The sequence below is a fragment of the Cryptomeria japonica genome, chromosome 8 (genome assembly GCF_030272615.1).
Source record: "Cryptomeria japonica chromosome 8, Sugi_1.0, whole genome shotgun sequence".
Taxonomy (NCBI): domain Eukaryota; kingdom Viridiplantae; phylum Streptophyta; class Pinopsida; order Cupressales; family Cupressaceae; genus Cryptomeria; species Cryptomeria japonica.
In genome coordinates this window covers 150,266,149-150,338,237 of record NC_081412.1, presented here as the reverse complement: position 1 = coordinate 150,338,237, position 72,089 = coordinate 150,266,149, and the positions used below count along the sequence as shown (strand labels likewise).

Below are 72,089 nucleotides of genomic sequence, written 5' to 3'. Positions count from 1 at the left end.
TTACACTACGGCCGCCCTTGTCTCGCTCCCCAAGACATTTGATCATTGCGAGCCACCTCGTAGCGACGCTTTCCCTTGAGCGCTCAAAGTGGGAAAAATGGTCAAAATTTGACGTCGCGTAACTCGGAGACCATGGCACTTATGGATGAGTCATTTGAACCTACAAGGTTGTGTTGTTGCTGCCTAAAAAAGCCTCTCTCAGTTTTAGACAACTCGATTTCATTTTCTTGTGGTGAGATTTTTTATTGCATAAAAAATCGCCAGTGAGAAGGTGGCAAAATAGTGCATCTTTCATTTTGCTCGTCATGGGAACGAACCGTCAGTGCGAGCGCGTCTGGTTGGCTGGGTTTATGCTAGGTGTGCCCTTGTCTTGCTCTCCAAGACGTCTGGTCATTTTGAGCCACCTCATAGCGACGCTTTCCCTTGAGCGCTCAAAGTGGAAAAAAGGGTCAAACTTTGACGTCGCGTAACTCAGAGACCGTGGCACTTATAGACAATTCATTCAAACCTACGGGGTCATGTTGTCACTACCTAAAAAATCCTCTCTCGGTTTCAGACAACTCGATTCCGTTTTCTTGTGGTGAGATTTTTTCCGTCGCATCAAAAATCGTAAAAAACCGTTAGTGAAAGGTGGCAAAATAGTGCATCTTTTGTTCTGCTCGTCGTGGGAACAAACCGTCAATGCGAGCACATTCGGGTGGTTGGGTTTATGCTAGGTGTGCCCTTGTCTCACTCCCCAAGACATTCTATCATTCTGAGCCACCTCGTAGCGACGCTTTCCCTTGAGCGCTCAAAGTGGAAAAAATGGTCAAACTTTGACGTCACGTAACTCAGAGACTGTGGCACTTAAGGATGAGTCGTTCAAACCTACGGGGTCATGTTGTCGCTGCCTAAAAAATCCTCTCTAGGTTTTGGACAACTCAATTCCGTTTTCTTGTGGTGTTTTTTTTCTGTCGCATAAAAAATCGTCAATGAAAGGTGGCAGAATAGTGCATCTTTCGTTCAACTCATCGTGGGAATGAACTGTTAGTGCAAGCACGTCTGGGTGGCTGGGTTTACATTAGGTGTGCCCTTGTCTCACTCTCTAAGACATCTGATCATTTCGAGCCACCTCGTAGCGATGCTATTCCTTGAGCGCTTAAGTCGAAAAAAGGTCAAACTTTGATGTCGCGTAACTCAGAGATCGTGACACTTATGGACGTGTTGTTCGAACCTACATGGTCATGTTGTCCCCATTGGTGGGCATATTAGACCATAAATATAAAAGTTATTACATTTTCTTATTCACTGTTTACCCTAGGACATGGTTATAATAGTTTTGAACAAAATTATTAGAACTTCCTCAATATACAACCAAATCAAGTGAAACAAATTGCAAATGGAAGATAACTCATCGGTGAATCATTCCCAATCAGTTTGCTAGCTAAATGAAAGAGAAATCAACAAGATTTAAGCCTGTGATCAAGCTGTTACACGTGAGAATCACAAGAAAATTGCAGCAAATGATAAGTTTCTTATTGAATATCCTTCAATACATCAAAAATCCTTTAAATGCATTTATAATCAAATGGTACAAAATTATTACAAATGTATTTATAATCAAATAGTACAAATTTGGGCTCTCAAAATTTGCAAATCAGCCCCATGGGCACTTTTATATATAAAAATTGGCATCTAATATAAATGATCAAGCTCATTACTATTTATATATACAAAATTTTGCATCTAAATATGCAAATTACAACTCATTGTTGTTTTTTTATACAAAATTTAGCATCTAGATATGCACGTTGCAACTCATTGTTGTTTTTTTATACAAAATTTAGTATCTAAATATGTACATTACAACTCATTAATGCTTTTATATACAAAATTTGGCATCTACGTATGCACATTACAACTCATATGCATATAGAGCACATCAAAAAAAGAAAAGTTACAACGATTTGCAAAAGATATATACAAAATTGTCAAAATTATTCTACCATATTGTAGAATTATTCTTCTAGATGGTCCAAAATCAATCAAGTGAACCTTCTAGATCAACTCTAACCCTTAGTGTCTCAAGTATTGCCTCATGGTCAGATTCACGAACTTTCCGCAAATCCTTGTTAAGAGGTCTACCACGATATTTAATCAAATGAATATTTGTTGCAACAAGAAGGTTTGAGTAATGAAGAATATGTCTGTGTCTCAAAGTCCTCAAACAACTAGGCATTGGAAGTTTTGATAGGGTACCTCCATTTTATAGAAGGATAAGTTAATGCCAGAATCAATACAACGACGGATAAATAAATGAGTTTAAGAGGTCTCAATACAACTTGACACAACAACGATACCTTCTAAGCCATGTCCCTGTCACAACAACGGATCCTATTGGGTACTCAATACCCTCTCCATCAACCACTGTAGAAGTCAATTTCTTTTTGGCCTGTATACAACGACACAAAAAGTAATATGTTCCTTCTTCGTTGTTCTCATCCACAATAACTGCATATATATGACCTGCATTTAATAGAAGGAGATAAGTTAATACCAAAATCAACATAAGTTAATACTAATAAATTGAGCTTAAAATTGATTTTACCTAAGTAACAAATTGCAACCCTTTACCTGGTTCAACTATGTCTGATACATGGTCAAAATTCATTGATGCTTCAATCTGGTTCATTTGTAGTGCTCTAGGAAGTTGATATGTATCCAGAGTTTGCAAAGGTCTACAAGACCATTGGTCAACCCATTCTTTTGATACACATTCATCCCACACAAAATGCATACACGAAGAGCAAAAACATGCAATCTGTCTAGTATAAATAACTAGTGATGCTGCATTTGAACTTCTAAATGAATGCATGTCACTTGATCATGTAAGTGTACCACAATCTAGATATTTTTCAATGTTAGATTCATGTATTAACCAAAAAGATCTAGAAACCATAGACTTACCTGCATTACCTAGTCCCATCATAGAGTTACACCATTGCACAATTATTTCTGCATCTACTAACATTACACCACCTTCGTACTTCAATTCCTCTCTGGTAGGAACTCTTTTCACACATGCTCCTGCACCATCATGCTCTCCCTTTCCATGCCCCACCTCAGTGAAATTCCAAAAATGTTGCACACCACTTGTGACATGCATCCTAGTCAACCAGTAGAACATCCTTGCATTCTTGAATCATGCGGTGCAATTGTCCGACCATATTAAGTGTTGGTTGTATCTTATATCTATTTCCCTTAAACTATCATAAAAGTTTGTAAAGCATCCTTGCACAAAGTCTGAGGAATGGGTACGATCATCGCTGATATAGAAGTGATATTCTCTTATAACCTTTATGTCCTCCTCGGTGCTATCCTGTGCATGCATGAATGTTATGTGTGCAAAAATTTTAACTTGTGTAGAGTGGTAATACATATATTGTACTTCATTTTGCGGCTTTCATGTATAATTCTCAACAAAATCAACGATAGAGACAATAGTGCTGAGGGAGAAAGTGTCCTTACACAACTTGAATTGCTCATCTAACCACCTAGTTCTATGTGTGTGACCTATGTACTCATACACTAGTTTCTCTTGAAACATCTTCATAAAATCTGCTATGCATATATCCCTTTTCACTAACTCACACCTATTTAATTCTTTTCCATCTTTAACACCATATGTGACTGACTTGTATTTTCCAATAGAAACTAGTTCCTTACCAATTTCATGTGTGTTATCCAAATGTAGGCAACTATGCAATTGTTGCAAACCATCACATGTAGGACAAAAACCTCTCAAACAAATCATCTTATAGTAAATCCACCCGTCATCTCGTCTACATAGTACACTTGAAATAAATTCTCTTGGTGACTTAGGAGGTGCTTGTAGACCACATTCCTGCAAAACATCGTTAGTGTGCAAAGTACAACATATATAGCAATAAATATCACAATGCATGGAAAATTCAACATGGACCCTACAACAACATGTAGTACATGCATGATTAATCTTAACATAAAATGGTTTTGTCATCTCAAAAAATCTTTGACTAAATTTAATCTGAGGAAAGCTTTGAAGAAATCTTTCATAAAATTATGTTTGAGTCGTATCTAAATAGTGTTTTGGATGTGGCTCATAATTACAATTCGCCTTCTAACAACATCCCTTTGGTTGGGTGAAACCCTTGTGTTGTCATGCCAATATTTCTCAATTAACGTTCTTAGTGCATCAACAACAAATTTGTCCTTGCATGGGAGTCTACCCGAGAATGCCCAAAGAGAATTATTATTAGGATCCTCGTTTTTTTCTCGCCTCTCTAAGGCATAGTGTAATGTGGTTCTACTTATCCTTAATGACTTGCTTGTTTTGCTTATTAAATGAGATTTTTTTATTTCCTTTCCCATTATGGTTGATGTGAGGATATGATGAGTAACATTAGCATCTTTAGTGTGTGATTCGAACCAATGGCTTGGTATGCATCAAAAAAATTTCTCACAATGGTTCTTTCACTATTATTTTTGGATGTTCTTAACCCCAAAATTTTCATTGTCTCTCTAAATTTCAGATTTTTAATCATTTCAATAACTAATTGGCATCTTCCACTTTGATTTAAGTTTTCAAAATAGTTATTCGAAATTCTTCTAACCATTCCTTTACAAGTTCTTTCGAAAATTTTATCATGCATTGGCTTCACAATATTTTCATCAATGTATATTAGGAACTTTGGTTTTCTACGAATTATTCTAAGAGGTGTTAAGATTGGTGCATGCTCTTCATTTTCATTAGGTGCATTATGTGCATTGATCACATCGAATTCAAATGGTATATCTTCTTCAATTTCATTAACATGCGCATTCACCGAATCATTTTCAAATGGTGTATGTTCATTGCATTCATCATATGCATTTGAATTGGTGTATGCTGATCAATTTGATTTGGTGCATTCATCATATCAATTTCAATTGTTGAATATTCATCACTTTTATTAGGTGCATTAGATGACATACCTTCACATAATCTCCTCATACGCTCCCTTTGTCTTTCCTTTGTTGCCTCTCTGGTTGTTTCCCATTGTCCTACACATAACATCATGATGACAATCCACAATCAAATAGCCAAAAAAAAACAAATGATCATCATTTTGTTATAATCTAAAGTAACAATGATAAAATAACTTCAAAAAAACCAAAATACAACACAAATCAATCATGATCAAAGCAAAAAACAACAAATGATCATCATTTTGTTATAATCTAAAGTAACAATGATAAAATAACTTAAAAAATAATCCAATATACGAGACAAATCAATCATTTCAAAGCAAAATTGACAAAAAAAATTTGAAAACCTGATCGTTACTGTCCTAAAAAATCATGCGCAACAACAATGGGGCCTTCAAACAACTTGCAATGCTAGTTTTTAGGTCATTGGGACTAAAATATATTAAGATTTTCCCATAACCCGTACGGGTTATGGAAACCTAATGTGAACGTTCATAATTTCTCATAACTTGTATGGTTATGCAAAACTAGAAGTTTTGGCCTCAGTTTTGCATAACCTGTACATGTTATGTAGAGAGAGAGAGAGAGAGAGAGAGAGAGAGAGAGAGAGAGAGAGAGAGAGAGAGAGAGAGAGAGAGAGAGAGAGAGAGAGAGTATGATAAGGAGAGGGGGATGGAGAGAGGAATAAAATATGATAAGGAGAGGGGGATGGAGAGAGAGTTAGAGATAGAGAGAGAAGGGGATAAGGAGAGGGGGAGGGATGGAGATTGGGAAAAGGGGAGAGAGAGAGAGAGAGAGAGAGAGAGAGAGAGAGAGAGAGAGGTTAGGAAAAGGGGAGGAGGAGAGGGAGAGGGAGAGAGAGGGACATTGGAGGGAGAGAGAGAGAGAGGGGGGAGAGAGAATATGATAAGATAACGAGAGGGGGAGAGGGAGAGTGAGGGGGAGAGAAAGAGAGAGAAGGGGGAGAGGGTGAGAATAGGATATGATAATGTGTGTGTGTGTGTGTGTGTGTGTGTGTGTGTGAGAGAGAGAGAGAGAGAGAGAGAGAGAGAGAGAGAGAGAGAGAGAGAGAGAGAGAGAGAGAGAGATGAGGTAGAGAGAGAACGAGAAGGAGAAAAGGGCGAGAGACTTGATAGGGAGAGAAGTGTGAGGGGGAGAGAGATGAGATAGAACTCAAGGAGGATAATTAGGGCTCAAAATAGACAGAGATGGTGATGGGGGATGGAAGACGAGAGAGAGAGGAAAAGAAGAGAGACGTGCATGTATACAAACATATATACATATATCTATATGAATATATGTATATATAACTATAGATATGCATATATACATAGATAAACACATATTCTATATGTATGTCTATACATATGTGTAGTAAATGCTAAGTTTACAAGCATACAGTATTATGTCTTCAAAACCTATACAGGTTTTGTGAAACACAAAATAATGGTTTTAGTTCTACATAACCCGTACGGGTTTTGTGAAACACAAAATAATGGTTTTAGTTCTACATAACCTATATGGGTTATGTAGAACTATGAATAGTACTTTTTGTTTTTCAAAACCTGTGCGGGTTTTGGCTTGGTAAGAGGGTTGGAAAACGACCCTAAAGATTGCAAGCCCATTTTCCCCCCATTTTTGTCCCTTTACACATTTTTTCATCTTCCAACATGATTTCTCGACTTCGTCGTTGATTAAGTGGGTATCTCTAAAATTACCACCATAATATCACACGTCTTCTCAGTTTTCTGACCATATAAATTTTTCTATTTTTGGACAACATTAGCATTGTAAAATTTAATTTTCTTTACCAGTTCCTTGACAATCCTCACAGACATGTGTCTACCATTTTTTTAATAACTTTTGATATACTTGACCAAATTCAAAATAAATTACATATTATTGTTCTAAACTATATTTCTATACACTTTTAAAAAAAGAAGTTTGCATTTTTTATTATTTTGATGCAAGTTATGCCCAACCATGAACAGGTACCAAATTTTCAGGATGCGGTCACTTCACAAAATCATAAAAAAAAAAAACTCAATGGAAAATTACAAAAAAATACACAACTTCTATATCTCACTCTTACTTATCATCCTACCAAAGGGTTTTGCAAAATACTAAATCTAATTATATATTGTGTGCAACGCACGTAAACAACTATGTTATGTTTTTATGAAAAAATCAGGAACAATTTTTTGTGCGTGAGAGGTTTGACCCTCTTAATATTATCCAATTTTAAAAAACTTTAGTAGTTTAGAAACTAGATTCAAAGTACTACAATTCTTATTCTTTTCTCAACTCCATTTTTGAGTGCATGACCTTCAAATATTTCTTTGAAGTTCAGGTTTACCTGTTAAAAAAAAGAAAAAGTGGCCACTTATACCCCCTTTTTGTTCACCATCTTGGTGCACTTACCCGGCTACTCGATTCATCTGTCGGTGCAATGTCCTCTTCTGTAATTAAATTTACACGTGATTTAAGTGCAAATACGATCATTGACAAATTATTCTAGCTCTGTGATTCAGGATCTTCATTCTTACTTGTTATTGGCAAGGCCACTGAAGCTGGTAGATTTTGGATAATTAGAGTATCGGGTCTAACTATTGTTCTTCTTCTTGTCAGGCCATTATATCCCAAACCTTGATTTCTAAAGTTTTATGATGGTAGTATAAACTTTATAATGCCTTGAACTTGGGCCCCCAATCCTGTGGTACCATCATAGCCATGTCTTTGTAACATTTTGAAGCCATTGCCATATTGATCTAAAGGGAGTCTGATATTTGAGTTGTCATCTTCTTCTTTATACAACCATTTGTTCACATCTTCTTCCAAGGATTCTTCATTTAGCTCCCTCCATCTTATGAAGGAACGAGAATTTGAGTATTGGACTTCTTCTTTTCCTTTATCTTTCTTTGTTGGATTTGGCAGGGCTCTCCCAAATGATCTAGGAGACAATTGACCTATTGATAATGTTCTGGAGCAGGAATATTCACCACATCCTTTATCCTTGATCTGGAGTGGTGGTGTTGTAGGTGTGTGAGATGATAATGCTTGTGTGTCTGAAATTTTCAAGGATTCTAACTTCTTGGTGAATAGAGCCCCTTAATTGATACGAAATTGGTTGTGACATCATGTTCTGTAAATGCCACATAGGAAGCAGCTAGATTTCCAAGCATCAATTGGAAGGTATTCTCATCTATGTCGCAGGCGACAATAGATTCCTAAAGATATTTATCTAAGATTGCTTTGTGACTTGGGGAGATGTGAAGCAACTTGAACAATGAAATTTGTGCAGGGGCCTTCCTTAATTGATCCACTATGTTATAGCTAGTTGTTGACAAAGGTGGATTGAATGACACTCCTTGCAATGCGACCCTCGACCGACGAGTAACAACTGCAAAATCTTGGTTTCTTGGATTGACCATGATTGTGGCAACTATTTCATCTCCTGCACTGATTGTGTTGATTGTATAATCATATGCTACCTTGGTATAATTTTCAATGTTGTCTTGTGTCCCTAAACTGGAAGTCTCTCCTTTGTCATGTTTAATAAAAGGATCCTTGAAGATTGTATTATCCATGTTCACAGATGCTTTATTAGCATCCACATTAATGTCACCTTGATCTATGAGATCTTGTATCATGTTTTTGAGCTTATAACAACTTGACATTTTATGGCCTTTCATGTGATGGTACTCACAAAAGATTATCATTCCACCAGATGGATTTGAAAGGACCTGATTCATATGGTTTGATTTTTGGTAGGGTGATCATATTGGTTTGTAGTAGCTTCTTGAGATCTGACTCAATTGGTTCTCCAAGTGGCATGTAGTTTCTTCTATGTGTATTAACCCTTGGAGGTCTGGGATTACCAGACTTAACTACATTCACATTCATTGATGTCACACTATTATCTTAGGACCGATTCCTGTTTGGCACAAAGGACTCAACCGATCCTTGTAATGATACCACTGGCTGAACTCTATTAACCACACGGACATCTACAACCTCATCATTTGCCACATTCTTATTTTTTGACCAGAATTTTGATTTTTCATTATTTGTGTTGTTGGTCGATCCACTTTCCTTGTGAACTTTTAGGACCCCCTTCTCTACAAGACCCTTCTCACACTTTCAACCTTTTTCTGTGATCTCCTTGAAGGTGCTGAGACATTGCATCTAGAGTGGATACTTGATTTGGGGAATGATATTCTCAACAAAGATATCAACTTGTTCAACTTCCAGTATATGACTTAGGCATTTGCGGTACATGGATCTCCATCTTTGTAAAAATGCAGCAAATGTCTTGCCTTCCCCTTGTTTGGTTGCACATAAATCCATTAAAGTAATTGGATTATCTATATCGTGTGAGAAATTTGTTATAAACAGCTCAACTAGCTCTCCCCATGAAGCAATCTTCAGTGGAAGGTGCAAGAACCATTCTAGTGTTGTTCCTCCCAAAATTTTAGGAAATAAGCACATCAAGTCTGTGTCTTCATGAGCCACCTCAATACATACAGTGAAGAATTCCTTGATGTGACATTGGGGATCACCTTTTCCTCTGTATTTTTCAAACTTGGGAGTTTCAAAATTTGATGGAAAAGGTGGCATGTTAAATTCCTATCAAAAGGATAAGGACGAAGATCCTCCGTGTTGTAGCTCTTCTTTTCATTCCTTGTTTGCATAGTTGTCATCTGCCTTTGGAGATTCTGGACTTGTTGAGCTAAAGTCTTTGTTTGAGTCAACAATGCATTGACCATATATGTATTTCCCATAAAAGGATTGGTGTTTGAGTGTACTAGAGACTGTTGGAACATTGATTGATTGTGCAACTGTGTGCCCCGATTCCCACTAGGTGTTGTGAAGTAAGTAAACTGGGTATTGACGTTGGGTTGGCCTGATTCGTACATTTCGGTGGAGCCTTGATTCAAACTTTGACCACTGTAAGTAGATTCGATGGAGACTGATACAGTTGGTTGAGAGGTACTGATATTCTGAGCCATTGTTGCTTGAGTTTGTGTCGAGGTATTTGAGACGCCTGTTGTTGTTTACGAAGTAACGTTGGAGGTTATTTGAGATGTGACATTTGTATTTGAGGACATGGCTCTAAATTGGAAGCTCTAGATTGAAGCCATTGTGGCTTGGGTTGTTGCCGCTTATGTGTTTTGAAGTGTACCAGGTGTTGAACTTGAAGATGCAGCTTGTGTAAAGTTTGATGTCTGATTCAAAGTTACTCCTGACGACGCTATCATCGAAATGTCAACATTTGGGGGCAATTTGGCCCCATTTTGAATCAAAAGAGAGAGGTATATGCTTTCGTTGTGATTAATAAGTGTGTTTAGGATCATGAGGACGCGTGGATCTTGTTGAGTTGCCTCGAGTTCTTCTAGTGTCAAGTTTCGTTGGGTTTCTTCTATTAAAGGCATCTTGTTTGTATTCATTATCAATGTTGTAGCTCTTTGGGGCAGTGTGTGTTGATAGTTAGATAAGTCTAAGTTCCACATGGGATTAACAAAAGGGTCACTATTTGAATCCATCTTATGCTTAGCCCTTTGCGATCTGGTTAATGGCATGAATGACTCCTATGACCACTTGGGAATGCAAGACCTTTGACAAGTTATGATGCACCTAAGATGGCAATGTTAGACTTTTGAAAGACTATGTATGCTAATTACCCTGATACTCTACTAAGGATTGGGATGAGGAGGTTGTTGTTGTTGCAGTCTAAGTCTTTGAAGCCTTTGTTGAACGATTTCTCTTTCAACTACACTTTGGATTTAGACTGCTTTTCTTATTTCCTCGTCTATGACAAACTCAACTCCTCTATACTGGGGGACACTTGTTCTCAACTTCCATGCAAGGTTATCAAGACCGTCAATGATTTCTCCTTGATTGTCGTTTGGACCAAGATTGGGTTGCTCAAACGGGAAGAAATCATCACCACGCAAGACCATTGCAACACAAGCTATGGGGACTCTCTAAAGAACATGCAATGCAACTAAAGGGAACTTAATCTATTGATCAAGTAAAAGACACTACTCAAAGGATGTCAAGAGTTTGTTGATGACCTAGATTGAAATTTTGGAAAAATGATTCCTTGTGCTAGACTAATGAGCAAGGGAACCAAGATTGGTATGATGATTGACTTAAAGTAGAGGTCTTTTGGACTCAATAATATTTTGGGAGAATGTTTGGACTTGATATAGATTAAGACTATGCAAGAGCTAAGTGAAAATGATAGACTCAAATTTGCCACCAAATGCAAAAATGGGACCAGGGAAAGACTATTTATACACTATGAAAACTTAAGCATAACCTAGAGACCATATGAAGACTGATGCAAATGTAATGCAAACTATTCGAGGGCAATATGAGGACTAAGGAAGGACTATGCAAAATGAAAGCTAAACTTAGGTTAAGAAGTAACAAATGCATTATGCAAGGATAATATGAGAACTAAGACTGGACTATGCAAGATGAATATTAAAGACTTGGAATTAACCTATGATCGCAAGGGGTGCAAATAAGCAAATTTGTTTTGAGAATTTTAGAATCTTGTTTGGCCACTTGGTGTTGATTGAGGTGTTTGTTTGAGTGACCTTGTTTGGGCAAAAATTTATGTTTTGAAGAACTTTTGCAAAAACAACATAAAGATATGAAAAACGGTATGGCCAACTGAATTTGTTTCTAACAACTCTGAAAATCAAAGTTACGTGAGCAAAAGGGCCTAAATGGGCCCAAGAAGGACCGACTCTTACTGGTTTAACACATCGAACAGATTAAATACATGAGGAAAACATTTACAACCTAGGCTAGAATGAGGAAACAATTTGATGGGGCCCCCGCAACAAAATACCTCATATGAGACAGACAACTAGAGGTTTTGGTAGAACTGGATCCCCCACCACGACACTCACTTCTTGGGCATACTAGATTGTTGAAATGTGGTGACTGATCAGCAAAGTACTGTACACTCAGCACGTATCCTCGCCAGGGTCCGGGGGCGGCAGCCCCCGAGAAATTTTCTTTTGCCATTTTTCATTGATGAAAACCGACATTGTAATAAAACCCTAAAAAGACCGACTTTGTTTGTTGCCCTAAAAATGCATGTTATAAGCGATTGGGATGCTTAAGGCATTGTAAGGTTTATGTACTATTTTTGCTGGATAATAAGAAAGATTGGACGGCTGTGTATGGTGGACGTAACCCATTCTGGGTGAACCACGTTAAATCTTTGTGTTATCTGTGTCCTGTTTTATCTCTTTATCTTGTGTATTTAAATCTGCATATAATTGTTAGTTCATATTTGCTTCGGATCTGCTTGAAACCCTAACAATTGGTATCAGAGCGAGGTTTTCTGTAAATTGGCAGGACTTTCAGATTTGAGTGGGAGCAATGGAGGATTCCAAATTCAAGGTCGAAAAGTTTAACGGCCAGAATTATCAGTTATGGAAAATGCAGATGGAGGATTACCTGTATCAAAAGGATTTGTGGCGGCCATTGGAAGGAAAGGCAAAGAAACCGACCACAATATCAGATGAAGAGTGGGACATTTTAGATAGAAAGGCACTGGGATCCATTCGATTGTGCCTTGCGTCGTCTATAGCATTCAATATAACAGAAGCAAAAATGACTGTAGATTTGATGGCAACATTGGCTAAGTTGTATGAGAAACCCTCAGCTTCGAATAAGGTATTTCTTATGAAGCGTTTGTTTAATTTGAAAATGAGTGAGGGAAGATCTGTAGCGGAGCACTTAAATGAATTTAATACAATTACCAGTCAATTGTCTTCGGTAAAAATTACCTTTGCAGAAGAGGTTAGGGCTCTCTTGATTTTATGTTCTTTGCCAGAAAGCTGGAATAGCTTGGTTATGGCTGTAAGTAACTCTGTCTCTGGTAAAAATACTTTGGTATTTGATGATATTGTTGGTGTTATCCTAAGCGAGGAAATGCGAAGGAAAAGTACAGGTGAGACTCCAACATCATCGGGTAGTGTTTTGAATGTGGAGAACAGAGGAAGATCAAATGAAAGAGGAAAAGGCCCTGGGAATGAGAAGTCACGAGGGAAGTCAAAGAAAGGATGCTCTCAATCTAGAGGAAAGAAAGATTGCTGGTACTGCGGAAAGCCTGGTCATCTAAAGAAAGACTGTTGGTCTCGGAAAAACAAAGAAGGAGACAAAAATGAAAATGACAGTAAGGAAGCTAATATTGCAAGTAATACTTTACAAGATGCTTTAATCTTATGTTTGAATAATGTTAATGATTCCTGGGTAATAGATTCTAGGGCTTCATTTCATGCTACACCCCATAGAAAATATTTTCTAGATTATGTTCAAGGTGATTTTGGACAGGTATATTTGGGTGATGATGAGCCCTGTCAAATTGTTGGAAAATGAAAGATAAAGATCAAGTTGCAGAATGGTAATGACTGGTTTCTGCAGGAGGTAAGACATGTTCCTAATTTAAGAAGAAATTTAATTTCTGCAGGGCAACTAGGTAGTGAAGGTTGCATAGTTACCTTCTCAGACAATATGTGGAAGGTCACTAAAGGATCATTAGTAGTAGCTAAAGGTGCGAAGGTAGGCACATTATATCTGTGTACTGGTAACACTTACTCTACCTTAGCTGCTACAGATAAAGTTACTGCAGGAACAACAACAATAAATGTTGCAAGAACAGATTCAATAATGTGGCACCATAGGCTTGGGCACATGAGTGAGAAAGGGATGAAAATCCTTCACTCCAAAAATCTATTACCAGGACTAAAGAAGATTGATTTAAAGTTCTGTGAAAACTGTGTTTATGGTAAATAGAAAAGAGTCAGATTTCTCAAGGTTGGGAAAGAGAAGAAGAGTGAGAAGTTAGAGCTTGTACATTTAGATGTATGGGGACCGGCTCAGGTATCATCTCTTGGTGGCTCTTGTTATTATGTTATTTTTATTGATGACTCAACTAGAAAAACATGAGTATATTTCCTAAAACAAAAATCAGATGTTTTTGAAACTTTTAAGAAATGGAAAGCTTTGGTTGAGAATGAGACAGGAAAAAAGTTGAAGTGTCTCAGATCAGATAATGGAGGTGAGTATTGCAGCAAAACATTTGAAGATTACTATTCCTTAAATGGGATTCGAAAGCAAAAGACAGTTCCAGGAACTCCATAGGAAAATGGTGTGTCAGAGAGAATGAATAGGACTATCATGGAACGTGCGAGGAGCATGAGATTGCATGTTGGATTGCCCTTACATTTTTGGGTAGATGTTGTACATACTGTTGTCTATTTGATAAATAGAGGACCTTCAACCCCTTTGGATGGTGGTATTGCAGAGGAGGCATGGACTGGTAAAAAGGTAAATTATTCTTTTCTAAAAACTTTTGGTTGCGAAGCTTTTGTCCATGTTGATAAAGAAAACAAAACCAAGCTTGATGCTAAATCTCAAAAATGTACCTTCATTGGATATGGGATAGATGAATATGGCTATCGGTTATGGGATTTTGAAAATAAGAAAATAATTAGAAGTAGAGATGTTATATTTAATGAGAAGGTTATGTATAAAGAACAGATGCAGGAAAAGAAGCATGAACAGGACAAACAAGAATATGTGGTGTTGGATGAGATTCCTGAAAATAAAATGCCACAGGTACCTGATGCTCAGCAACAATAGATTGTCCCACAAACTCCTGCAAGTGTTAGAGGTTCTACGAGGACAAGTAGACCCCCTGAAATATTTTCTCCTTCTTTGTATTCTATTTTATTAACGGATTCTGGTGAACCAGAAGAATATGAAGAAGCAATGCAGGTAGAGGCCAAACAACAGTGGGAGCTAGGCATGAAAGAGGAGATGGACTCCTTGATGAAAAACAAGACTTGGGACTTAGTCCCTTTACCTGCAGAAAAATGAGCCTTGCCTAACAAATGGGTTTATCGGCTGAAGGAGGAGGAAGGAGGTCAGAAAAGATATAAGGCCAGACTTGTGGTAAAAGGTTTTGCACAGAAAAAGGGTATAGATTATGATGAAATATTTTCTTCAGTTGTAAAAATGACTTCAATTAGAACTGTACTTAGTCTTGTGGCTGCAGATGATTTATATCTTGAACAATTAGATGTCAAAACAGCTTTTCTCCATGGAGATTTGGAGGAGGAAATTTACATGTTGCAACCACAAGGATATGAGGTCAAAGGTAAGGAGAACTTGGTGTGCAGGTTGAAGAAAAGTCTGTATGGCCTAAAGCAAGCACCTTGACAATGGTATTTAAAATTTGATAGTTTCATGGCTGAACACGATTATCATAGATGTCATTCTGATCATTGTGTATATTTTAAGAGATTTGATAATGACAGTTATATTATCCTGTTGCTTTATGTTGATGACATGCTTGTTGCTGGGTCTAACATGCAACATATAAATGATCTTAAACAAAAATTAGCCAGGTCATTTGCTATGAAGGATTTGGGTGCAGCTAAGCAAATTCTCGATATGAGGATTACATGGGATAGGAAAAATAGAACCTTGAATTTGTCCCAAAGTGAGTATATAAAGAAGGTGTTGAAAAGATTTAACATGCATGATGCAAAAGCAGTTAGTACACCTTTGGCTAGTCATTTCAAATTGACTAAGGAGATGTGCCCAAAGGCACAGGAAGAGGTTAATAAAATGTCTAACATCCCGTATTCATCAGCTGTTGGCAGTTTGATGTATGCAATGGTATGCACAAGGCCAGATATTGCACATGCAGTGGGAGTTGTGAGCAGGTTTATGAGTAATTCAGGTATGGAACATTGGAATGTTGTGAAATGGATTCTTCGGTATTTGAAAGGAACTACTACGAAGGCATTATGTTTCAAAGGATCTAATGCTGCTTTGAGTGGATTTGTTGACTCTGATCTGGCGGGTGATATTGATTCACGGAGGAGTACTACAGGGTATGTTTTTACTATAGGGGGAACTGCAGTCAGTTGGATTTCTAGGCTGCAAAAGGTTGTTGCACTTTCAACCACTGAAGCTGAGTATGTTGCTGCTACAGAAGCCAGCAAGGAGATGATTTGGTTGCAATGTTTTCTGAAGGAATTGGGTCAGACACAAGAGGATAGCCCATTGTATACTGATAGCCAAAGTGCCATTCATCTTGCAAAGAACTCTGCTTTTCATTCAAGGACAAAGCACATTTAGCTCAGGTACCACTTCATCCGGACTGTTTTGGAGGAGGGTCAGTTACGGCTTGAGAAGATTCACACAAGTGAGAATCCTGCCGATATGTTCACAAAGGCAGTTCCACAGGAAAAGCTAATTTCTTCATCAGTTTCTGTTGGTCTTCTTGATTGATAATTGTGGAATTTATACCAGTCAAGTCCTAGTGTTTTATCCTGCGGATGTTGCATGTACAGTGGTGTCGTGTAGTATCAGTCTCCAAGTGGGAGATTGTTCGGTGTGGAGCCTGATCAGTCTCCAAGTGGGAGATTGTTGAAATGTGGCGACTGATCAACAAAGTACTGTACACTCAGCACGTATCCTCGCCGGGGTCCGGGGCTGGGCTAGGCCACGGTGCCGCCCCCGAGAAATTTTTTTTGCGGTTTTTCGTTGATGAAAACCGACATTGTAATAAAACCCTAAAAAGACCGACTTTGTTTGTTGCCCTGAAAATGCATGTTATAAGCGGCTGGGATGCTTAAGGCATTGTAAGGTTGATGTACTATTTTTGCTGGATAATAAGAAAGATTGGACGACTGTGTATGGTGGACGTAACCCATTCTGGGTGAACCATGTTAAATCTTTGTGTTATCTATGTCCTGTTTTATCTCTTTATCTTTTGTATTTAAATCTGCATATAATTGTTAGTTCGTATTTGCTTCGGATCTGCTTGAAACCCTAACACAAATTCTGTTACCCCGAAGATCCGGATATCTTATAGCCGGGGATTTCCTATCTCATCAAGATGGGTACATGAAGGGTATCTACGGGGTACGATCCGCACTCCCTGAACCATCGAATGTGGGATTTTGGGCAACTAAAACATTTAGTTTGTAGTACAGTTTCGAGGGATCACCAATCCAATGATAAATTCTTGAAGCAAGCCACTTAAGGCTTTAACTGAGCTTGTCGGTGCAGAAGGGGCCTCCACATGTTGAATTCAATCAACGCTCCAGCCGCCTGACCAACATATTTATATAGTGGCTCAGAAAACCCGCTCGATATTGCGTTGGGAGAGTCGATATCCCCAACGTGTCCCAATATGAGATACCTCTTTGGGGTGATGAAATCCTCAGTCAAAGAATATCCCTCACTACAAAATAAAAGTGGGTGTCATTGTCACGTTTCCCTATCTCCCAAGACCCTATAGGCGAGTGAAAAAGGTACTTCATGCAACTGTGGGTCCACCCTACGGAATGAGCAAGTGCTCCAAGCATGATAAATAGAAGTTCATTGCAATGTGTGACCTATACTAAGCATAAAACAAGTCCATGTCCATTTAAAAAACCCAAATCAAAACATGAATTGCATACACACGGATTTATTTTAGAGCACCAAAACCAAATGTGAGTAGAAATGGACACCCTACAAATCACACTTTAGTAGTTTCAAATGGGAGTCTTGGATCGATCATTTCTTCTTTGTACTTTCCACCACACATTGCAGACAGATTGTCAATAAAACCACAAAACCCAAACATAAAATAACAGACAGAAATAGAAAGAAACCTATACTATCAAATGAATGTGACACCACACTCCCACCAATGAAAACACACATATAAAAAAAATCAGCCACCACAATATAATATATGGCACTTAAAATAATTATTCGACAAAAACTAATGTTGACTTGTGAAATGAGAAATTAATTTTTGTTTGCCTAAAAAAAACACCAATTTGACAGATGTTGACAATATGAAGAGTACAAGCCAGAATTAAACTCGATTACATCCAAAAATGTGCCAAAATAGCTCAAAGTAATACCAATTTTTTGCCAGATTAGCTCGGATAGGGCAAAAAACTTTGTGAATATGCTGAAAGAGGTAGTTTTTCTTTTCTTTTTTTTGATGCACTTGTGTGGATCATATGATATGACCAAGTATGGATCCCTATGGTTGTACGAAATTGTTAAAGTGCCCTAAAACCTTTGTGACCTCTGGGTGAAAAGTGCCCAAATTTGACAATTTGGCAAGTGTTTTTCGGGTTATTGAGCCTTCTAGATGTAATAGCAAGGTTGGATTTGGCCCAAATTGTATTAGGTAATCATCTACCTACTAGAGTTGATAACTAGCTCTTTTCAAACCCTTGATCAACTTGGAATAAAATCTCTATTCAAAAATCTGAATTCTTCGATATGGGAAGGAGTTTACTTTGATACCATGTTGAAATGATAATGAACCCATCAGGATGCTCTACACTTCAAGGATCACCCAGGAAAGATGCATTCCACTAGTGAATGCCTAAACAAAAGATTGTATGAACATGAGAAATAATATTTAATCAAATGAAAATGAAATTGTGATATGATATAATGTGCAAGCACCTTGTATATGTAGGCAAGGTGTGATGTTGTAGGGACAACTACCCTTGATACAAACATTAAATGCCCAATGCATAATGATAAATGCCTAAAGAAAAATATTAAATGACCTATGATCTAAAATTAAATAACGAGACATGGCCCATTATAAGATAACTTTTAGAATACCACCTAGGATAACTAACATGATCCTATGAACATTATTAAATGACAAGTTACATAAAGTAACTTTATGACAACTAACTTAAATGCAAGCTAGGTCCTAAGTAAACTTAACATGTGAATAGGTTCCAACTAAGAACTAGTTAGGATATAAGGGTAAGTGCACAAAGTTGTGTCCACTTGGTGTGAAAGTTTTACACTTAGAAAAAAATGGCAAATCTCACGGAGCGCATGAGAAACGAAACGGGATCCTGAGCCAAAATTTTAAACGGGATCTCATTTAGCTTTGGGATCCTAAGCCTAGATCTAAGAAATGGGATCCCGTTTCAAAAACAAAACGGGATCCCATTTCAAAATGGGATCCCCTTAAAAAAAAAATTATTTTTTTATTTTTTAAATAAAAAATACAAGGTATATATACATGAATTGTAAAATTTATATATAAGTCACATTTCTCTTTGTGTTTTTTTTCCTTTCTATCTCACTTTGTCCCCTCTCTCCCAAAATCTAAAACTATGTCTCTACCTCTCTCTCACGTCCTTAACTCTTAACTCTTTATCTTCGCTATCTCTATACACCTCCCCTTACCCCCTACCTACCTATATTTCTCTATATATACATCTCTACCTCTCTCTCTCCCAACCAACTTATCTTTCTCTGCATATGTCATAATAGGTCCTACTAAGGGGTCTTATGTCATAATAGGTCCTAGTAAGAGGTATAATGTCTTAATAGATCCTCTTAAGGGGTCGTATGACATAATATGACCTATTATGTCATAATAGGCCGTATTATGTCATAATAGGACCTATTATGACATACTAGATCGCATTATGACATTATAGGTCCTATTATGACATAATACCCCTTAACAAGTCCTAGTAAGGAGTATAAAGTCATAATAAGTCTTCTCAAGGGGTTTTATGACATAATATGACCTATGATGACATAATATGACCTATTACATCATTATAGATCTTATTGTGTCATTATTAGTCCTATTATGACATAATACCCTTTAACAAGTCCTACTAAGGGGTATAATGTCATAATAGGTCCTCTTAAGGGGTCTTATGACATTATAGGGTCCTATTATGTGATAATCGATCTTATTATGTCATAATAGATCCTACTAAGGGGTCTTATGTCATAATAGGTCCTCTTAAGGGGTCTTATGAGATAATAGGACACTATTATGACATAATAGGTCGTATTATGTCACAATAGGTCTTATTATGTCACAATGTGACCTATTATGACATGATAGGTCGTATTATGACATTATAGGTCTTATTATGTCACAATGTGACCTATTATGACATAATAGGTCGTATTATGACATTATAGGTCCTATTATGTCACAATAGGTCCTGTTATGACATAATACCCCTTAACTCTCTTTAAAATTACCATCTCTCTCTCTCAACCAACTTATCTTTCTCTACATATGTCATAATAGGTCCTACTAAGCGGTCTTATGTCATAATAGGTCTTAGTAAGAGGTATAATGTCGTAAGAGGTATAATAGGTCATGTTAAGGGGTATTATGACATAATAGGTCGTATTATGACATAATAGGTCGTATTATGACATAATAGGTCATATTATGTCATAATAGGACCTATTATGTCACAATGGGACCTATTATGACATAATAGGTCATATTATGACATTATAGGTCATATTATGTCACAATAGGTCCTATTATGACACAATAGGTCTTATTATGACATTATAGGTCCTATTATGTCACAATAGGTCCTATTATGACATAATACCCCTTAACAAGTCCTAGTAAGGGGTATAAAGTCATAATAGGTACTCTTAAGGGGTTTTATGAGATAATATGACCTATGATGTCATAATAGGACTTATGATGACATAATAGGACCTATTACATCATCATAGATCCTATTATGTCATTATTAGTCCCATTATGACATAACACCCTTTAACAAGTCCCAATAAGGGGTATAATGTCATAATAGGTCCTCTTAAGGGGTCTTATGACATAATAGGACCAATTATGACATGATAGGTCCTCTTATAGGGTCTTATGACATTATAAGACCTATATGTCATAATAGGTCCTACTAAGGTCCGTCTTGTGTCATAATAGGTCCTAGTAAGAGATATAATGTCATAATAGGTCCTCTTAAGGGGTCTTCTGACATAATAAGACCTATTATGACATAATAGGTCCTATTATGTGATAATCGATCATATTATGTCACAATAGATCCTACTAAGGGGTCTTATGTCATAATAGGTCATAGTAAGAGGCATAATGCCATAATAGGTCCTCTTAAGGGGTCTTATGATATAATAGGACCTATTATGACATAATAGGTCCTATTATGTCACAATAGGACCTATTGTGACATAACATGACTTATTATGTCACAGTAGGACCTATTATGATATAATAGGTCATATTATGACATTATAGGTCCTTTTATGTCACAATAAGTCATGTAATGACTTAATACCCCTCAACTCTCTTTAAACATACCATCTATCTCTTCCAACTAACTTATTTTTCTCTACATATGTCATAATAGGTCCTACTAAGGGGTCTCATGTCATAATAGGTCCTCTTAAGGGGTCTTATGACATAATAGGTCGTATTATGACATAATAGGTCGTATTGTGACATAATAAGTCGTATTATGTCATAATAGGACCTATTATGTCACAATGGGACCTATTATGTCACAATGGGACCTATTATGACATTATAGGTCCTATTATGACATAATACCCCTTAACATGTCTTAGTAAGGGGTATAAAGTCATAATAGGTCCTCTTAAGGGGTTTTATAACATAATATAACCTATGATGTCATAATAGGACCTACGATGCCATAATAGGACCTATTACATCATCATAGATCCTATAATGTCATAATTGGTCCTTTTATGACACAACACCCTTTAACAGGTCCTACTAAGGGACATAATGTTATAATAGGTCCTCTTAAGGGGTCTTATAACATAATAGGACCAATTATGACATGACAGGTTCTCTTAAGGGGTCTTATGACATTATAGAACCTATATGATAATCGATTCTATTATGTCATAATAGGTCCTACTAAGGGGTCTTATGTCATAATAGGTTCTAGTAAGAGGTATAATGTCATAATAGGTCCTCTTAAGGGGTATTATGACACAAAAGGACCTATTATGACACAAAATGACCTATTATGTCACAATGAAACCTATTATGACATAATAGGTCGTATTATGACATTATAGGTCCTATTATGTCACAATAGGTCGTATTATGACAATATAGGTCCTATTATGTCACAATAGGTCTTGTTATGACATAATACCCCTTAACAAGTCCTACTAAGGGGTACAAAGTCATAATAGGTCCTCTTAAGGGATTTTATGACATAATATGACCCATGATGTCATAATAGGACCTATGATGACATAATATGACCTATGATGACATAATATGACCTATTATGTCATCATAGGTCCTATTATGTCATAATTAGTCCTATTATGACACAATACCCTTCAATAGGTCCTACTAAGGGGTATAATGTCACAATACATCCTCTTAAAGGGTCTTGTGACATAATAGGACCTATTATGACATGACATGTCCTCTTAAGGGGTCTTATGACATCATAGGACCTATTATGACATAATAGGTCTTACTAAAGGGTCTTAAGTCATAATAGTTTATATTAAGAGGTATAATATCATAATAGGTCATTTTGAGGGGTCTTATGACATAATATGACCTATTATGACTTAATAGGTCGTATTATGTCATAATAGGACCTATTATGACACAATAGGACCTATTATGACACAATAGGACCTATTATGTCACAATGGGACTTATTATGACATAATAGGTTGTATTATGGCATTATAGGTCCTATTACGTCACAATTTATAAGATCTTCTAAAATCTAGAATTTGTATTATAACTCCTAGAGATCTGAAACCACTCTCAAACATCCTGCTAATATATACATGAAATATAACTTAAAGTATAAGAAAGGAAAAAGACAAAGGGAAATGTGACTTAAACTTAAATGTTATATTTCATGTATATATAGTTTGTTTGTTTTTTGTTTTTTTTTAATTTTTAAAAAATGTATATATAGTTTATTTAAAAAAAAAAATTAAAAATTAAAAAAAGGGAAACGAGATCCCGTTTGCTAAATGTTTTTTTAATTATTTTAAAAAATGAAACGGGATCTCGTTTTTAAAAATTTCAAACTGTGGTTCGATTGTAGCTTCAGTTTTGGCTTGGGAATTGACTTGGAGAGCCGACCCTTTGGCTTGGACATGGTTTGACCTGCAACTTGAAGGCCAAATCAATCTTCATATAAAATAATGACTTCAAAAATATATCTGAACACCAAATTTTCAAAAAAAAATTAAACAATGAAAACCCATTATAGTAGAGACTGTCTAGATTCGAAATATGTTATTTTAAAAAAAATTTGATGAATATTTTTATTTTTAAAATAATTACTAATCAAAGAGGTCTATAAACTCGAAATAACATGGTTTTTTAGTTTTTTAATAACTTTTTTGTCTTTAAGTTTTTTGAAAAAAAAATTATATGGCATCAAACTAGAGACAATTCTATACAGTTTTTTTAAAAAAAAGAAACCAAAAAATGTTAAGTTTAGGTCAAATTATGCTTGCCGTACACAAGAATTTTTCAAAACAATGATTATGCCCAATAAAAAATTAACAAAAAAAATATATGCAGAAAAAAATTACAAAAAAATATTCTCATCAAAGGTGAGTGAGTTATAGATATTTTCCCAAAAGGATTTATAAAAATAATTTCATTTAGGTCAAATTATGCTTGCCGTACAGGGGCATGGTATGGTCCTGAAAAGTGACTTTTAAACTATAGGTTTTAGTAATGCCTATTCAAACTTCATTTTTAAGATCTGGGTATTAAAATAAATTACATATTTGGAAAGTAGACTTCGAGCACTACATTTTCTATTACTGAATTTTTCAAGATTCATTCTTTAAGTGCCTCAAATATTTAGGTCAAATAGGATGAAATTGAAAAAAATGGGAAAAAATTCCACTTTTTGGCCAAAAAGTGGACACAACTTCTTGTAGGTACCCATAACCACATTCACACTAACATTTTCTAACTTCTTAGACCCCACTACTATCTCCTTTATCATTATCTTATCATATAGGGTATTTCAGCTTTGTCATTTGTTTGTTGACATTGCTCACACTTTGAAACCATTACTTTGTGATTATTTTCTTGTAGGAATCCATGCATCATTGCCATCAAATATTTCTCTTCTTTGTGTCCTCTTAACCTTCTAAGCCTCTTATCCACTTATCCCAAAAAATGACTTTTATAGCTTCCTTGATTGCTACTATGAATCATATCTTATTGACTATCAACACAGTTTATTTTCACATTTCAAGACAAACATGCCATTGCCAAAGTGTCATCATGCTTGTCTAGATCACCTTGCCTATGCATTTGTATCCATGTTTTTAACATTATTAAGCTTCTTTAAAACTGAGATATTTACAACTCCTTTAATCTAAGTTTTTGGACTATTGTTTATTTTTTGTAACCTTATCATAGTTAGTAGATCACTGTCCGTAAGGTCTATCTTCTTTCTTGTTATAATGCCATTTTCATCTTCCCTCTTTCTCTTGTCATTGTGTTTTATTCTCCATTTGTTACAAGAGAATGTTCAAAATTGATTCTTCAAGTCACATTTTAGTCTTTCTAGCAAGCCACAAGGAATGTCTCAAGATTTTCCTAGTTCATGATAGTCATATAACATTGTCATTACAATTTTTTTGGCAGTGTATGGACTCTCCTTTGGAGGCACATGACTGCACACTTTGCACCACTTTTGAAAAATGCCCCTTTCAATCATCATCCTTCGTTAAATATTATCTTTGAGCTATACCCTAGTTGTCCTTGTGCATCATTCAATTCACAGGCATGCACCACTTTGTGGCCTATCCTTTTATTTGATCTCTTCTTTCTATGCCACTGTTCTTCCTAGGATTCCATGAAATAGGATCTATGTGATTTGTATAAGTATGGTCGCTCTACCAAGATGTATTTTCATCTCTAACATTGACATTTAAAAGAAAAATATCACCCTAATGCCTAATTAACTAACAAGAATTTCATTCAAGTTCTTATTGCTATATCTTCTCCAAGTTACCATGAGGAGATCTCTATATTGTACCCATCACCTTTGGACTTTACTTCTTGATTATCATCCTCCCTTGGAATAGTAGATTGTCCTCTAGAACTTTCATGCCTTGAGGATTGTCTTTTGGCTTAAGCTTTTAAAAGTTATAATAGAATTTAGGCTTTCATAATGATAAGATACCTTTGACAAGGGTCTTGGACTTTAGGACAAGCTTAGACAATACTTCACATTCTTCTATGCTCTTCCTCTTCTCAGACATTAGAATGATTTGACCTCCTTTGATAATGCTTCCTATGGTTTAGTCTTCTTTTTCATGACTCTTTTAACTTGGTTCACTACCCTTTTGAAGATCACTAGGTTGTAGATTTCTAGATGGTGACAAGTTTGTTTGTTTAGGGTTCTGAGTGTTTAAAACCTGAACAAAGATTGTTAATTTGCACTATATCACTTGACAAACTAAATTCTACCTTTAGGTTCCCAAGATAGTAGTATAAACCCTACACTATATGCAATCTTTGTTTCACTATCATCACATATGCAAACCTTCTTCACTTTTCTTAATGATTGTTCCCTACTGTAGGCCTGTCCATTATTTAAAACTTCTAATTGTTTCTCTATAGATGAAGGTTTACTAGTTATTTTTGCACACATCATTCTTGAATCTTGAAGCACACCATTACACTTTGACAAGAGCTTTCAATATTGACAATCAAAAGATAGGACCTTGACAATAATAAGGATCGAGGACTATTTAAAAATAATAATTGAAAGCTCCATCCATGATGTTCAACTGAATGAGGGTTCTCATGGTTTACACCCTTATGGTAATATTTTCTCATACTCAAACTTGTATATGGACCATAAATGACCTTTCTATTAATATAATTGTTCATTGTGTTGACTTTAAGAGACACACACCAAGCACATGGATCTCTCCAAACAAAGAGACTCCAAATGACAAGCATAGCAACATAACGACTTCAAAAGAAGAACTTGGTTTTGCCCAAGAATTAAGTTCAACATATATCTCGTGCATGCCATCAAATAAGCTTGACACCTGTGAGACCTCTTCAACGTCTTCCACATTTTTTGAGGCTTCCATACTACTCCATTGAATGCCTTGGTCACCATAGACAACTGTAACACGTGAAAAAGGTTTAGAAACAATAGGAAACCCTAATGTGTTGACTCAGTCAAAGAAAATATTAGGTCCTTTTCATTAAAACAATTGTTTCCCTCCTAAATGGTCAACGTGGCAAACCATGCTTTTGACTCAAGACTACCACAAAGTGAGCATGTAACATTTGTGACAACTAATGAAGGCTACATGAACAATAAAAAATAACACATGACCTCGTATAACCCAAGAGAAACACTTAAAATACACAAAGCATTTATAAATGACCTAAAACTTAAGAAACATGAAACATGAAACAACTTCATAAAACTATACAATAGGCCAATATGTGACCTAATATATTGCTAAATGTAGACAAATAGGATAGAATGTTAACACATAAGAAATATAAACATATAAAACATTTAATTAATAAGAAACATTGACATACAACATAGAAATTTAGATATATCATCCTTACCAATTATATTCAACAAATTTAACTACAAAATTATTTACATAAATACATATGCTACCACACAATTAAAAAATATCCACTTTTCTAAAATATCTCTAGGTAGTGGCGGACTGGCGGTGATGTGTCCTACAAAATATCTCCCATCCAAAAGTCCCTTCAGGAAGGCTCCACTGCCCAGTTTTGAAGATATTTTCGGGACAGCCGCCACCGTGGAAAGTAGTAGTACCGAAACCTGCACTACAAAACAGCATCCAAGCAGGTTCTTGATCATATCGGTCCTGGTTTTTCCTTACCATTTGAGCTGAACAGTTTTACATTTGCAAGCCATTCAACATCACTATTAACAAAGAGATGGATTCCAAACGTGATAATAATGTGAGCAATCCATTTGATGATGAAAATGCAATCCAGGCATGCTGTGCTGATTCAGATGATGGAAATAATTCAGCTATATCAGGCCATGAAGTTATAGAGGAAGAAGAGGATGGGGAGGAGACGGAGGAGGAGGAAGACGGGGAGTGCGTAGCGGGGAAGGAAGGGGAGGGGGAGTCTTCTGTGGGATCGATGTGGAGGACTAATTCACCCACTGGAAAGGATTCCCCTGCCCACGACTCTACTAGTGACTCGGTATACGTTTTTACCCACCCAACTCTGTTTGTTTTACTGGTTATTTATATTTTAGAATTCAATGAAACTGTATCATATTGAGCTTGAGGGGATTTTTTGGGCACAAATCATTTTTCTGGAAATTTTACCGCAATCTAGTAGATTGATTTAAATAAATTACAGGACTACAAAAAATGCATTTATGTTATCCTGTACCCATATTTACAGAGATTTACACGTGGGTTTTAAATGCAACTTGAGCCTTCTCCTTTATTGTCTGAGCAAACAATTTGGAAAAAGCTATCAGGTAGAGGTGTTTTTGAAACATCTCTTTTAAAAACCCACACTTTTCTTCCATTTACCTCGCCATTGTTCAAATTGTAGGCTACCGAGCTTTGATCTCATGACCAAGCTCCGTTGTAAGCTTGAAATTGCCAATCCATTTACACTGAGTACGGTATGTTTATTAGACAATAGGAACAATTTTACCGCTTGCATATAATTGGGGTGAATTGTTATCCAGCTAGGGCCATGTAATTTATTATGTCTGTGGGTTATAGAATATCTAACTTATGGCACACACAACTGTAACGAATGTTTAGGTAGGATGGGCCAATTGGTGATTTTCACAGAGATGTAACGACTGTTGTACTTATATCTTTTCTGATTCCATGGTGATTACTCTTTGAAGCCAAGATCCAAATCGTTTGCTTTTTCATTCCATGTATGCCTATAGATATTGCCTTTTGATGCCCATCACATTCATAGCTCGAGGCTTTTGTGCTATTCTCGCTGTAGGAATTATTTGAAGTCCGATTTCCTTCCTACCAAGCATTTTGGGTCACATATTTTATCATTGATGACTGAATATTGCTTCATCGACCAATCATTGATTTCTGTTCTGTTTAACTGCAAACTTTGGATAAATTTTGCGGCCTCCCAATTTTCAACAATGAGTGCCTTTGACATTAGGTTTTCACGATCATCCAGACATGATTTGGCGTACTGCTATAGCTGTTCATTGTTGGGAATCATGATCTATTATGATGATTTAAGAAAAGTATTCTAAATACTTTTAATCCCTTATTTTGTATCAAAATTATAGAACCAAATTTACATTACAAAGTGAAACATTTTTTGCGTTGTTTTCTAAAGTCAAATTTAAGTTATGATTTTATATCAGGATAGGAAAGGTTCAAGTCTCCCCCGGAAGATATGAAACCTATTAGATACTTCTGCAACAATTGTACCCCACTTGCAAAGTGAAACTCCTACAGACTGCCTGTATATTTGGTAGATACTACAGATATGTTGGTGAAGAAAATTAACCTCGAGTCATGTTATGGTTCAGTCGCATTGCTTCCGTGACATTTGTCAAACAATCGATGGAGGAAGGAAGGGGGATAGCATGCAACTTGCAAGTGAACTACCAGCACTACAGGGGCAATGATGTATAATCATACTGGTCGACCATAGAGCGAGGTCAGGAGTACGGCCATCATCAAGTAACTATGAAATCGTAGGGAGCTTTTTTAAAATTTATTCCTCGTTTGGACTTTAGTTCACCAATTTATCGCTCCAGTTAACTTTGCAATATTCTTCCTACCCAATAACAATTCAAAGGTTAAGCGTTTCAACTGTTTTTAAGGAATTGTCGCTGGATCACAATGCCAGTGTCCAAAAGACATCAAACGGGGAACTTAAACTTGATGCAAAATAAATTTAGATAATTAATTCCTAAAAGTTCTCTGTTATTCAACTCAATTTTTTTCAGAAAGATGGAGGAAACTTTCTGATAATTAGGGGGGAAATGGAAGCATTAATCTACGGCTTGAAGATATTTGAATTTGTTGGAAAAAATCCACTTTTGAAACCAAAGAGAGCTAGTAACTCAGTGGTAGAGCAATTTAATAGTATATGGGAGATCCCAGGTTCAAGTCCTAGCTAGTCCATAGAACGAACAGACTTTAATGAGTTTGATGGATCATACTGTTCTCATGCTTTCTTTCCCTGATGATGATGGATTATAGTGTTTGATCCAAAACGTTGGGCATAAAAAATCTACACAGTTTAATCCAGACGAATAAGCTTGAACACTTTATTAGAGCTATAAGCTTATGAGATCCAAGCATAGAAATGTGACTTGAGGAGGGGTAATAATCCACATTTTGAATAAAGAGGGTTAGAAGTTCAATGGTAGGGCAACCCAACAGCCCATGGCAGGTACCAGGTTCAAGTCCTAATTGGTACATGGAAAAAGATAACAAATTCTTCCAATTGTATAGACTTGGATGCCAAAGGGAACTCAAAGATGATATGAAATCATATAATCAGAAAAGGGTATCCAAATTGGAAGCTTTCTTACATCATTAAAATACTATTTTCATTTCCAAGCTGTTTATAGACATTTCCTTCAAGCATATCTCTCGGGAACTTATTCCAACCCTCAAACCTCTCTAGTCCCATTGTGGCAATGCAAAGTTAGATTGATGTGTATGGCTGGAATTGACTTGCTGGTGAAGGCATTATACTCCTGACGCAGACGAGCCTGGACAAGCAGCTAACTCAATACAACTTATATTAAATCCTCAAACAACTGAAATCTAATTTCGGAATAACAACAAATTACACAAATACTTGCAGTGTTTCTTCATGGCCTCTCAACTCATACTTATTTTTTTTTATTACTGAAAACATACTATTCCAATTTACAATGAATTCAAATCTACATCATAGTAATGAGAATTTTCTTGCTTTGTTATCTTCAGAGATCATACTCTGCTCCAGTATCTTTCATCTATCTGTTACACTATACAATCTAAATTACAATCTTTTTCTCCTAGATCTGCAAGCAATGCTCTTTTTGTGTCTCTTCCTATTCAGCTCTGCTCATGTTTTCATTGTCTGTCAACTTTACTCTCTTCCCTCCAGTGCTAAGCTCCTTAATAAGCAATTCTTCATATTTCAAAATCAGCAATTCTGCAATTTTCTGTGCATTCTGTTGCCCATACATCCTCTCCTCTCTTCCACGCACTCCCTATCTTCTCTCTGTCTCTCCATTCACAAACTTCTTCACTCTTACACCCCCCTCATTTCTGCAAATTTCTGTTTGTTTTTAGTCTCTGATTTGAAATCTGGCTTAATCAAAAAGGCTTGTTGAAGCCAGACCTGCACAGAGCAGAAACAGATGCGTAGCTGGATGACAAAGGGATATTTGTATTTCCTTGGGATCTTAGAAATCACAGTTAGCAGACAAATTCCTGAGCAAGAGGAAGAAGGTAGTAGGGGAAAATTGACAAGTGAAGAGATAACGAGAAAAGCTTTTAAAGATATTTTAATTCAATTTTCAAGGAATCAAAAGTTTAAAAGTCATGGAAACTATTAAAAATTATCTGCAATAGAATGGGATGGTATTACTTATAAATTTTATGCTTTCTCATCAGATTCAGGATCTGCTAGGTCTTGTTTCAATATCCAAACTGTTGATACATTTTGGCTACTGATTTTTTAGCTGCTTGTTTTAGTGCTACTACTTACATGATCAACTGGAGTATTGGTGAAGTAAATTTTAAGCTGGTCTCTCGTATTTGAGCTCAAGACACCATCCTCGGCGACATGTAGAGCAATCAGAAGTATACTGGAATTATAAGAAAATTAAAAATAAGTAATTTGTAAATCTGATGATTAGTAGCTTATTGCCATCCATAATTCATTTTGTTGTGTCAGATTTCATGGTCATAAATATCAATCCTCGACATGAGAGATTGAATACAATAGCTGTTGCCGATTGAGCAATATCTCATTTTGGCCAACTTTTTTCTACATCAAAATAGATTTTGTAGTAATTTTGAGCATTACTACATGCATTTTGACATCAGCAATATCTTGTTTTATCAGCATTATGACATCATTATAAAACATGCATGGCACCATCGTTATTTTTTGAACAAATAGAGACACTTTTTCTTTTTGGAATTTTAGTATTTTCAGTGCTAGTTAGGTCAACCTGTTGGCATCAGTTGACCTGTGAACATTAATAAATAATGGAAGCATATATTTGTATTTATGTGGAAGTCAATTTAGATCATTTCCTTTGACAAGAAATTTGTCTCTCTTACTCAGAGAATGGACAATATAGAATAAGAGCTGCAACGTGGGACTAGAGTTGTTAATGCCAACTAGTCGAAAGCATGACATGGTTATAATTTCAGTGACCCGTTGACTGTATTTTGTGCACAAGAACTATTAAAGTTGATGTTTTCAGTTGCAACATTGACAAGGCATGTTTTTGAATGAATTTTGACTTCTTTCGTTGCTGTCTGATTATTATAAATGTTATTTATCTGCGGTTAAGGTTATAAGAAGTTATTGTACTATCATTGGCGTTTGTGCTGAATTTTGACCAACAAAAGCTGTTGGGCATAATCAAAAGCCTTTAGGCACCGATATTATCCTTTGAGCAGAATATCAAGCCTTCAAGCAAAGAAACGCATCTAACAGTCTTTGTGGCATCAATATATTTTTATTGATTAAGGCTCTCTAGTTAGTTATCAGCATCTTTTATATTACCACTATATGCATTTATCAGGAAGGGGACTGGCACTTAAGTAGCGAGGCCCTTAATTCATAAGATCTCGGCTCACAATGCTTTTTGTGGTGTAATTTTGATTAAACTAGTGCTCATTGAATGTTTCTTCTTCATCCATTTAAATTTTCTTGCATTTTTCTAGTTTTCAAAAAGATAATATTGGTTTTACCTTGAAGTTTTGAAGATTGATGCTTGTTGAAATTGTTGGTGTTGGAAATAAGCCACACCCGGACTGACGATGGACTGGTCCAAAAGGGGCCAGTAGCTCAGTGGTAGAGCACTCCAGCAGCGTATGGAAGGTCCTAGGTTTGAGTCCTGGCTGGTCCATGTCTCAACATGGTATAGAGCTATAGTTAAATCGAACCTGAGGCTGTTGAATTTTACGTAAAATTCAAATCAAGTATATATTCAACATCACAATCCTATCAATGGCCAGCACTATCAGATTTGAAGACAGACTTGCAGGAGGAGACGACTTCTCCGAATGGAAATTCAGAATTCAAATGATTCTAAAAGATAACAAAGTTGAATCATTTGTAAAGAATGAAACTAAAGAACTTGAGACTGAACCTGATCAAGCAATTTGGAGAGAAGGAAATGATAAAGCTATCAAAATAATAGTTGATGGGGTAAGGAACAATATTATGCCCATTATAAAGAAACACGAAACAGCTTTCAACATGTTCAAATCACTTGAAGACGCTTTTGAGATATCCAATGCCAGTAGAACCTTGGCTCTAAAAAGAGAGATAAATCATATAACCATGATAAAAGGAGAATTAGTCAATGCCTACTTCATGCGGATATCTACCTTAAGAGATGAACTAGCAACTCTTGGATATGAAAACCAAAGCAAAGAATTAACCCTCATTGCTTTAGATGGGTTGCCTAGTATCGGGGAAACGTTCGTCCAAGACATTAGTGCAAGGGATAACTTTCCAAAATTCAATAGGCTAAAGGCTGACTGTCTCCAAGAGGAATCAAGGCAAAATAAGAAAAGAATCAAACAAAAGAATATAGATGAAGACCTTCAAGTTCTAACTACAAACTCAGATAGAAAGGGCAAGAAGAAGCAATTCAGGAAGAGAAAAGGTCATCACAGCAAGAACTCTTTCAAGAAGGACCCCTCTCAAATTCAGTGTTACAGATCTGACATAACTCTGACGTAATTTGGAATTCATACATAACTCTAAAAGGAATCACACTAATAGATGAAGAATGCTAATGACGTATGAGGGTTTAGCAGATGATAATTTCTTGTTATAGAGTGATTGGCAACATTTGTTCTTAGCATTTCTTCCATAATTCAATCTAATCTTTCCACATTGCTACCGGTTTCTGGAATATCTTTACAATTGAAATTTACTTGAGTTCTATGGTTTGTGAAGACAATTTTTCATGAGTGCTTGTCAAGCTAGTGATCACCAATATTGAATTATTGTCTATAGTTATTTTTTGATGCATAATCATATTATCATCGATTTATTGAATATCCGTCATGTATTATATACTGAATGATGCATCTAAATAGTCTATAAGTTTTTTTTTGTATTTGTCTTTTCTATTGTTACTTTTTTTCTAATACCTAAAATTTATATCCTATTTCATAGGCATATACAGAATCCTTCTCTGTTTTCGATTTTTTTGGGGAGTTTTGGGGAGTATCCTAAACCAGTAACATTTCTGAAAGTTTTCTTCTTCTTCCCTTGAAGGTAATCTAGGAATTAATTGATTATTATGTAATCAATGCTCATGCATAAGCTAATAAAAATATAACTGAAGTACCTAAAACAAGAGAACTTTGGAGTTTTGAACATCCTTTAGCAGAAACAAGTGCCAACTGAAATTCAGAAGTGTTTGCAAGGCTAGCTTTTGCCTGATTAAGATTTGATTTTGCCTTGCTCTTGAAAGACATCACTAATCTAAAATTGGCTTAAAAACTCCCTGATATGAATTCAGCGTCAGCTGTCAAAACATAAATAAATAAGCATGAGGCAACAAATCCAACATGTGTTAAGTACGTATTCAGCCTATGATGAAAATGTGTCAAAGGATGTAGGTCATAAATAAAAGGCTAGTTTGAGTTGGAGAGGTTTATGGAGCTGTTACAAGAATTGGTTTTGTGGAGTAGGAGGTCCTATGAGGAGGAAAAAATAATGCTCCAGGATAATTTAGAATCCTGTGCAAGAAAATAGGAGCTCCTACTGTTTAACCTTAGATTAAATTTAAGGGAGGTCTTTGGGTGGGGCTAAAAGTTTCCCTTATCTGCTTAAATTTTTAGTGTCACATGTCATTCACCAAGATTTTCACCAAGATTTTAGATTTAGCTATATCATTGTAGATTTAGCATTCCTTGTTGCTAAAAAATAATCACGAGACCACCATGTTCCTCAAATTTTGAAGATTAAAATTTTATGTATGTCAATTGTTATAGAATCTGTAAGACTTCCTACTTAAAAAAGCTTCTAAAATTCTCATCAGCAACACCCACTAAAATATTTTAAACAGAGCCTTAGTGGTTCTAAAACATCAAGACTAAAGGTCAGTAAAGCATGGTTTGGTTATCAGCCAAGCCCATTCCTATCTTGTTGATGATTACGCGGAAATTCAATGCATTGTAGACACAAAAAAAACATTAGGGATCCATTTTTGAGGTACATAGTACATGCTTTTAATTGAGAACATTTTAGTTTATTGTGTTTTTTAATAAAGGTTTGTTCATGTGTTTCTAATTTTCAGTAAGTACGTAAGTCACAAAAACATGGAACAAAATTCTCTTAGAAAGAAGATAAAGGAAGCAAACTGAGTTATTTATTTATTTTGAAGCTATCGAAATATCTGTATGCACTGAACTTTTTGTAGTGCAGGTTACAGAGATGGACGATTCTTTAGACTCAGCATGGACAGATGACAAGCATAGCTCATATCTAAGTTCAATAGAGGCATCATTTGTTGAGCAGATGTATGAAAAAAAATACCGTTTCTTGGATACTCATGGGCAGACTCCTAAGCAGAATGAATCGTCTGATCCAAATTGTGCTGAATCAACGCCCAATTATCTGAAACCTATCAATAAGGTCTTCTCATTTTTTCTATCTAATCGTCTGATCCAAATTATTTGTTGTTATGTAGGGTCAATGAGAAGATTTTTTTAATCTGGCCAACCATGAGAGCCCTGCTCATTGGCATTTCGTGCAATTTGTTTGTTTTTATATTATATAATATTCTCAAGTGATATCATTCATTACAGTTTAAAGTATTGCGAAAAGGATGCTGGCTAAAGCTAAATTACAGTAGAGCATGTCATCTAGGCGTTTCAACTCCTCAGACAGTTGCGGCAAGCCCATGGATACAACACTACATGACAGCACCCTGTTCCAAAGGACATGAGGTGCCATCGCGAACTGTTAACTTATCCTGTGATGAACACAAAATAGCTGCAGTAGCTGTTCCCCAGATAAATGCACTTGAATCAAAGCATCCTTTTCATATAAAGACAGCTCACAGGGAATTCCCTGATGCAAATGAACAACTCAATGTCCAGCATCACAGTATAGGATACAAGTCTGCTGATTCCTACAGTATTTGTGGTAGAACAGAGACAAGACATATTTGCACCCAAGAATTGGTTGTACATCCTCCTCCAGTTTCTGGTAGGACTTGTTTCATTTTTTAGTTTCTTTCTTTAATTTTGAAGACGGAAATAACGTAGCATGAAACATTATTTGACATTATTTAGTCAGCACGGATTTTAACCATGCAATTAGTCGATCATTACTTATGCCATTCAATAACGGCTCGCTGACAATCCCTATTATGAGTACTACCCAGAAGAGCTGCTAGAGCACACATGGCCACAGTTAACTTATGCCATTCAATAACAGCTCGCTGACAATCCCTATTATGAGTACTACCCAGAAGAGCTGCTAGAGCACACATGGCCACAGTTAACCATGATATATTTGAAGTATTTTTTTCAGCACTAGAGATGGAAATCTGTCATTTGGCTCCGTTCAATGTCACGAGAGAATCAGTCACTGATGGTGCGATGTATACTAATTTGTTATAAAATGCTATTAGATTGAAAAATGAAAATTTTAATCATCTTCATGAAAGCATCTCGGGAAACTTCAAAAGTTGAGTTTCTATTATTGACATAGCACTTGGCAAAATTAAAGTTACTACCTCGAGATTGAAGCGGAATGCAATGTCAGCTGATAAAAATGTCAGCAATACAATAGTACGAAAGCTTCAGATTGTTATCCTTTATATACACTGTCAGCAATCAAGTAACCCGAACATTTACATCATCAAAATTCTTGGCGACCTTGCATAAAATGACAACATTAATGCCACTGGCATTTGATCAATATTTTCTGTCCAGTTTCTATTATGTCATACAAAGTTGTAGCCGACTACAAGCTTGTTACACAAGGAAATTTAAGCCTATAGTCACAAGGTATGGCGATTATACTTGAACATAAATAAAATGGTATAAATTGCCCACGTGCAAAAATATAAGTGTCATGAAATCGGGAGTTTAAAAACAACACCCAGAGTTCATAGACAGTAATATGAATACAAACATAAAATAATTCAGAGTTGTTTTTTTGCATAATAACATGAATGATATGAATTTATTTTTCTGTAATCTTCCTGTGATTCTTCATTGAGCTGAGATGTCCAAAGTAACTTATACCTGCAATTGGCATTCACGGGTTGAGCTACTGTTTTTCTTTCTAACAAGATCTTGGAATATATACATTAGCAAGTATTTAAAACAATTTGTTGTTTTTTGAATTCTAATAAAGAGTTTGGGATCGATTTTGGGATTAGAGTGATTTTATTCTTGAGGGCTTGTGAAGAGTATGTCAGTTTCAACAAGAGCTCAAAAGGCAGCCATGAAGGAGTTGAATGCAAAGAGTGACTGCATTTAAGGCCATATGGAAAATCAATAATGTTTTAAGCAGCAACAAGAGAATTTGACTAATTAAAATGGTAAAAGGAAATAACTATATGTGATTTAGTTAAAGCACTTGCCAAAAAAAATTGTAATTGAAGATGAAGATTTATTGAAAGAACCAAATGAGGACAACGGAAATACAAGTGTCTTTTTAAAGGAGAAAAAAGAGAGGAAATGAAATCATTTGATGGACAAATAAAAGTGGAATCATTGGATATATGGATTAAACAACTTGAGGGACTCATTGGATATATGGATTAAACAACTTGAGGGACAACCAGCAGGACTCAAACCTGCGACCATTGTATCTTTATCGAAGTATATTTTAGTGTTTATAAACTATAAAGTAAGCGGGGTGCAAAGAGTTTACTTTGCTTGCCTTGAAATGGAGGTTTATGCTCTTGTATGGTGGGAAAACTATGTTGCTAATTGTGAAAAGAGGAATAAGCCTATCTTAACAAATAAGAAGAATTTAAGGTTATTCAAAGAAATAAATTTCTACTCTATAGGACATAAGATGGATCAAAAGATTAAATGGGTATACCATGAACAACAAAGTGGTCAAACTTTGTAGGATTACACTAAGAAATTCCATTGGCAAGCTATGAAAAATGGGATGGATTAGAGGATGAGGACATAACGACAAAGTATGTCGATGGGCTCCATTTGAAGAGCAATTATCACTACCAATCTAAAGGACTTGGAGGAGGCATGTGCTCAAGTTTATTGCATAAAAGAGGAGGAGAAGAGGATTATAGAACACAAACGTAAAAATAATGGTAATCAAAAAGAAAATTAATAGTTTTGTGCAAAAAGAGGATCAAAACACAATAATTATAGCCATTTTAAGATAGATGGACCTATAAATTCCAAATGTTAGAAGCTTCATCTTGAACTACATTCTTGAAATAAGGGAAAAGAGAAGTATGAAATTAAGATATCTATATTAAGCATCCAAGATGATGGCATTGAAATAGAGAATAATTTGGATAGAGGAGACAAACTTGAATGGCATAGCCACTAAGGAAAGAGATTAACTTGAGAATATGAACACACTTTTGCTTTGAAGTTACAAAGTAAGAAGACTAGAGTAAATGTATTGATACTAGTTCACAATGGAATCTTATTTTAGAAAGTTTGTTTAAATGGTTTGTTCTATAGAGATACAAGTAACAAATTGGTTCAAGGTTAATAAATATAGGCCAAGTACACAATACATAGACAAGATTGGAACAAATGTAGTTCCTCTTGACATTTTTGATATTGTTCTTTGTAGTCCTTATCTTTATTTTAGATGTTTTATCTCTATGGCAAGGGCAAGTAAGTATAAATGAATCAAGCTTTGAATTAAGTACATAATCAAAGGGCACCAAAGCACAACTAAAGTAGCTATAGTAAGTTTTAATTGCACCATTAAGTTAATTCAAGAAATCATGAAGTCTAAATTGAAAGGCTTAGATGAAGCACTTCCATTTTCACAAAGGCCAAATGTATTATCACCAAGAAGGGAGGTGGAGCATTATATTCAATTGCCACAAGAATCCCCTTTTCTTAATATCAAGTTGTACCAACAATCACTACTAGAGAGCAATAAGAACAAGAGGCTACCTCAAGAGCTATTGGAGCAAGGGTTTAGTTGCCCTAGCACTTCACCTAGTGGGTCAACTATAGGTGATAGTAAGATGGTTCTTGAAGAATGTGTATTGATTATAGAGTTCTCTGCAAAATCACCTTAGTAGAAGCATCTTATTCCAAGGATTGTTGATCGGTTAGACCAACCATGACATGCTAATTATTTTGCCAAGTTGGATCTCAAGTCCAGCTATCATCATGTGCGAATAAAGAAGAAGACACAAGGAAGATTGCTTTCAAAACAAAGCAAGGTTTTTATGAATAGTTAGTACTACTTTTTGGTTTATGAGATGGGTGAATGATGTATTAAGCTATTACATAAATAGTTTGTTATAGTCTATCTAGATGACATCCTACTTTTTTGTGCAATTTGGGAAACAATTTGTCCATATTAATTAAGTTATGCTAAGGTTAAAGAGAAACAATTACTATGCTATCTAAAGAAATGTGGAAACATTGGTTTATTTAGGGCATGTGGAAGGAGAATTAGACCCAACTAAAATAGAAGCAATTGTAATTTGACGTACACCAAAGAGTGCTATGGGAATTATGGGTTTAATAGGAGCCCCACAATTTATGAGAAAGTTTATTCTTCTTTTTCCCCATAGTTGCACTAGATTGCATCAAATTAGATTTGAGGGAAGAGAATTTCATTGGGGAAATGAACATGATAATGCATTTAAAATACTAAAGTATAAGATAAGTCATGCTCTTCTTGATAAACAAAAGTCATTTGAGCTAGAAGTCTTGTTTGAAGGCATTGAGCCTATTTGTTACCATCCAAAGATTCTTACTGCAACAGTTAGAGGACATTCAATATATTATAATGAATTATCTGCGCTATAGTGGCAACAATTAAAAGTGAAAATATTATTTGTTTGGCAAAGAAACTATTGTGCACATGGATCACCAACCTTTCTAGTATTTATAGGGGGACAACAAATTACAACAAGGCATGCATTATAAATAAATGGAATTTCTACAATAGTTACATATGGTGATTAAATATAAAAAGGGAACTAACAATGTAGTGTCAGGTATGTTGTTTAGGCTGCCCATTTCAGCTATGGCTATGGTAACTCACTTGGATCCTTTCACAAAAGAGGCTTATATTGAAGAATATGCACATTGAGGACTTTGGGAAGAAATATGAAGAACTTCTATCATAGATAATTGTAAAAAGTGAAGAAGACTCTTTCTCAAAGATTTTTTACTTTACAAGGTAAGAAATTGTGTGCGCAAAGAGCACAAAGGCTACTATTAATGAGGGTGGCACATATCTCCAAAGTGGTAGGTCGCTTTGGTGTATGTAAAACAATGGCTTATTTGTAGAGGTATGCATTTTGGCATTAAATGTAGCAAGAAGTAAGATTTGTTAGAAGTTGCAACATTTTTTGTTCTAGCAAATCTAAGACAAGAAAAAAGGGAATGTATTTGCCTTCCCAATCCCCACAAGGCCATTCTAACTTGTGTATATGAACTTTATAAGAGGCTTGCCTAAGAGCAAACATGGACACTACCACTTGTTTGTGGTAGTTGACAACTTGTCCAATACATGTTTATACTAATTGATTGTAAAAAGACTATTTTAGGAAAAGATGTAACTAAAAAGTTCTTTTCTAATGTATGGATGCACTTTGGACTTTCTAATTCCATGATTTCAATTTGGGATGCAAGGTTTGTTAGTAAGTTTGGTCTATGTAATGGCGTAAATTGCACCTCGTGCAATTCCACGTCACATGGTGCCTTTGCTTTAAGCTAAAACAAAGATGACATCGAAGCTTCCACCTCATCTATCCGTGTATCCCGCCTTGTCATCCTTTTTGCCAGATTTCTTGATCATTTGGACTACTTTATTCAAGGACACGTGCGTGTAGCAGAGATGTTTGCGCGTTGCATGTTCATCCTATGAATATTCAGACTGAATGTGGCCATTGAGACATTACACTTGCTAATTTTGGCAGTTTAACTCCTTCTGCATCCATCGATGTTAGGACATCTCCCAGTCCCCTTTATCTTGCCTTTTTGTTTCATTTTTGGGTCTTCTTGTCTCTATTCTTGCTTTAGGATCTCTAAAAGCTCTTGAACATTCATGTGACTGGTTTTTCCTACATCTTGTCCACCATTGTTGCATTCCCTCATTGCATACTCACCATCGTTGTAGCTTCACATATTCGAGGGACTTGTGCTCATCTTCATCCCAGCAAGCTTTCGCTTTCTTTATGTTTAAGGGGAGTTTCTTCTCTCTTACTTGTCATATCTCTTATTTGTTTATCTTAGTTTAGCATATCATTTTGTAGCATTTGTTATTATCATTTATCAATCTATCAACCTTGGTTGTCTGTGGAGGTGGAAACATCGAAATGGGGGTCTGACTGTGGCAAACCTCTAAATCATAGCCCCAACAATTTCGTCTCCGTTCTTCTGTATGCAGGTTTGTCGAAGGGAAGTGTTACATAGGCTAGAGGCTTCATTTGATGGACCTTTGGGAGCCTTCTTTTTCTCTTACCTTTTTGTTTGTGTATTTAATTTTGTTCATCATCTCTTTCCGTGTTTTCCTAGCATCCAGTGTATAATCCTTGGGTATCTAGTCACCTTGTATTTTTTGTATGGGTTTCTATAGTTCGACCGTATGGGATGTTTATGCGATGTGCTATTGTCCTCGACCTGCATGTACATCTTGGATAGAGAGTGTATGGAGCTCATCATATAGTCTCTGTGATTGATACTTTGGGTTCTACAGTTAAAATACATTGATGTGTCGGTATTAAATAATTTTGAGTGTTCTTTTCATCGTAGTGAATAGACTTAGAGGTCAGAGAACTTCAGAGGTATACTCTGAGTGGAGAGGGGGTTAGTGAGTCCTTGAGGGGTTTGACCACCTTTCAAAGCAGTTCACTTTTCCTATTCTACATTTTGGTGAATCTAACGTGAACTCACCTCCTGTGTGTTTTTCATCTTCAAAATCTTGTAAAACTTTTTCAAAACTTAAACAATCAATGCTTGTGTTGGGTTTCTCTGCTGTGCACTCTTGAGGTTGTCAGAGTGTTATGGAGCTTGTCTATGAGCTTTACAACTCAAATTGTTTCTAGGGTTGTAGTGAGAAGGACTTCTAGACCTAGCATCGCTATGGATTGCTAGTCCTACAAGGCCTAATCTGATGTTCTCTGGGACTGTAGATTCTGATGATCCTTTCACTTCCCAGACTCTTCCTTCAAGTATTATTCTGAGAAGCTCTACTACATTTGGCTCAAATCCAAACTCTTGAAACAATACCTCAATGGATACTCCTCCAAGGTCTCCTCTTGTTATGGACCATGATTTTGCTTTGGTGATTCTGATTGATTAGATTCAATCCCTCGAGGAGAACCTGAGGGATTTTGCAGGATTTTTGAATCGGATTGTCCTTCCTCAAGCTCCCTTTATTGTTAGCAATTTGAGGGAAATGCTTATTTTAGATTGCAAGGGCCTGGATGTGCTAAGGGCATTATCTATGATTGTGAGATCTCATGTTCCTCTTGTTGATGCTAACCCCTAGGACAATAAGTTTGATGCCACTGATTGGTATCACTATTCCTAGAGTGTCAGTTCACATGGTTGATACGGGACCTTCTGTTGACCCTTTGATTGGTGGTACTATTCCGTGTATCAATGTTTCTTAGCCTCCCTTGGGGTACACTAGCATAGTTGCTAGCTCTTATGTTGTCACTTCCATTGCTCATGTTGCTTCTGCTAGTGTTGGTGTGGATGTTGGTACTAGCCTTGATGCTGGCACCGGTGTTGGTGTTGGTGTTGGTGGTGGTTCTGGTCATCTCTATTGCTATACATTATCCGTCTCTACCTCCTCTACCAAATAATCTTGTCCTAAATATAATTTTGTAGAACATGGGACAATTGCAACAACTCACCAACCTTGCGATTGCCACTAATCAATATTCACTCCCACCATACTATCATTGTAGTCTGCTTGCATTGCACATCTTAAACACCAACCTTCCCTAGGCGACTGATACATTGAAGTTTGATTGGTATAATGGAGATGGAGATTCACACTTGCATATCGATTCTTTTCTTACCTTGTGACTATCATAATTTGGACTATGTTTTAGTGAAACTATTCTCCTAGTCTCTTAAGGGGACCATGTTAGAATGGTACAGTTCTTGACCAGATTATTCTATTCAGACATTTGATCAATTAATGAATGCATTTCTCAAATGGTTCAAAGGATTATTCTATTCAGACATTTGATCAATTAACGAATGCACTTCTCAAATGGTTCGAAGCAAACATTGCTAGCAAGGTCACTATTGTTGACCTTGTTCATTGTAAACAAAGGCCAAATGATAAAATCACTAACTTCATCTCGTAGTATCAATCTATATCGAGAAAAGTACCCTTTGCCTTGCCAGATGGTGATCTCCAAAGAATGTTTATTAGAAATTTGCCGCCGACATTGAGGGGTCTAAATAGATATTTGAACTTTACTAATCTCTATTCTACACTAATTGATTATCAACATACGTTGACTCAGTTCGAAGATTATATTCCATACTCTTGTGCTGATGCCTTCGAAGGTGCGTCTTCCTTGGGTGGGTCTAGAAAGAATAAAGCTATGGCAAATGTAATCATTGTTCCTCATGCAATTGAGAAAAATACACAAGAGCCTCAATGGAATCAGGTATTCACCAAGTTATCTGATTCCCATTTGAGCATATTGCAGAAAATATTGAAAGATAATCTAGTGACTCTCCCTATGATCAAAACACTTCTTGACAATAGAACATACCCTCATTGGTATGATGGTTCAAAATTCTGCCAGTTTCACCGTGTGCTTGGCCATGACATTGACTGTTGTATGCATATATGATATATCGCCAAGGACCATATAGGCAGTGGTGCCATCTGGGTTGGTGAAAGAAAACAAAAATCTAATAAATTTGTTGATAAGGCAAATAGTGAGCTTCAAATCTATGCCGATCCATTTTTGTTGCATTCATCTAATTTTATCTCTGCATCATTTGATCTTGCATTGAATTATGGCCCTTATGTGAATTTGTTCACTATCACTTCAATCTCACCCCCAAGCCAGAGGACGAAATGTTCTGATATATATTTCACACCTCTGGATGCTTCGTATTGTGGGGAACCCACTTCTCTCTACATCCCAGTGAAGAAAAACTATAACATTGTAACCGCTGTTATGGTTGACCCTTCGTGCAGAGTCGATGTTATTATGGAAGAGGCTCTGTTTATTTATGACCTTCATTAGGTGAGATATGATGAGTATCATGCTACTATCTAGACACATGATGGGTTATATGTTCCACCTTTGGGGTGCACCACCTTGACGGTCCTTGTGGGACCTAAGGTGATATCCATCACATTTGTTGCATTACATAGATTGTTGTACAAAGGCGGAAAAAGGTCTTCCCAAATCTATTTCCTAACCTCACACTAGAGTGAAGGGTGTGAAATCGAATTGCATTGGATTTGAAAGTGTCTAGGTTGGATCATAGTGTTCTTTGTTGTAGTAGGTATGGATGGTAGTTAGGTTCTAGTTGTATCTCTCTATGTTTTGTTTAGCTAGGTTTGTATGGTCCCACATCTCATGTTACTTGTTCCCTTTGCCTAATGCTTGATCTATTAAACAAGGGTACAATAGATCTATCGTCTAGGTTGGACCATAGTGTTCTTTGTTGTAGTAGGGATGGATGGTAGTTAGGTTGTAGTTGTATCTCTCTATGCTTTGTTTAGCTAGGTTTGTTTGGTCCCACATCTCATATTACTTGTTCCCTTTTCCTAATGTTTGATCTATTGTACAAGGGTATGGCCCCTTTCAAAATCCATTTTTACCAATATCAAAAACATTGGTGTTCAAACATGAGCATTACCTAATGCTAGCGCCCTAAGTGAATCTGGGGTTCAACATCCAAAGATGATTGGAGAGGAGTTCTTATGTGTGGCTCTCCAATTTTCATATTTTTTTGAGTACGAAAATGGCTAGAAAACATATAAAGTGATGCCTAAAAATGATTAGGGGCATTGACACCAAAATGAGGTATAGAAATGTAAGGTAAAAGTTTTTTGACCTTGAATTTTGCTCACAATTTAGTGGGCTGATGATACTTAGTGAAGAAGTATGCTAAAATACAATAAAGTAGAATACATTGCATAAATTATTGAATTTTTTGTGAAGGATATAGTATAAAGGATATTTAAGAGCTTCTTGTTTTTTTGTCTTCTCTTCATCCATCCTTTATTTCCATTATAATGCTCCAATCATACAATGCATCCAAATGACTAAAAAGGTAGTTACCATATAATAAAGAAGATTGTACTAAAAGTAAAGAAAATGAAAATTAGACACACATCTCATAATTGGTTCCACATGAATAATATACTAGAACAAAAGGAGAGAGGAAAAGAAGATTCATGAAGGATCACATAAGTGTAAACAAGAGGCTTCAGATGAGCTACTAAGTGGAACACAAAGAACTACCTTGGCAATGTTTGGTCATGAAATATAAGGATAGATATTGGTGATGTCATTTCCATTGAATAAGGGTGTAATCTTGGTCAACAAGGTTAAATAAAGTAAAACTGACAATGTGGTTGCCACTCAACTATATGAGAATGCCACCCAAAGGATCAAGCCACATCCAAAACATAGTAAAATGGTATTCGGATCGTAATGTGGTTGTCACTTTGTTATATGAGATTGCCACCCAAACAATGAAAGGACCTAGGCTAGTTCAAATGAAATAAATAGAACAATCATTGCATATAGAATATGTGGAATATGCCCCTCTTAAATTGATTAGAAAGAGTAGGAAAGCTAATTAATTTAAATAGAGTAGGGGCAAAAGGAAAGATTCGCCAAGATGTAATATGAGAGTGGATAGAATGGGGGCTTATACAAGGAGATGCTCCCAAGAGTCGTACAAGTTTCTTCCAAGTGACGGGAAATGCATGAAGCTCAAGATAATTATCTATGACCATGCACAATCGATAGAGTAGTATGAATAAGAAAGCACAAATGACCCAAGAAAAGGAAGGCATGCTAGCTGAGATGATGCCCTTGATCACATGCATGGAAACAAATGCCCCTAAGGGCAGTCATGACAACATGAGAAAGAGTAATGCTATGAGTAATGAATAGATAAATGTATGTAAGTGCAAAGGGTTATAGCATGTAAAATAGTAAAGTGAAAAGATAGAAAGGAGTAACTTGCATATAATAATCTAATAGTTGCAAGTGATTATATAAATCAATCATAAAACATGAATATGAGAATTATGGAAAGACGTGCACATGCAAGATGACAAAAAATAGGTTGTAGGTGAACTAATCATTGAGCATGTTGGAGATAGCAATAGATGCATAACAATCATTGAGTAACATAGTAATAAAAGTAGTACGAGTAGAAAATATGATAATGGGGGAGACAAAGAACATTGGAAAAATAATATCAATAAGCAAGAAGAGAATCATAGAACACACATAGACAAGAGGGCACATATGGATCTATGATATTGGAGTCAATCCTATTGGGATAGTAAAATGATGATCACTAGACTAGGATAATTACCATCCTTTCTTATTCAACATGCACATGTAAGGAGTAAGGAACAAGAAACAACAATGGTTAATGTGAAAGGGGAGACTATGGTGGGGTCAACATGAAAAGGGGTGTTAATCGCTAATGCTTTACATCATCCCTAGGTAGACACCAAAGAGGAAAGACACATAAGAGTGTAGAAAACAAATAGAAGAGTACACAAAAGTAAGACAACATATAGGAGAAATAGAACATACACAAGACCTAAAATATGTGGATAAACAAGAAAAAGATGTCACTATCTTGATGTCTTGAATTGTCCCCAAATATGTAGGAAGGAAAACACATTACATACAAGGAGGAAGGGGAATTTTAGAGAACATATAGAGAAAAGAAGTACAACATAAAACATCAAATGTTGTCAACCACCATGTGTTAGCATAAATCCAAAAGGTCACATACATCATCTACTATAGTTTGGGACAATAATCATGAAGCATAAACATAGGGTAAAACATAAATACATCTAGGAAAAAATAGTTGCATTACTAAAGCCATAACATATGTGTACTCAACATTAGGTAGGTCATTATCCTCAAAGTCATGTTCTAGGTTATTGGTAAAATGAGTTGTCAAAGTTGCTAGTGAAATGAGAGTACATGGACAAACAATGTTGACTGTGAATATAGTGGACAAGGGTGGAATAATTATCATAAAGCCAAATGTGTTATCCACGGGAGATGAAACAACATGCAATATGGTAGGGATTACCACAATAGTAATCACCATAGAGTTAGTAGGAGGGATGGGACATTCTCAAAATGAAAAGAAACAATTCTAGGTGTAGAAGAATCCCTAGAAAGTACAAAAGTAAAAAGGGGAAGGAGGATCCTTAGAAATAATAATAGTTGTTATAGATATAGGAGGATTTGTAGAAGGCTACAAGGGCTCTACAAAATCAATTGAAATAGAAGGGGATGTTGTAGGGGCAATAGGTGGGTTGGGATAGGGTATTGCAAGATTTGAAGAGGTAATCAACTTTGATTTGAATTGTTGGAAACTAGGTCTAGGGAAAAATTGAGGCTTATTTTTAGGTTTTGGAGGGTGGTGGTGATAGACATGAGAGTTGAGGGTGGGAGGAATCTTGGGGGTAGGAAAAATAGTTGAGAGGGTGGGAGGAATCTTGGGGGTAGGAAAAATAGTTGAAAGGGTGGAAGGAGAAATAGGAGTCGATTTGTGTTGTGAAACAATAGGTGGATTTGGTTTAGGTTGGGTAAGGGAAGGTTCAGGCTTGGGTTGAGGTTGAAAGGGAAGAAGAGTTTAAGTTTGTTTGGGAGTGGGGTTGAGGTAATGGAGGAAGTTGACGTGGATAAGTGGTAAGAGTGGAAGAAATAGGAGAAGGAAGAAATATGTTAAAGTCCTCATTCTTTCTCAATGTTGTAACCTTTGGTACAAAAGGGTGAATAGACAATTTGGGATTGCTTGCATGAATTTAGGCCTTTTGTTCTTCAAAACACTTGTATAAATCAAATATTGTATTGTGTCAGTCATATGGTGGGCCTATTGGCTTATGTACAAATTAATCAACTAAAAAAATTTGCAACTCAAAAAAGGATTGGTACTCATGACACGGAATGAAGATCACTTCATTATCATGAACAAACTTCAAACACTAATGAATGATCAAAGGAATGGTGTATGTAGTGTCAAGCCCAAGGATGACCCAAGAGAATGTTGAATCTCGATGTGGTACAATATATCAAGTTCTCTAGGACAATTTTGAATGGGGAGAATTATACAACCTAATGTTTTAATCAATTGTCATTATAACACTTTCATGAAACACTAGATGCAACATGGGAATCCTAATGATGGGGGATACTATAAAGATGCTCTTTTGTAAGTACATTAAATGCACAATTTAGGTCTATAAGAAGCTCATCAATATTCATGTGCAAGATTGATGCTACAATATAATAAGATTTGTGAAAACCATTATTAGTAATTTCAATAGGAAAAATATCCATTACCTCCTTTTGTCCATTTCCATCTATTTGATTTATACTTTTATTTTTTATTACTCACTTTCTCATATATTCATAGTATAACACCTAGCAGTGTAATCATGATTGTCATTTGTATAGTCGTGGCCAGCAAAAATGAGCATTCATAACACTACATAGTATGATTCAACACACATGGTGCTGACTTCATATTATGGCCTTGCACATACAATTTTTGTGCTATCATATTAGTTGTCAATATACTTTATTTGGTAGTCTTCACGCACGGCTAATATATTGCTTTTGGTGTGCCTAGAAGATATTTGTTATTGGAAATCCAAGGAAGAAGCCAAACACTTGGTTTGACATGAAATTCCTATTGCCTTTATGTTATTGTTTCATTGTTTTTAAGCACCATGGTTGGGGAAATTCTAAGGCACTAGAGGAATAAGTCTTCGTGTAGGAAAGTTAAATGGTATCCACCTTGAGAATATCTAAATATGTTATTGTTTCATTATTTTTAAGCACCATGGTTGGGGAAATTCTAAGGCACTAGAGGAATAAGTCCTCGTGTAGGAAAGTTCAATGGTATCCATCTTGAGAATATCTAAAACTTAGAATGTTTGTGATGATCATTGCTCTTGAAGAAAAATGATATGGATATTAATAAAATATAGTGAAAAACAAAGTAATGTCACACTCAAATACATATAATTGGAAAAAATTCAATTAAAATAGTATTTATAATATAATAATATGTTTTGTATTTGCATTTAATAGCAATATAAATATTAATATGCAAAATGTTGAGTAGTATACAATGTAATAAATATTAAATTATGAATCAAAAATATTTATAAGAATCTAAAACATTTTCACATTGTGGGTAAAACACCAGACTCCACTGATTATGATGAGAAACCTAATTTATTAAAAACATATAAAATATACAATACATATCCAGCAACTTCTTCCTTATTAGAATGGTTTAATAGATACCTCAATTGATTTAATAGTTAATACTCTTACATCTGTTGTAAATTACATAGTAAATGGCATTACTTGTTCTAATTTGACCTCCAAATCTTATACCATTGTTTTGGTGCATAACTGTCATCTTCCTATTCTATGACATCCAACACAAAAGACCAATTGTCCTCTCTACATATGCTTTTTGGTTCAAACAGGTAAAGATCTGTTCACAACACTGATTCCAGTGTTGATAATAGAGCTATGTGTGTATGTGCATTTATTGGAATGGAAAGTTGGTTTTGTAAGAGGAGTATTGATGATCATAGTGTTGCATACTTTGCAGAATCTAGTGTGTAGTGTTTTGCGTTGTCATTACTAGCAATAATCACTAATATAAAGTCGTTTGACTCTCAACCTGTTGAGTTTAAGGAGTAGATTAAACAACAATAAACAACAAAACTAAAATAGAGACAATTAGAAGGGAACGCATAACATAGGAACTTATGTGGTTCATTATAAAGACTACATCCACCAGAAAGCAGGGCAATATCTTCTATTCACTGTTTTCTCACAACATGTAACACATAATCTGCACTCATGGCTTTTATACAAATGTTCAACTCTTCGAATATGAAGAGAGAGCAAAGAAATAAAAAGACGTAGGAAAGGAATGGTCAAATGACTATTAGACTTCAGATTCTCAACACAACCATGATATAATATTGTCTCCATACTTATGACTGGTCTCATAAGAGCAACTGACCTTAGTTGAACCTCAAAGGATCTAAGTGGGGTTATGAATACAGCATAAAGGATACTGACTCGAAAACCATGATTGTGAGGGAAAAAAAGCTGTTGAAGAACAGATAATTTTGTGGTTCCATGATAGGAAATTGATATTTTGGCTATGCACAAAGATAGACTAGAGCCTAGACAATGAAAATGAGAGATACAACGCGAAATAATTGCACAGGATTAAACTTAAAAACTAAGATAAACAGCTGTTCTTATAGTTAAGATATCATCCTCCAGATAGGTGACTACTCTGCTACCCCTTGTCAGTCAAAGTGCGGGATAAATCAAAATTAGATTATGGCCACTCTACTGCCTTTAAAGGAGGTCAAGCTGTCTGCAGGATCCGGTTCAGGGCTGGTAGCTAACTCTTGTCCATCCTAATAATTTAAAAAACGGATTGAATAAACCCTCCAATGGGCTTCATGATTAAGAATTCAATCAAAAAGTCATTCAGCTGCTCAGATTTGATTAAAATGCGTATATAACTGCTCTGATTCTTTGACTGCTTCTACAATTCAGGGTATTCTCTCCATAGCTTGCAAATTTTCATTTTGGGCGAACTTTTAATCCAACAACATACCTATTTACAGAATATCTTTAAGAGAATCGATTCCAAGAAGTCTTCTTCAACCATCTGTGTGCTTTAAAAACTGCTTTATAAGAATCCTTTTAGGAAAATACTTTTACTGTGAATAATAGTATATAACACGAAATGTTTCTCACATCTATTTATGGATGCTGTTAAAATTTAATGCACAGATAAAGGAGTCAACATGGAAAGAAATCATACTGATATGATAACTAGGAGGCAGAAACCGAAAATCGGCAGTATTAGCTGCTCAGACAGAGATCAGGTGTTTGCTAATCTCCTCTTTATTCGACGATGAAAAATTGAACAGGAGGAGCATCTCTTATTTTGTAATCTGCACCCAAATTTTGGCCATCTTGTACTGAAAATGGTGCCTTAATTTCAGGTTGTTCCATTGTTACAAAGTTCGAACTCTGCAGATTTAGGAGACTGCATATCGAATTCGAATCGCAAGAAGTCGACTTCCCCAAATTGGAATGGTAAAAACATGCCTGTTTCCTTACTAGTTCACAGAAAATGATGGCTGTTGTTTAAGGAAAGAATTCGCAAGAGAATACATCACAGAAATATTCACAATGAAAGTGCAGTCTGTACTGTCATAATGAAGAGCTTCTCATGTATTACTAAGGATTCAGATTTTAATAGGAGAAAACAATCACAGAGGAAAGTTCTTAATAGAAGTTAGTAATCAGCTACATAAAATCTATTAATCTGCTGTTTGTATTGTGGGTTGCTGAGCTTCTATATCGAGGCAACATAGGTAGTAACTATTGAGGGTGTTATGAGAAAAAATTGTACAGCATTGGAGTAAGGGATATTTTAGTGGGTATGTATAGCCATTTGGTTAATATATATATATATTGTTGGATCTTTACAGTGTTCAGAGATGTCTTAATCATTCTATCATATGAGGGATTATTTTTATTTTTCATTTATTCCTTTTCAATTCATCATTCTATCATATGAAAGAGTATTTTTATTTTCCATTCACTCCTTTTCAATTCATTCCTTGTATTGATAAAAACATTTAAATTATAAGAATTATATATTAATATGATTAAATTGAAAAAAATAATGTAAGAAAAAATATTTACATCCATTTTAAAATTTGATTTCCAACATAAAATTATTTTCTTAATTTCTAATATAAAAAACTGGTTTAGAGTAATGTTTTTTATTATATTAGTAAGGTTTTGAAAGGACCCTGAATCCTTTACAGCAGAAGATAAGCAATCAGTTCAGCAGAACAGAATACAGCACACAAAACAAGAAAAACACGAACAAGGGTGTTAACAAGGACCTCCAAACCTTTGTGAGTTTTCAAAAGATCCAAAACCTTCACAATCAGAATCTAACATCTGAAAAGACAGAACCAGGATGGTAACCAGACCATCCAGCTACAAAATAACCCAGACAGCCAGGTGCGAAAAGAGGAGGGATTTTCCCAAAGTTCCCCAAACCTTCAAAATGGGATTAGAGTATAATGTTTTTTAATAGATTTACATAATTTTTCTTCTAATTTTCAAAAAAATCATTTAAAAAAATATAGTTAATGTAAAATCTCTTAAATTGAGCCTGAAGCTGAAAATTTGCTTTATAAAACCAGGAAAAATCCTTATAATTTTCCCATGGATAGAAAGAGAAGACTAGAAGACACCTCTGGAAAGAAAAAAAAATCATTAATGGTGGTCTATGCGAAACACGAGGTTCAAGAATTGTTTGAAGATAGATCTTCAACCTAAAACCTCACTGCCCGTGCTCTCTTCATCCTCACACCAGGCCACACCTGTTACCCCGATCATCGAAGTCATACGCCAAGCAGCCAGACTGACTGGATTAAGAAACAGTTTCCTTAGGGCAGTTCATGGCATCCTCACAAAGCCAATCCCCTCCCCAATTAGGATGTAAGTTCAGACCCACAGTTTAGAGTAAGAAAAATCAGATCTGCAAAGACGACCTGTTGTAATTTATTCACCGCCGTGCTTAATGAAGAGCTATCTGTCCAAATTTTCCTAACAAGAAAAAGAAATTGGTTGCTACCTGAAGATTTAAACCCAACTCTCTGTCAAATGTTTAGTAGATGCATTGGGTGACAGGCTATCATTACTCAAGGAGAAAGCTCTTATATGCCGGCTCATGGGCGCTTTCCATTGAATCAAAACAATTAGGTTATGGGTATAAGAGAATTGAAAAGCAATTGGAAACCAAAAGGGCATTTCAGGGCCATCTTCCCCTCGGAAGATCGGGCCTATAAACTTGACCGTGGTTATGAATCATGGCATTCAATCCTGGTGGAGACCTTCCAAGTAAAGTTCTAGTTTGGGTAATATTTCCAATTCTTTCGAGTAAATATTAGCAAGCGTACTCACTTCAGTACAAAAATAGGTGGTGTTATTGGAGGATGCTTAACAATATTTTTTGGTGGAGAGTTTTTATATCAATTTTGATAGGCTGAAATCAGTTTGGTTCAAATAAAGGGTATTCATTCCTCATTTCACTTAGCAAAAACTTAATCTCTGATGAAGAATTAAAGATCCATTGACTACTCATAATATTTAACTTCACAAAACAAAGGTTGTTCTCAGTTAGATCAAAATTCATGTTAACATTAGTTGGGTGAACCCATTGCTAAGAAAAATGCTACTGTAAATGGAAGGAATTGGGGGACAAAAAATAGAATGAGAATACCTCCTTCAAATTTCAGGTCTGCCATCAACATAGCCATTTGTGTTGAGTTTGCCCCACCACGCAAGACTAGGATAGATTAAAGCAGTAGATCAAGAGCAAAACAACAATAAGAAACAAGAAGAAGAGAAGAGTGTGGTACAAGGGGACCTGCAAGACAATCTCAATCAAGCATCGATCTATGGAAAAAACCAGCCAAATACCACATGCTAAGGGAGAGGACAAATCCCAAAGAGGCTACTCATGAAAAGGCAATCCATCAACTCAACCAGCCAAGTAGATAACACTTCAAATCTCGTCGGGCACTCAAACAGCCAAAAAAAATCAACACTTAAAAAACCATCTTGAGATCAATGATATCGATCATAGTAGCAAGGAACCAATGACAAATTCTTTTCAAACCTATCTTCACAAGAGGATAATGGAGGACATCACTATAGACCAGCAAAAGAGTTGAAGAAGCCATTAAAAGACAATCTATATACTACAAGTATTTGAAGGAGGAAAAAATGGGCAATTTGTAAAACCACACAATATTTAGGCACTTCTCACATCATTAGCAGACTCCTCTAAACAAACAGATAAATATAGGGCCACGAACGGTAAGAAGATGACCCAGCTAAAGTTCGAAACCTACATATTTCTACAAAACAAATTCAAAATGAAAGAAAGAAAACTCACACACGAAGCCTTCAAGTGTAATGTGGAGTCTGAAGCATCCCTCAAAATGAAAGAAGAAAACTCAGGCACGAAGCCTTCCAAGTGTAATGTAAAGTCTGAAGCATCCCTTCGTCACATCATAGGCTCATCTCACAAACAAGTAATGCAGATTTCTTGAGTTGAGTAACATTAGATTTTCATAGATTATAATAGTAAATACATATGATTTTTGAATAAAATTGTGAAGTAGTTTTTAGAATAACATGTTTATATTGGTGATCTATTATCACCATGATTTAATCACAGAGTGAAGATCATAGGTTCTAGTTATATTTTTATATTGTTCATGATGTCAAGAAAGTGATGTTTTGGAAAATGTAGAAAAAAAGAGTGCATATAAATTGGAGCTCTATAATTGCAATCATGAAATTTAGGTACCTATGGGTCCATTTTGGTTGAATGACTTAATATAATTGCATAGCAACATGTGGTGCTTTCTTGTGCTAAGTTTGGTTCATTTCCTAATTTTTACGTGTCTTTATTTATGCCCATTTACACACATTTCTATACATTGAACATTATCCTAACCCCGTTTACACCTATTCCTAAACATTTGCTTCATTATTAGTCTAGACTTCCACAAACTTGCCCCAAATCATAAGATTTCACATATTCGTGACTTGGATCAATCTTGCAACACTTGGGATTGACCCCTAATTCTTATTTCTAAAATTTAAATTGATGACTCCTACCTTTTCCAACTACCTGGGAGTTGACTTGGTAAATGTTTAGACAACAAATTATTTTGTCTTGGCATTTAAGGGCATTCGATGCATAATTAATTTATAAGGTGACTAAAAGGAGAAATAATTTTAGGAACATTTTGATTTGGAGCTTATAATGGATGCATCTAAATTAGGATTATAATTTGTTTATAGACCACTTTAATGCTCTCTCCCAACATTGACCCAAGGCCATAATGTCAAATTGACAAGGGAGTTGATCGGGAGAACTCGATCCCCACAATTTTTTAGCTTTCCCCAAGAGACTTCTAAATGTCATCTATCCTTGTGCATGTTTAAATACTTAGATTGATGTGAAGCTAGTTTCAAAAGTCCATAGTTTGCTAGATCAATTCTCCATGTTATAGGATAGCTTTATACCATTTGGGATTGATCCCGAGCTACTCATATTCAAGCTACAAAGAATCATGGGTCTATGTAAAGTTTGAGAGACTGAACAAAATGAGAATATCAACATTAGTGAGTAGATTTTGCATGACATCACCATTGTTCCCTATGCTAAATGCCTTATCCATTCTCCTTTAATTTCTAAAAACAAATTTCAAATTATCAAATTCTTAGCTCTTGTTAATTAATGTTAATTGCGCTTTATTGCCTGCATGTAGTTAATAGCTTAGATTAGTCTATGTTTAGTGTTTTTATACTTTTGTATTTTTGGCAAACCCAACTACTCTCATGCTCTTAGGTTTTGACCTTAGGGATATTCTTTCATTTCTTTTAAGGTTTTAAATCTAATTTTTTTGATTGCTTCATCACTCTTCAAATCTAAGAGCAGGTCTCATGCAACTGCTTAGCTTGTTTTGGCTAGCAGCCACTGCTCAATTTTTTAAGGAGTAATTTGTGGAGTTGGTGGCCTCATGGATATTTAATTTCGGTACTTATGTTTTAAGCAGTTATCCTAAATTTTGATTTTTAAATGAAATCATTAATAATAATTTTTGAGGTAAATTATTGAGAAAAGATTGGAGGCAAATAAAAAGGAGGGAAATAGATCTATGGAGACACGTATCATTTTTTTCAATAATTAGTTGTTGCTTATGCTCCATTAAAATAGGGAAAGATTCTAATTTGTCTTTTTCCCATAAATGAAATTTTGCATGGGGACACACTAACTGCTCAAATTTGAGAATAAAATGCATTTAAGTAGTTGTATGGGGGGACATGGGGTAACTAGGGACTAATTCTCCTTTCATATTGGTGCTCCATTGATACATGTTTATTTTAGGGTTCAAGTTACATTGTGTGACCTTGCTTTCACCTACCCTACCCACCCTTTTCGGGACCTTTAGAGTTTTAGGCCTTTAATATATATGATTTATAAGTTTTGTTCCTAGGGTTGAAAAACCATATGAGTATCTATTAATTTTTGCATATAGTTAATAAATTGTGCAAAAATTAAGTTAGAAATGTTAGTGTGAATGAGGTTATTTCCTATCTAGACATTTGTGGGAACCTATTCACATGTTAAGTTTACTTAGGTCCTAGGTATCATTATCTAGAAGTTAGTCATAATGGGGCCATGTTCACCTCATGTACTTTTAGTTATCTACGCATTTCATATTTGCATCATGCTTTTAATGTTTGTATGAAGGGCAGTTGTCATACCCCATCATACCTTGCCTATATAAGCAAGGCCCCTCATTGTACGTTATATATTCAACTATTATTTAATCAATGCATTATTATGCAAGTTATCTTGTCATTCTCTCTTGTGGAAGCTATTTTGGTCTAGCAAGGATTCTGGGGATATTGAGGAGTCACCTATCTACTCGTACATTGTATCAAACCTCTAAAATTTTTGCCACATCTCCAATTTTCATGATTCTTGCAGCGTTGGAAAGGTATTGAGTAACTCTATCATTGTGCCCATGCAATTTTTCTAGATTTAGCCCCACATATTATTTATTCAATTTTTTGATCATGTGGCATATTGATTGATTACTTGGACATCCTACCTCCTAGGGAGGTTCTATCTTTTTGGAAAGGCTTTGAATTTGTGGTATTGATCATATTTGGGAGTTTTTTATATTCATGTGATGGTTCTATCTTTGTAATTTTGAAGAATTATCATAGTTTGTAATGTGTTTTTCATTTCATCCTTCTTTGATAATCTTGAAGAGGGAAAAATTTTAAAAATGGAGAGATGACATCATCACTCATATTAGATAGCTTCATTTATTTCCCGATTTTATAATCTTGTTTCCCTACTTGACACACCTAGTAAGAAATTTGCTTGAACTTGCAAAAGGGACCACGCCTTAGGAGTTATTGCTATGCATGTAGATGATGACATATTGAAGTCTATTATTGATTTTGAGTGTTCTCATGGTCTTTGGACTAAAACTTGGGAGTTATATGGAGAACCTAATACTCAGCCATTCCGAGATGATCCTATTTCAGGTTACAAATGCCTCTTCACTTTTTAGAAAGGATACCTTATGCTTGTGATACTATTAGGGAATTTAATTCTTTGGAGTAATTTAAAACTTCAAAAGATGAGGACAAGGTTGCTTCAGAGGTTCCTAATTATTCTTAGAGATAGTTGACACACCTTCATTTTCATTGATTCTTTGTGCAAAGTCATTGATTGATACTTCCATCATTCTTGTTCATCAGGACATTCATTGCCTTTCATATTTGGAGGACACGTTTGAGGGGTTAACTCTCCTCTTTGATGATAATCATTGCACTCTTGTTGTTAAATCATTTTTTATTTGGAGCTTGTTCAACATTAGTTTCCACATAGTTCCAGATTGTCACCTTCTTGTTTGATTGGGAATGTACCTAATTAGATTGTAACACCATCACCTTTCATGGACAGTGAGACACATGAGATTTTTTTAGAGACATCATCATCATTCTTCATGCTTCCATCCTTCAAAGCATATCCTAAATGGGAAGCATTCTCGCATTTGTACTTGGTTTTGTTTCTTCTTAAGGGGAGACAAGTTGTTTGTAAGTATTAGATTATGTGAAAACACATACCATTTTTGCAAGAGATTATTCATTATGTAGGGGCGGTGGCTTCTTGGTATCTCTCTTTCCCTCTTATGTGGGGATATTGATTGAATCTATCTCATGATGGATGTAGTTCTTCGAGGTTACCATTGAGTCATCCATGTCATCCTTGATTGTATCTTTTCTCTCTTTTGGAGAGGAGTTTCGTCCCACTAGGTTTTCTCCCTTTCTCCATTTGTGAGAGATCGCATTGCATTTGATTGTACATGGGTAGCTAAGATGGCCTAGTTGTCGAGACCCATCATCATCATCATCATCATCATCATCTTCTTGCATATTTCCACAAAAAATTCATCTCCCTAAGTTAAACTTAAGGGAGGGTGTTAGTGTGAATGAGGTTATTTCCTATCTAGACATTTGTGGGAACCTATTCACGTGTTAATTTTACTTAGGTCGTATGTGTCATTATCTAAAAGTTAGTTATAATGGGGTCATGTTCACCTCATTTACTTTTAGTTACCTAGGCATTTAATATTTGCATCATGCATTTAGTGTTTGTATCAAGGGTAGTTGTCATACCCTATCATACCTTGCCTATATAAGCCAAGGCCACTAGTGCAAGATAAGAGGAAGTATGATCATTTGATCTCATCAATTCCCATAGTCATATAGTAGTGCTATCTTGGCTATTCATATACCTAAGGAGATTTCATTTCAAAGAATGATGTGAGACCTAATCTTTGTTGTCAAGGGGACCCAAACAAGTACACATAATGACTAGTGACCAAGATAGGTATAAAACCTATTTGTAGCTAAAATTTACTTTTTTCCTTTCATTCCATGCATTCAATAAAATTTCCCATTATTAAAATGGTTAATAGCAGTGGTGGAGGTTATACAAATTAGGTTCCAAATCAACAAGATTTATAAAATGAACAAGAAAAACCTTCTCAACACATTTAGATTTCACAAAGAAAATTAAAATAATAAATGACAACAAAGATAACAATAACCAAAATAAATAGAAAAAAATTAAAAAATCTATCACCTTCTAATCTTCCCAGTTCCTCATAAAATAAAAAGAAAAGATAGTGAGAAAGAAAGTATCCCTAATGAAACCTAGCATCTTGGCACTCTTGAGTCCCTAGCTCAAAAGCAAAAGGCATCAAGTACCCCATTCCTTACTAATATGTGACAAGGACAAGTCATCCCAATCATGGATCAAGAGATTATGCAAGTGGAAGTCTTGAGGAGAAAATGATTCTTCAAGTTTACACTAAGAATTTATGTTGTAATACCTTTCATAGTCCACATAAGGTAGTATCATAAACTTAAGGAAAGTTTGATGCCTCAACGAGCATATGTTATTATGTTGGAGTGGAAGATTTGAGATATGTAATCAAGTAATTTTGTAAATTGACAACATGATATTCCTGATAATATGTTGGGGTAGATGGTGGAATATGGCAGTTCACACTTCCAAGGCTTCATTTCTAAAAAGTATTCCAACCAAAGAACAAAATAGATATTATGATATCTTTGGGATGTGTTTCATCCATTGCAAGAGAGAATAATGGTATCAAAGAATCACAAGATCACTCTTGCATCATACTATCCAATTTAAGATGCACTTGAAATTTTTAAGACTCCCTTGATTAATAATTCTTTGATGAAATTTGGCTAGGAATGACGTTCTGTAATGTGTAATGTATTACAATGTTTCTTCACTCATGAGCACCACTACTAGATTTTTGGAAGGAAAAATCATAATTATCACCCTCGTTATGGAGGAGGATTTCTAACATCTCAATGATGTTTCACACATGTCACATCCCCAACAATCATTTATTATTGAATTTTATCGATGAAATTATGGTAGACTAAAAAAGTAGTAGAGAGGCACACCCACACAGTTAACTAGACAATGCTGAAAAACAAAACAATCAGTTAAGGACCATGTCCAAAACAAGAAATATAGTTTTTAAATGTAATTATTTTTGGTATGGATGAATAATTAAGGTAAAGATTATTTAAGAATTTGGTTTATTATATTTTAAATGGATTATGGAATTATTTTGTTTTGATTAGATAAGGTATGGCTATAGAATTATTATGTTTGAATAAAACAATGTATGAATATATTTATTATTGATTTGGGTTAATTTTTATCTAGTGAAATTGTAAGGAATATTTGTCAATTGTGCATGTTCCAGATTGCAACTTATTACACATTATATGCTTTTGTCTTTGAAAATGGTTACATTGTCATAGATTTTTAATTGTATGTCTTCTCAATCCAAGTTCGAGGTTTAACAAAAGTTAAATATCCTATATATAAATTTAACACTTAACATTAATTTGGTGACCTAAATAGATTGAATTCAAAGGCCCTACCAATCTATACGTCTAGTAACAAAATGATCCTATAAGCATATTATCCTTGATACATCCTAGTTGATGATTATGAACATATGCCTAAATATTTTAAATTAGTTCTTTATTGAATATATATGTTCAAATGATTGCATAGTTATTTATATATATCAAATTATTTATCATTAAAAACCAATACCTTAGAGGCTTATAGATAAAATAAAAACAAAATAAAAGAAACCATTAATCAAAAGGTATAAAATAGAAAGAAAAGAGCAACTAAGTAAAAGAAAAGAAAAGCCACTGTCAATATTTTAAAATGGGCTCTTTTGCTCCTACTCTTGCTCATTTGTTGTTTGTCACAAGGATCTATGATTCCTTGTTGATAATGTTTTGTTTGGCTCTATCTTGTTTGAAACTTTTTTTTTTGTCTGTCACAGTTGTACTTCTCATCATTAGGATCCATGGTTTCTCAGGAGGATGAGGTGCCCCTTATTGTTGTTGATGCTATCGTTGCTTCTACGGTTATGGCCCCTTCTCTGGTGGATTCGACTCCTTCTTCCATCCCTGTGGATTCAACTCTTGTCACTCCAACTTTGTTGCCCTGTTCTTCTCCTACTGATGCTATTGTTATTTCTACTCATGTTGATGCTCCTTTGCAGCAATTTGTCACAATTCTTCAACAACATGTTGTTGCTCAACAACATCACTCTGTTGGCGTTATTGTTTGTAACCCTACGGGGTCCTCCCCGCTGGACCACTCTCTTGTTGGTCTTAATAAAAGTATCGTCTAGACTGTGGTTTGTCGTAGGCGGAAGAGGAAGTCCTCCCCCCTCCCTCAAACCCCTCCTTGTCAAGGCTCAGACGTTTCCCCCCTTCATTGAATGGGTTTAGGTTGTTTCTCTGCTTGCGTACTTTGTATTAAGGGTCAACACCCTTGTTTTTGGTTGTTGTGAAAGTGATGTTGATAGTCTTTGACTATGTTAAAGGGTCAACACCCTAGTTAACACTACTTTTTAATAAAAAACATTTGGCTCTATTTCATTTGCTACTAGTGTTTTATCCGCTGCAAGTGTGCTTCCTATAACTGGTGCCCTGTTTTTCATGGTTGCAATGTCACCTATCATGGGTTTATTGTTATTGATGTGTCTTCCACTCCTCTTGTTGCTAGTGATGTTGAGGTTTTTGTTGTTAGTGCCTCCTCTAGTGTCAACTTTTGCTATTGATGGTTGTAGCTTTTCTCACATTGCTAGTTTTGGTGTTGCTCACCCTTTGAGGGAGAAATATCATCCTCTTCTCTCTACCAAACCATCTTCAATGATGTTTTGTGGCCAATGATATGGAAAATGAGGGCTTTTACCAATTTAGGGTTATAGGGAGCAGATTCTCCAATCTTTCACCTTCTCTTCCTAGTCTTCACAAATGGGTGTTGGATTCTTAGAGACCTCTTGTGGTAGGTAAGATTGAGCTCTTTCCCTATACTAAAGGTTTTTTCATTGCATCCTTTGCCTCTTTTGAGGACATAAATTTGGTGTTGGGAAAGTTGTGGGCTTGGCGGGAGCATTCTCTCTCCATTAAGCCTTGATCAACCTCCTTTGACCCTCTTACTAAGCCACTAAATATGCATCCAATGTGGGTCGTACTTTCTAACCCCCTTATAAATTTGGGAGATTTTATGTTATGTAGCCATAGGAAAATCAATCGGCTGCTTCTTGAAAGTCGACAATTCCACTTCCTACATGGGGCACTCTACTTTTGCTTACATTTTGCTATATATTGACATCTCCAAGCCTCTTCATGTGATTTGGTTTTGATGGTTGGGGATAGGCCTTTGATCCAATCTTTTAATTATGAAGGCTTCCCCTTTAGATGTTATCAATGCTTCTACTTTGGTCACCTAGCTATGGATTGTTCTCTCTCACATTGGAAGGGCTTTGCTATGTAGTGGAGGGATGCTAACTAAGATCACTTAATGATTCATGCTCTAGATTCTTTTTTGGATGGCTCCCCTCAAGATGATGACATGTCTTCTACTTAAGGCACATATCTCATGTGTCCCTCAAACCATTTTGAGAAACCTCTTGCACCATCCTCACAATTTGATCTACCTTTTGCTTTGAACTAGCTCCTAACTTTTTATGTGGCAGCTTACCACCTTTCTCAACATTCTATGGCTCTTTCCTCACGTTCTAACAAACTCTTTGAAGCTGAATCCCAACCTTCTTCCCAATGTTCTAAGAATTTGAATAGTAATGTCTCCTAGACTATTGTAAGAAGAAGGAATAAATATATTCCTATATCACTTCCGCAAACTCATGTTCAAGTGTTTGGTGAGAGACCAACCCATTCTAGGCATGATATTGCCTAAGTTCTCTTTATTCCACATGTTTTTAGGGCTTGGCTACTATTATTCCCCTCTTTTGATTGTGTTGTTTCTATGCTATTTATGGGCAACTTGGGCCTATTTTAACTTTCCTTACAACAACTTTGTGTAGGGTCGAGACACTAGTTTCCTTCTTTCTTTCTTTTCTTTTGTCCTTTTGTACAAGATGTGTGGTCCTTTGAAAATCCTTTCTTACCTTAATCAAGGCATGATAGAGGAAGATGATGAAATTTATTGTGTAACGATAGAAGTTTGGTGGTTATCAAAGTTTGGAGACCACTATAATGAAGGTTGTTAGGAAAGAAAAGTAAATAAATGCATATAAGGGAGAAAGGAATAGAGGGAGAGGATGAAGTGAGCAAGAGTCTTTAGGTTGGAGGGCTGCAAAGAGTGTTGGAGTTAAAATTCAAAACATTGGGCCAAAGGTGCAACCTCAAGTGATGTTTTAATCTTTTTATTTATTTCTCACATATATTGAACTCAACGTTTGGTAGTTATTGATGTGTATTTTAGTCCAAATGAGTAATAACATTTATTTAAAGAAACAACTATAGATGTGTGAAAGGATGTAGTTATTTTCTTACAAAGCCTAACTCATGCATAGCAATGAGGACATGTGTTTTGGGTTTTTAACATTTCTCCTATTTTATGCATTTGTTTGGACACCTACTTATATTGGATGATTGGTACTATTAGATGCTTATAAAATATCTTGGTGTTGTCAGCTAATATGTGTAATTAGAATGTTACGTGTGTTAAGGGTCGGTGGTTACGTGATGGTTGTCGGCATTTGGCACCAGACAACCTGTACCGACACCTATATATATGTACTTGCGCTTCTATTTCGAGATATGTGAGAAGAGGAAGGGAAACTATGCTTTGAATGTACTAGTATGGTAGAATCAATGAATACAGACATATGCGTTCTTCTCACTTGCATCCTTGTGCACTGCTACTGTTTTTATATTCATGTTTTGATATGCACTGAATGCACACACACCCCTCAGGGGCAAAACATCTATCACCGTTGCCGAATTAAACCTGGAATAACGGGAACATATTGCATGGCACGACGATAATGGGACAACCAGTGAGCGAGGGGACAAGTAACAATCCCAATGAAGGGTCGACGAAGTTGTTAGAAGGAGAGAGAACACTGACAAGGGATTTCGCCTGTATCCTACAGGCATCGATCGAAACTCACGTACGAAGGGAGGCCACAACTGAGGACGTCCCTGAGAGTGCAGTGTGGAGTGACCTTGGCATAAGTCTGTTCGTAAACTGATTGATAAACAACTTGCCTAACTTGTTGGCACAAAGTGTTCCTTGCTCTCCAAACTCGCCGAGAAGAAACCTACCGTGAGACCTGTCGGCAACAAATTTTGCAGCAATTTGAAGAAAGGAGTCGACGAGAGGAGGAACGTGACGAAAGCCGTCAACGAACCTTCAACCCCACGACAAGAGGGAATTGATGCCCATGACGCTGAACAAGGATAGAAACCATGTGTCGAAGGGACGGGAAGAAGACGTGCACGATGCAGTCGCGAAGACGTTGAGGTTAGAACAACAAGCAGAATGTCGGTGACAACTGAAGAAAGCGCAACTGACAATGATGGCTCGGGTGCTGAGGGCCAAGTTTTCATACTAATAGAAACCACTAGAAAATGGTTGGGGGACCTTTCCCTGACGTTGGAAGAGATTGGTGATGGGAGTACGGTAGATCCATACATGCCATACAGAGGTGTTGAGACCAGAAGAGAAGAGGGGACCGAGACCGAAAACAGAGAGGCGGGAGATATCGGTGCAACCAAAGGTGTCGGGAGGACACAAGGGCATAGTACTAGAAGCAATCTGTTCGGTTCAGACTCATCATACCCTGGTGGGGGGGGAGTAATTTGGTGGGACCCAACGTGCCAAATCTAAGCGGAGCACCATCTGGAGGACTAGTGTCCCGAGCACCATCGGGAGGACCAGTGTCCGGAGTACTGTCGGGAGGACCAGTGTCTGGAGGAGTTCGAGCTCCAGAGGGCAGACTAGGCCGTCGCCAAGGAGCGTGATGGCGATTCGACAAAAATTGCCTAAGTTCAATGGAGATGGGAAAGAAGACCTGGTACAACATTGTCGTACGTGTGAAACAATCTGATCGACCAATGGTGTTATCGACAAAGTGGAATGGATGGTGCAATTCCTCGCCACCCTACGAGGGGTAGCCATCAATTGGTACTCCGATGCTGATAAAACGAAGCTGGAAACTTGGGACGAATTACATAAAGCATTCGAAACAGAGTTTCGACTTCTTAGAGACGACAATGAAATCGTGGCGGAAATCCCGAGTACCAAGCAAGGGAAAAACGAGACCGTCCGAGTGTATGGTCGACGCCTGAAGGAATTGCTGGGAAAAATGGACAACAAGCCTGATGATGGATTAAAGAAAAGGTGGTTTGTGGAGGGTTTGAAATCGTCCCTCAGGAGGAAAATAAAAATTGTACCGCCCACCTCTTACGAAGATGCCTATAACTGGGCAATGGACCTGGAAAGTGAAGGCAAGACATCCAGGAAGAAGAAAGACGAATCCTCTAGGGATGAGGAATCCTCCGAGGGAAGTAGCAACGACAAGGGGTCAAGCAAGAAGGTGCAAACGCTCCAGAAGGACATGCACCGCATGATGAAGGAATTTAAAAGTATGAAGGGAAGCACTAGTAAGAATGAGGAAGTGTGGTGCAAAGAGTGTAAGGAGGAAGGTCATACAAAAGGTACATGTCCTAAAAAGGCCTTCTGTGATATTTGCCAAGTGTTGGGACACTCCACCAAAGAATGTCCCTACAACATGAAGACACAAGGGAATCAGATGCTCTTCACCCAGGAGCAGTCGTCACCCTCCGCTACAGCGGGCACATCCCAACCTCAAGCCAACACCATGACATCATCTGGTGGTTACAGAGGTAACTGGAGGGGAGGGAAAGACAATAATAATAATAATAAAAATAACTGGAGTCAAATGCAGTATGATGCCAAAGGACGACCGATGATTCTGTGTCGGGCTTGCAACCAGTGGGGACACTTTTCACAGGATTGCCAGAAAGAGGAAACACCCCAGAACTTGTGGAGATGGTGTGGTCCTGGAGACCATGACGACACAAATTGCCCCAAGCCAGGGGTTAATCTTCTCAATATTGAGAAAACCGAGGATGATAAAGAAGTGCTGGCAATCACCCGTGCTCAAGCCAAGAAGGCCACTTATCCCGACCCCCGTACGGAGAAGGAGAGATTACAAGAGGCAAAGACCAACATTGAGCGGGAGACGACGACAAAACAGCGAAAAAATTTAGGGGGTGGTGAGTACTTCATCTCGTACTAAAGCAGAAAAGAACATTATTGGGCAAGTCTTGCAGATGGAGGTGCTGACAAGGGTAAAGGATCTTCTGGACACAATGTCATAGCTGAGGATAGCCATTCTCAGTACCGTACAAAGCACAACACACACACCTTTAGGTATGACCCAGACGGAAGTCCCAGCTAGCCCTTCGACTGATCCAATGTTGTTGGCCTTAAATAGTGGTTAGCATCATGCGGTAGTGGAAATGGGAATCCTCGGGACTATCCTCAAGGACACCATCGTGGACGAAGGATTTGGGGTGAATGTGCTGTCGGAGGATGCATGGAAGAAGCTCAGGAAGCCGACACTATGGTCACCCACATTCAATTTGGTGGGAGTAGACTAGCATGGTATCAAGCGACTCAACACCCTGATGCCCAACCTGTGACCATTGGCACACAACCCATCTTACTTGATTTTGTGGTAATCCCACTTAAAAACAAGGGCTATGATGCCATCTTAGGGAGAGGGTGGTTTCTCACAACAAAAGTGAACCACGATTGGAAGAACACCCTTTCCATGGAGAAAGGGGGGCGTAAGTACGTTATTGATCTGAGGACTCAGGCCGTCAGTGAGGAACTTGCATCATCCAACTCTGACTCAGAAGACTCAAACAGATGGGAGTGGGATTCCTACGAAGGCAGAGACGAAATGGAACCAAATAATGAAGGAGTGCTTGAACTCGAGGGCTGCACAGAAGGCGACATCTGCTCATTGAATGGACTCTTCCACTGGCAGATGAAAGATTATGAAGTATTCCATCCTGCGTGCCACATGCTACAAATTGAAGAAGAGCCAGGCGAGAAAGATGAGTTCCCGCCATAATACAGGGAGTATAAGGAGGGAGACGCCAAAGTGAATGATGTTCCGGCGTACGAGTTCTCAAAGGACAAACCACCGTGGTACAAATACCCCATCACGAAGGAGAAGAACTTAGGAGATGCTGCCACCCCTTGAAATATCTGGGTAGGAGACGATTGGAGCTCGGTGTTGAATGCTGCTGTAGCGTCGTAAATTGTACGCACTCGCTAGGGTGGTACAATTTCACACCTAGTTTAGCACCCGCCTTAGTGCATTTTACATTCTGCATTGCATTTCTCCTTAAGCACTTAATTAATCAAATTAATTAGGTCTAAGGTTCCTATTTCATCATTCTCTACATCATAAAGTTGGGCCCTTTCACTAAAGCGCGCCCTTCGCATTTTATTCCTCCAATACATCACTTAATCAAAAACCCTAATTAAGTCCTATTCCGAACTTGGGGGCTTGGTTTCGGGGTCAAAACATCTCGAAATCACCTGTAACTTCGGGATTCTCTCTAAAATCATCATATCCGACGGCCCTGAAAATTTGGTGAAAAGTTGCTAGGACTGTGGCGCCCGGTGCACATGGTCCCAGACATTTTTCTCGAAATTTTAGGAGCGCGATCCAATCATAAAATAAAGCTTAACCCCAAGAAATTGGCGGGATATTCAATCTCTAGGTCGGCCAAAATATGAATTTACGACCTAGGGTTTCATACATAAAAGCTCTCTTTCCTCATTTTGAGGGGATCGGATTTTTGTTTCCAGGAACTTCATATGCAGCGAAAGAGCAGATCTTTGAGGACTTCAACAACATTCAACATCATTCTATCAAGCATCTATCAAATTCATTCATCCACTTAGGGCTTGGAAGACATTGAAGAACAATAGGAGATTACCGACTGAAGATTGGCTTGTACTTCTCCCTTGAGGGTTGGGTATGATTTCGTATTGTTTTCATGTCTTTGCATAAGCTTTGGTACATCATTTATTCATGCTTTAGATCACATTGCATCTTGATTTAGAGCATTTACATTATCATTTACAAGCAATTAGGGTTTACTTTCTAGGTTGCTCTAGTTTGCTTTCTTGCATTTTGGACCTTGCACACACACTAGGTCTGCACACACAATACATTTTACAAAACAACTTGGCTATTCGTGGAGGTGGAAATCACCGAAGCGGGGGTTTGACTAAGGCAAAACCCTATATAGCCGCCCCTCCCCCTTTTCAGATATTATTGCAGGTTTCGAGATTCGGACGACGCCGCGGGATACAGATCCAGAGAGAGAAAGTTGGGACAGCACTCTGTGTGAAATTGCAGAGCAGAAGACCGGGACAGGGGCGCTGGGCGACCTGGTCCTGCCAGGACAGGGGCGCTGGGCGCCCTGGTCCCTGGGATAGAGGCGCTGGGCGCCCTGGTCCTCCGGATAGACAGTTTATAGACAGTTTCCAGACAGTGTTTCAGAGTGCAGAACAGTGGTTTCCGGTGTAGTTTTCAGGACAGTGGCGCCCGCGCCCCCGTCCCGAACATTTTCAGTCCGATTTTGACTCCGGGTACATATCTGCATTCTTATTTCATCCTTGTACTTACAGCTGTTCATTGTTTAATCTCAATTCTGCAATCTTGTTATTAGTTCATATTTGCATTTTGAGATTAGGGTTTGAACTTGCATTACTTGATCTTACAATTTCAACAAGGGAATAGAAATCCTAATAGATATCCTGTGGCTCTCTCTTTCACCAAAAGAAGTAGCCAATTGTGCGATATCTCTAGGCTCTTTCGTATTCCGTAATTTGTGTCAAAAGGTAGGATTAGGGCATGATTAACCTAGTCTCGCTTTTTCCCCTACACATTTTGGTGAACCCGACGTGAATCTATCATTGCTTCCTCTTGGATTGCATTTATTAGATCTAGATTTAGATTTAGTGTGTTTTCATTTCATTTTATTAAGAGAAAAAAAAAAAAAAAAAAGAAGAGGAGTGTGTTTCTTTGCATTGTGTGTTTAAATTTTATGCGATCTTTTCAAAATGTCAGATTTTTATTTGCAAAATGTTCATACTTTTGATGATTATTATGAGTATAGCCAAGATGAATTAGATGAAGCTTTAGATGAGTTTTTGAACCCAAAGGATGCTAAACCTTCATTTTACCAAAAACTCATAAACCTTGTTACTATGCCATTTAGGTGTGATGAGAAAGATAAGTCGAATGGTTCCTCTCAAGGATACATTCCTATCCACTCTTCCCCTGAATCTAGTAACATGGTTGTTTTCAATAATCCCCTCTATGAGGAGATGTCTCCTTTTGAATCAAAAGACAAACCTTTTAACCGATATGATCATGCTTTGTTGGATGATGCTCTTGATGACTTTGTGGCTTTGTCGAAACCTTTAAACAAAAACAAGACCTCTAAATTGGTTAACATGATAAATTTGAATGAATATAACAAGCCTCTCTTTGAAGTCCAAGGTGCTTATCCTTCTCCCACCTTTCAAATTCCTAAAACTCCTCTCCTTACTGTCCAAGGAAGGTATGATCATGATTCCTTTCGTACTCCGAATAAACCAATCATCACCGTGCAAGGAAGAAAACCTATAAGTCCTTACAATTATGCTAAGCAAATAACTAGAGAGAGTTATCATGCGGTTGCCCATACCTATCATACCAGAAATAATAGGCAACCTAATCCTCCTCCTGTTATTCCAGTCTCTCTTCCTAATCCTCAACCAATTCTTCCTCAAGCTCCCCGTATTTCGCAAGTTATGGGTAAGGAATATGATCTCATAGAACAACTCAAAGCTACCCCTGCTAAGATATCCCTTTGGGATTTAATTCAAACTTCTTCCGCTTATCATGGAATGTTACAAGATGCCTTGAAAGATTTGAATGTTCCTCCACCGAATACATCTAGTAATATAGCATCTTTTGTTAACTCTGTGATGAATCCTAAAGCTCAAATTGTGTTTACCCAAGATGAGTTGCCTACTAGTGAAATTCAACAACAATATGATCCCTTGATGATTGTGGTTGTCATGAAAGACACTTCTATAAGACGAACACTAGTAGATAATGGCTCTGGCCTTAATGTGTGTAGCATTAATTTATTGCATAAGATGAATGTGGATACATCTCTTATGGAGCCTGACTCTCGTCCCATTCGTGGCTTTGACAATGTGGCTAAGACTTCATTAGGTATCATCACCTTACCTCTCACAGTGGGACCTGTTACTTTGCCTACTCCTATCCATGTTATGCCTGGAAATTTAACATATAACTTGTTATTAGGGAGGCCTTGGATTCACAGCATGCAAGCTGTCCCCTCTACATTGCATAGACAAGTTAAATTCGTTTATAACAATAAGACATACACCTTGATGGGTGATACTAATTTTCAAGCTTGTCTACAAACATCTAATTCCAAAGGAGATTCTTCTAAGCCATCCTCGTCTAGTGATGACTCTTTTAAACAAGAAACCTATCGATGAGTCTTCGCTCTCCGATGATCAAAATCCTTCGGATGAGTCTGGAACTCCTGGAGAAGATCCTTCTCGACTTGAAAATACACATGAAAAGGATTTTGATCCTGAGAAGGTTCTCGCAGAAGATGATTGGGGATCTCTTGATTTTAACCCTACATTTGTAGGTGAATATAAGGTTCCTTCTAGAGAAATTAAAGTTGGAAAGAAGGAAGAAGCTGAAAATCATAAAGTTGAAAAGAAAGAAGAAGCTAAAAATCAATCAACCTTACCTGAATCTATGAGTAATAATTTTGTGGCCGCTTCTCAAACTTCTTCTCCTCACATCTATAATTATGAAGAGTTTGATTCTTTGTCTTATGAAAAACCACCTTCTCTTCCTGAAATGGCTGATCGTTATGGTCGTGGTTTTCGCATTTTCGCTAAGCATGGGTATCATGGAAAAGGTTGTGGTGCTAATGAACAAGGGATAAGAGTTCCTCTAGAGACTAATTTTCACAATTATGCCTTTGGACTTGGCTATAATCCCTGCAGACGTACTAAAGCTTCTAAAAGACCATGCATTAGTGTTAATGCTATTTCTACATCTCTATCAATACAACACCCTGAGTATATTGACGAGGATTCTTTGGGTGATTGTGCTTTGGATATCTTCCCTACCGACGATGCTTTAGCTGAGTTCTTGGGAGCCTATGACACTCTTCCTCGTTATCATCACAATAGGGGACTCCCTTATTGTTTGAGCACCGAAGCCTATTTTGGAAAAGAGATTGATAACGATAAGATTGTGAAAGAATTCCCTCAGTTAAAGGATACTCCTCAACAAAGTAATCTTCTCATAAGTGACACCAGTGATGTTAAGATGGATCCTTGCAATAAAGAGAAAGTCATTAAAATTGGGAAATGTTTGGATGAAGAAGAACAGAAACAATATGAAGAGCTATTGCATGAATTCCCTGAGATCTTTGCTTGGGCATATTCTGACATGCTTGGTATAGATCCTAAGATCGTTACTCATAATATTGTCTTAGTTCCTGACGCTAAGCCCGTGAAACAAAAGATTCGAAAAATGAATCCTAAGGTGGCTCTGCTTGTTAAGGCTGAGATTGAAAAATTATTGGAGGCTGGATTTATCCGCCCTATTGACTATTCCCCATGGATTTCAAATATTGTCGCTGTGGCTAAACCAGACAACAAAATAAGAATGTGTACTGACTTTCGAGATTTGAATAAAGCTTCCTTGAAAGATGATTTCCCTCTTCCAAACATTGACATGATAGTTGATTCTACGGCAGGACATGCCTTGTTATCCTTCATGGATGGTTTTTTAGGTTACAATCAAATTTTTATTAACCCTCAAGATCAATTCAAAACTGCTTTCACCACTCCTTGGGGTACGTTTTGTTGGATAATGATGCCTTTTGGACTTAAAAACGCCGGTGCAACTTATCAACGAGCGATGACCCTTATCTTTCATGATTATATGCATAAGATTTTAGAGGATTATGTTGATGATATTTTGGCCAAATCTTTTCTTCGCATGGATCATGTTAAAATCCTCCGACAAATTTTTGAAAGAATTCGTAAATATCACATGCGCTTGAATCCCTGAAAATGTGTTTTTGGTGTGGATAGTGGAAAACTATTAGGATTCATAGTTTCGCATCGTGGGATTGAGGTGGATACTAAGAAAATAGATGCTATTGTCAACATGCCACCTCCTAGAAATGTGTCTCAACTAAAAAGCTTACAAGGAAAGATTCAAGCTATTCGTAGGTTCGTGTCTCAGCTTGCGGATCGTACCTTTCCTTTTACTCAACTTCTTAAAAAGGATATCACTTTTCAATGGAATGAGGATTTTCAGCAAGCATTTGAAGATTTAAAAGTGTATTTGGCTAGTCCTCCTATTCTTCAACCTGCTGAACCTTCTAAACCCTTCCTTCTGTATACAGCTGCTTCCTCTCATGCTCTCGCAGCATTGTTGGCACAACATGATAAAGATGGTAAGGAATGTCCGGTTTATTACATAAGTCGTACCTTACTCGATTATGAGACCCGATATTCTGCGATAGAAAGACAATGCTTGGCCTTGGTATTTGCGACTCAGAAATTGAGACATTATCTTTTAAATTCAGAAGTCCATGTCGTGGTTAAGTTTGATCCTTTGAAGCATCTTTTCTCTAAAACTGATTTATCAGGACGTCTAGCTAAGTGGGTTATGATGTTAACTGAATTTGACCTTAAATTTGTTTCACAAAGAGCAATTAAAGGACAAGCGTTGACCGATCACTTAGTTGAGGCCCCTTCACCTTTCTCCTTCCCTAACCCTGAATCCTTTCCTGACGACTTCATTCTTTCTATAGAGAAAGATGAAACTTGGGAGTTGTACTTTGATGGCTCTAAGT

General features: G+C 36.6%; 1 protein-coding gene across 1 annotated transcript; it reads left to right on the top strand.

The window, feature by feature from the left end:
* The first annotated feature begins 26,629 nt into the window (after positions 1-26,629).
* Positions 26,630-51,033, top strand: LOC131031549 (uncharacterized). Its single transcript, XM_057962685.2, has 5 exons — positions 26,630-27,082; positions 34,517-34,726; positions 34,900-35,302; positions 50,334-50,428; positions 50,549-51,033. The coding sequence occupies exons 1-5, from the start codon at positions 26,807-26,809 to the stop codon at positions 50,681-50,683; spliced, it is 1,119 nt and encodes a 372-aa protein (XP_057818668.1). The 5' UTR covers positions 26,630-26,806; the 3' UTR covers positions 50,684-51,033.
* Positions 51,034-72,089: the final 21,056 nt, after the last annotated feature.

Bases quoted from the DNA above. Each gene is read 5' to 3' on its own strand.
- LOC131031549 (XM_057962685.2), top strand. From the start codon at position 26,807: ATGGATTCCAAACGTGATAATAATGTGAGCAATCCATTTGATGATGAA. The intron at 34,727-34,899 runs GTCTTCTCATTT...CATTCATTACAG, and splicing joins ATCTGAAACCTATCAATAAG to TTTAAAGTATTGCGAAAAGG. The intron at 50,429-50,548 runs GTGTTTGCTAAT...CCTTAATTTCAG, and splicing joins GCTGCTCAGACAGAGATCAG to GTTGTTCCATTGTTACAAAG.